General features: G+C 42.6%; 2 protein-coding genes and 1 long non-coding RNA gene across 8 annotated transcripts in view; 2 read left to right on the top strand and 1 right to left on the bottom strand.

The window, feature by feature from the left end:
* Positions 1–3,072, top strand: part of LOC140530052 (class I histocompatibility antigen, Gogo-OKO alpha chain-like) — a 5,443-nt gene extending 2,371 nt beyond the window's left edge. For both annotated transcript variants that reach the window (XM_072649234.1, XM_072649243.1), the window contains exons 4-8: positions 1–13; positions 163–267; positions 787–819; positions 1,007–1,051; positions 1,240–3,072. The exon at positions 1–13 is cut by the window's left edge and continues 263 nt beyond it. In XM_072649234.1, the coding sequence (XP_072505335.1) occupies positions 1–13; positions 163–267; positions 787–819; positions 1,007–1,051; positions 1,240–1,244 (201 nt within the window). In that variant the 3' untranslated portion in view covers positions 1,245–3,072. The remainder of the gene's footprint in view (positions 14–162; positions 268–786; positions 820–1,006; positions 1,052–1,239) is intronic.
* Positions 3,073–20,274: 17,202 nt separating this feature from the next.
* On the bottom strand, positions 20,275–62,167 carry LOC140530042 (uncharacterized). 2 transcript variants are annotated; one of them, XR_011975782.1, is made up of 3 exons: positions 61,811–62,167; positions 28,739–28,880; positions 20,275–22,992 (listed from the first exon to the last, which is right to left on the bottom strand). It is a non-coding gene; the product is annotated as an uncharacterized lncRNA (long non-coding RNA). The 2 variants fall into 2 exon arrangements; XR_011975781.1 differs by lacking the exon at positions 28,739–28,880.
* Positions 62,168–62,275: 108 nt separating this feature from the next.
* LOC140530030 (BOLA class I histocompatibility antigen, alpha chain BL3-7-like) lies at positions 62,276–66,282 on the top strand. 4 transcript variants are annotated; one of them, XM_072649216.1, is made up of 8 exons: positions 62,276–62,370; positions 63,073–63,351; positions 63,500–63,778; positions 64,384–64,659; positions 64,807–64,914; positions 65,421–65,453; positions 65,641–65,685; positions 65,871–66,282. In XM_072649216.1, the coding sequence occupies exons 1-8, from the start codon at positions 62,307–62,309 to the stop codon at positions 65,873–65,875; spliced, it is 1,089 nt and encodes a 362-aa protein (XP_072505317.1). In that variant the 5' UTR covers positions 62,276–62,306; the 3' UTR covers positions 65,876–66,282. The 4 variants fall into 4 exon arrangements, 3 of the variants coding, with proteins under 3 accessions (XP_072505317.1, XP_072505291.1, XP_072505301.1); XR_011975776.1 differs by lacking the exon at positions 62,276–62,370 and adding an exon at positions 62,624–62,780 and having other exon boundaries at positions 65,025–65,453; XM_072649190.1 differs by lacking the exon at positions 62,276–62,370 and adding an exon at positions 62,624–62,780.
* Positions 66,283–70,732: the final 4,450 nt, after the last annotated feature.

The raw sequence follows: 70,732 nt of genomic DNA, 5'->3' as shown, positions 1-70,732 counted from the left end.
ACCCTGCAGTGGGGTAAGGACAGTGAGGAGGGGCTGGAAAAAGACCACCTCCCACCCCGCAGGACTAGAGGAAGGGGCAGTTATGGGGGGAGGTGGGGGTAGGGCTAGTGACTCTCAGGCCAGACAGGGATCAAGGCCTCTCATTTTTCTTTTCCATTTCAGAGCCACAGTCATCACCCACCTGGTACATTGTAGGGGGCATTGCTGCTGGCCTCCTCCTCACTGCAGTCATTGCTGGAGTTGAGATCTGGAGAAGGAAGCATTCAGGTAGGCAGGACTGACTGGGAGGGTCATTAGGGATCAGGCACCATGGAGATCTGGGTTTCCCTTGAAGCTGCAGCTTATCTTTCATTCCTCAAGTCCTTTCCTTCCCAACTAAGGGATGATCATATGGATGCTAAGACCCTTGATGAACAAATCTGTAACTAGAAGCCATTTCTCTGGAGGATGCCTGGCTAGGATATGACAGGCTGGCTGAGTGGGGAATCTGCCTCAGACACAGATCAGAGATGAACATGGGGATCTCTGCCCAAGGGCCTGGGTGTCTCCCTAGCTTGGGGCTGTAGACCAGCCCTGGGAACCCCTGGAGACAGGCCTGGGAGGGGGAAGTGCCCATTTGGGGGCCTTTTGTCTCTTTCTCTTGGATATAGATGTTGGAGTGGTGTGGGACATGGAGGTGCAGTCCTGATTTTTTGTTGTGTCTCCAAGACAAATCTTTGAACTTCTGAGACCCTTGTGTGGTCTCCTCTCCTGGATTCCTCACTCGAAATTTGTTTTCTTTTCTAGGTGGAAAAGGAGGTGATTATGTTCCAGCTGCAGGTAAGTGAAGGGTAGACATGGAGGGTAGAAAGAAGGGGCCAGCCCATGGTGCCTCTGGGACCTGAGCAATGAGAAGGCAGAGGGGAGGGTTAGCCCAGTAGCCTTCCCTTGGTGTCCCTTTCCCTTCCCATACCCTGGTTCTCGGATGCATGTCTCTGACTGGATTGTTTCCCTCCTTTGTCTCCAGACAATGACAGTCCACAGGGGTCCGATGTCTCTCTCACAGCAAAAAGTGAGATTTTGGGGGCCTTGAAGGAGGGGGGCTGGGATAAAGGGGGCCAAGCAAAGAGGAGGGTCTGTGGGAGGTTGGGCTGAGGATTGACTGGGGGGGGGGGGTGAGGCAGACCCTTCAGAATGATGAGAGGCTGGAGGCCAGAGGGCACTTGGAGGATCCCCATGAATCTGTCTTTCCTTCTTCAGATTGAGAGAATTTCCCAGCATGGACCTGAGACAGAAAACCAGTCTGCAGTCCCCGAGTTGTTCCTATTGACTCCTGGCTGCTCTTCCCTCCAATGGCCCCTGCGATCCTCCCTGGACTCTACTGGCTCAAGCCTAGAGAAGCCTCATCAAGGCCCTCACCCTGCTCTCTAAGGCCTCCCTCCCTCCTCCCTCCTGTGTCTCTCTCTGCTTTGGGAATGAGCCTCCTTCACATGTGATGCTGCCCTGACCTCTGGGATCTCTGTCTGATTGATATAACTTCCTGATGAATGCAGTCTTCAGCTTTTTTCCACAATCTCAGCTGAGCTTCCCATTGTGTCAGGGATTGTGGGGGACAGAATGACCATGTGGAGATGTTCTAGCCACGTGAAGAGGAAACGAAATGAAAATTTGAAGATTCCTGAGAAGCCTTTTATTTGTTCTGCTGAGTCTGTGAGTACAGGTGGGGGCTGAGCCCAGAGGGGAAGAAGCGGGGCGGGGGGAGGGGCAGTGTATTGTACATGGTGAGGGGCCTGACGTTTGTCTTTGATTTGTTCTGCTTGGGGCCACATATGGACATGGTCTATTGGGACTTGTTCTAGGATTTCAGACAGTGCCCAGGCTGTACACTCCTCCTGGGCCTGGAGCCATGCCCAGACAGGCTGCTGGGTCACTATAGGCCGCCTGCCCATAGGCTGCCCCTCAGCACTGACCTTCAAAGAGGTCCAGTTCTCTCTGTTTTGTCATTTTCACCAGAGAGATAAAAGCAGTATTTTCATCTTGCTCCTTGTAAATCACTGGGGGACAGGAGATCTTGTGTGACGAGAGGACAAGTCTTCCAAGGGCTTTCTTCATTTGCAGCAGAAAATGGGTCTAAATTTCAGGGTGGATCAGTCAGTGGAGCCTCCGACTTAGAGGCAGGAATACCTGAGTTCAAATCAACTCTCAGACACTTAATAGTTTTGTGACCCTGAGCAGGTCACTTAACCTCTCACCTCAGGAATCAGGTGGGGGCATCAAGTGAGATCATAAATACAAAGTGCTTAGCAAAGCTTATGATAGAAATGAACGCAGCTATTATTGCTTTCCAGTACAAATTCCTAGGCTTCTGCCAATTCTAAACAGTCATTCAGTCATCATGACAGTTATTGAAATGATGACTTTCATCCTGTCAGTTCAGAGGAAGAATTCCTCCCAATGTGAAGTCAGTCAGTTATCTCCTAAGCAGGGACCCTCTTGCCACCTGGTGGATATTCATGGTATTACAGGACTGAGAATTAGAGTGTCTTCCCTTATGAAATGATCAGTGTGAAGGGAGAGGGGAGTCTTCTTACCAGCCCCTGAAACCTCCATACTTCCTGGTGAGCTTGAGGACTTCCCAGGCTCATCAATGTAGAGTGTGAAGGGGCCTCGAGGCCCTGGGGTACATCTGCTTAGTACAGCACCTAGTCCATAGGAGACTCAATCAGTGCTGTTGGCCTGCTGGTTTCCAATCCCGAAATCCATTCCTCTGATCTCTAGGACTTTTCTAAGAAAGTAAAATCTGCTTGATAATGTTTAGATGCAGCTTCTGAAGTCCAGGCTAGCTCAGCTATAGGTGTTCAGAGAAGCTAGTCTGGGACCCCCAGGGGAGGTTCCAGTGAGAAGGGGACTTCATCTTCAAAGTAGAAGGTATATTTATCTGTATCAGATAAGCTGTATATACTGATCCCTGTGCAATCTGATGAGAGTTTTCAGGGGGTCTGTGAACTTGGATGGGAAGAAATACATCTTTATTTTGGCTAACTTCTAATTGAAATGTAATCATTCCTTTGACTATTAAACTTTTGAAAACCACACTAGTGTTCTGAGAAGACATTTATTGAAAGCATCACCAGATAACACAAAAAATTTAAGATGCCCTGATCTAGGTTATATCAGAATCATGAGGGAAATACAGCTGTGTTTAGGTACCTTTCAGCACTTTTTGTGCCTATGAGTGCATGTATACATACACCCTTTCCTATGAATACATATATGTGCATGAGAGACAGGAACTACTAACCAATCGATTCATTGATAAGAGTTATGAAACTGCCGTACCCTTTGACCCAGCAATACTGTTACCAGGTCCATTTGCAAAGATGATTGGGGGAAAAGGAAAAGAATGTATATGTTCTAAAATATTTATAGCCACTCTATCTGTGGTGGCAACAAGGTGGAAATCATGGGGATGCTGATCAACTGGGGAATGGCTGAACAAGTTGTGCTACATGATGATTATAAAATACTACTGTGCTATAAGAAATGATGGAAACATGGAAAGACTGGCAGGAAATGATGAGGGGCAAAGTGGGGAGAACCAAGAGAATATTTAGGGTTATCACATACACTGCCAGCAATACTGTCTTAAGAACAACTTTGAGTGACTAAGTCATTTTGACTACTGTAAGTGCCCACATGAACTACAAAGGATCTGTGAAGAAAGAAGCTGTATGCATCCAGAGAAAGAATGGATAAATAGAAGCATCTATAGAATGATTTTACACGTGCACACACACATACACACACCCACACACACCCACATAGTTGTGTTTAATGGAATCCATCTCTATGGCTGGGGAAAGGGAAGAAAAAAGGGGAAAAATTGCATGGTAACTTTATTATATATTTACTAGGAATAGCATGTTGTATATAATAGATCTACAGTTTCATGGGCAATCTCTTTTTCTTCTAGTATGTTATGGAAAATATTATTTTATTTCACAAATTCAAAATAAAATACATAGAATTACAGAAAAATCAGAGCTACAACTGGTTCCTGCTGACTGGGGGCTGAGCATCAGTGACTACTCCAGATGTGAGATCACAGCTTTGTTCTTGTTGAGTAGTTCAGCTTTTCAGGAGCCCAGGTCACCAGGACCACTCTGAGTGAGCTCCTGGGCATTAGGAGGAGAGCTCTCTGCATTGGGAGGAGCTCAGTGAGTCCCAGAGCTGCCCTTCCCTGAGCCACACTGCTGCCCCTCCCTCAACCTTTGGATGCTGGCAGTGACTGCAGACCTCTGGCAGCCACCCTGTTTCTTCCTGCTCATCATCCCCAGGCCCTGGATCCAAGGACAAAGTCCCCTGGACCCCAAGCACTAGGCTAGGGACTTCCGTCATTTGCCTCCAGAGCCATGTGTCCCCTCACCGGTGTCCCGGGAAGTAGTCAGTGTACTGACTCCCCTAAACTAAGTGAATGATACATGTGCTTGATTAAAGTGGTTGCTAATCTCCCAAAAGTTGACTTTCCTTTTATGAATGCAGATCTAAGAACCTTTGATAGCAGGCCCCAGTGTATGTTGGGGTGCTCACGGTTACACAGGAACACACCTTCCTCTGGAGAAGCCCCCCAGCCAGAATGTACCTCCCTCTGGAGCACCTCTTTCTTGCAGAATGAACCCAGATCTTTGTGCTCCCCATGCAATGCTACTCCTATGTGATTTATCCTCTGCATTAGTGTGTCTGCCCAAGTTGGAAATAGGGCCCTCTTTTCCTTCTCTTGGTATCCCTCTCCCCCACTTGCCAATAAAGCTTGGCATTGAACTGAGTCCTATCATCTTCCATGGTATTCTCAGCATTGGAGCTCATTAAGGAGTTGTTAGAATTCTCTGGTTGCCCAGATATCAGTCGGAATCTTGAAAGGATTTAGTTTATTGACAGCCACCCCTCCCCTGAGGTAGTATGGCTCTGTGACTTCAGTAATAGAAAGCAAGGATCAATAGGAGAACCCTCTCTCCTCCCAGGAAGGTTTCCTTCATGCCAGAGGACTGTCCCAAAATGGAGATGGAGGAGCCTAGGAAGAGCACAGAGCTAGATCTTGTCTCTATCTCATCATGAAGAAAACTGAGTCTCTGCCTTAATCAGACCATATGCAGAGGAAGGTGCTCATTTGGGGGAGACAGTGCATGTAGGAGGGGAGGAGGGAAGATCTCTGACTTGCCCCAGGATCAAGAAGCCTGGATTTTAGTTCCATGTGAACAGGAGCATGGACACAGACAAGGTGAGCTGTGTCCAAAGAGGGTGACTAGAGTGGGGATAGTATTGGAAACGGAGTTCCAGGAGAGGTGATCTTTAGGGCGCCGAAGAGACCTATGGAGACTGTGGTGAGGCAGTTTTTCAGTATTTGAAGGGGCTCTTATGGAAAAGAGGGGATTTCATATCCACAGTGATTCCTGTGACTACTTAAAATGTGAGAACTTCAAAGCTGTAAGAACCCTTAGAGATGTCATTCCTTAATGGGTAAACTGAGGTTCAGAGAAACAACAAGACAATGAAGCAGTCAGAGAGCAAGACAGAGACACACATGGAATGAAGCAGTCCCAGATGTTGCAGCTGGAAGGGGCTGCAGAGATCCAGTCTAAGCCACTTGTTTTATGATGAAGAACCTGTGTCCCAAGAGGGGAAATCATTTGTCTGAGGTCACTAAGCAGGACAGGAAGAGCTGGGATGGGAGCCTCAGTCTTTTGATTCCAGACTTTTTCTATCACCCTGCAGTGGGACATGAAGATACTGAGGAGGAAAAGAAAATCAAACAATTTGGGGTTGGGGGGCAGAGCTGGAGGGTTAAAGAGAAAGAGAAGCAGGGGTGGAAGAAGACCTAAATCTCCCTTTCCTTCTCCAGCTAGTAACAGGCACCAATGTAAGCCTGAATTACTGTGGCCAGCTGGGAGGAAGGAGCTTTAGTCTTTATCTTGTAAGCTTCCTAGGACTCCTTTCAGTCCCTCAGCTCTGCCCAGCCCTGGGCTGACTTTGCCCTTCAGGGCCCCTCAGCCTGGTACCTCCAGGTGCTGCCATATATCACCTCTTGAGTCAGAAAAGTGACCCTTTGCTCATCAGCTGGTCAGGTGAGGGGCCCCAGAAACTTAAACATCATCCCTCATGAAGCCACATATCCTGTTCCACAGACTGCTTACGGTCCCTAGCACCCTATCCCCTTGCCTTTTACCTCTTTTGGTATCTAGGCATCTTAGCCTCTAGCCCTTCTTGTCCCTTACAATCCCTCCTGTAGCCAGGTGTCATAGCCCCCAACTGTTTTAGGAACTTGGAATGCTTTCTAGTATCAAATATTTTAAAACTATCATGATATTTGATTTTCTTCTTTAATAAAATTGAAACACAGTCAGGAGTCTATCCTCTCTTTCTCCCAGCTGCCTATACCTTTAGATTCATGTAGCCAGCCTCCCAGTTTCCCCTGTACTCAGTTAGCTATACTCACGGATCTGAGCAGTCTTGTCTCTCCCTCTGAGTTTCACTCCCCAGGATTCTACCAAACTACTTCATTTGAATGGGCTTGGCTGGACTGGTGTTCCTTACATTGGGGATGCTGATATTTCTAAACTGGCATAGATTCAAATGTTGCCAAGACAGAACCTGGAGGCCGCTGCTTGAGCAACAGATGGACTTAAAATAAAGACATTGGATCATGAAGTGCGTGGTCTTCATCAACAATGGCATTGGAATGGGATGATATGGCTGGGAGTCATGGAGGGTTCCTTGGAGAGGGGTGAGGGAGTAGAGGAATTACTCTGCCTCTCTTCTCAGCCTCTTCCAGAGGTTGTCTCTTTAAAAGTACCTGGACACCATGTCTCTTAATTTTGTGTTTATTTATTTATTTTTAGTTTTCTACATTCATTTCCACAGAATTTTGAGTTCCAAATTTTCTCCCCATCTCTCTCCTCCTCCCACTCCATAACACCTTGCATTCCTGATTACCCCTTCCCTCAACATACCCTCCCTTCTATCACATCCCTCCCTTCCCTTATTCCCTTCTCTCTTTTCTTGTAGGGCAAGATGGATTTCTATGCCCCATTACCTGCTTTTCTTATATCCCAGTTGTATGCAAAACAATTCTCAACGTTCGTTCCTAATACTTTGAATTCCCACTTCTCTCCCTTCTTCTATCCCCACCCATCCCCACTGAGAAGACAAGCAATTCGATATAGGCTGTATATGTGTAGCCTTGCAAAAGACTTCCATAATAGTCGTGTTGTGTAAGACTAATTATATTTCCCTCCATCCTCTCCTGCTCCCCATTCATTCTATTCTCTCTTTTGACCTTGTCCTTTCCCAAAAGTGTTTACTTCTGATTACTCCCTTCTCCCATTTGCTCTCCCTTCTATCATTCCCCTCACCTCATTTGTACCCTTCTTCTCTACCCTTCTGTAGTGCAAGATATACTTTCACACCAAACTGAGTGAGCATGTTATTCCCCCCTTAAGCTGAATGTGAAGAGTAAACTTCCCTTTTCCCCTCTCACTTCCTCCTTTTTCTTCTCCACTGAAAAAGCTTTTTATTACCTCCTTTATGAGCAATAATTTGCCTCATTCCATTTCTCCCTTTCTCTTCCCAATATATTCCTCACCCTTCAATTTTTTTAGGTATCATCCTTTCTCATTCAGCTCATCCTATGATCTCTCTATCTGTCTGTCTGTCTGTCTGTCTGTCTGTCTGTCTGTCTGTGTGTGTGTTTGTAATCCCTCCCAGTACCCAAATACTGAGAAAAGTCTCAAGAGTTACAATTATTATTTTTCCATGTAGGAGTGTAAACAGTTCAACTTTAGAAAGTCCTTTATGGTTTCTCTTTCCTCTTTACTTTTTCATGCTTTTCTTGATTCTTGTGTTTGAAAGTCAAATTTTCTATTCAGGCCTGTTTTTTTCATCAAGAGTGCTTGAAAATCCTCTATTTCATTGAATGACCATTTTTCCCCTGAAGTATTATACTCAGTTTTGCTGGGTAGGTGTTCTTTTGTAATATCATTCCAAGCCCTTCGATCCCTTAATATAGAAGCTGTTAGAACTTGTGTGATCCTGATTGTATTTCCATAGTACTCGAATTGTTTCTTTCTGGCTGCTTGCAATATTTTCTTCTTGACCTGGGAGCTCTGGAATTTGGCTACAATATTCCTAGGAGTTTTCTTTTAGGGATCTTTTTCAGGAGGTGATCAAAGGATTCTTTAAATATTCATTTTGCCCTCTGGTTATAGAATATAAGGGTAGTTGTCCTTCATAATTTCTTGAAAGATGATGTCTAGGCTCTTTTTTTGATCATGGCTTTCAGGTAGTCCCATCATTTTTAAATTGTCTCTCCTGGATGTCTTTTCCAGGTCAGTTGTTTTACTATGAGATATTTCACATTGTCTGCTATTTTTTTTCATTCCTTTGCCTTTGTTTTTATAATTTCTTGCTTTTTCATAAAGTCATTAGCTTCCATCTGTTCCATTGTAATCTTTAAGGAATTATTTTCTCCAGTGAGCTTTTGGACCTCCTTTTCCATCTGGCCAATTCTGCTTTTTAGAGCATTCTTCTCCTCAGTGGCTTTTTGGCTCTCTTTTGTCATTTGGGTTAGTCTATTTTTTAAAGTGTTGTTTTCTTCAGCATTTTTTGGGGGCTCTCCTTTAGCAAGCAGTTGATTCATTTTTCATGATTTTGTTACATCACTCTCATTTCTCTTCCCAATTTTTGCTCTACTTCTCTTACTTGATTTTCAAAATTTTTTTTGAACTCTTCCATGGCCTGAGACCAATTCATATTTTTCTTGGAGGCTTGGAGGATGGAGGAGCTTTGACTTTGTTGTCTTCTGTTTGCATGTTTTGGTCTTCCTTATCAACAAAGTAAGATTCTGTAATCTGATTCTTTTTCTGATTTTTGCTCATTTCTCCAACCATTTACTTGACTTTTTAGCTCTTTATCAAGGTAATTCTCTGCTTCGAGTGGGGGTGTAGGTTGTACTTGATCCCCCCCACAATCTGTGGGTCTAGAGCTCCAGAAACAGTGGCTGCAGCTGCCCTGTTGTTGCTGTGGCTCCTGAGAGTTCCTCTGCCCTCTGCCCCCTCTGCTGTCTTGGGACTGGGACTGGATCACTCTACTCTCTCACACAGGTCCAACAGATTTTTTCCACTGACCTTCCAATTTGCCCTCAGCATTTTGGGATTGTGAAGTCTAGAAGCTGTCACAGGTGGGAAAGATTCAATAGCCTCAAGGCCTTGCTCAGATCCCTTCTCTGCTGGTATGCCCAGACTGGACTGCACTCTGCTCCCAGTGTGGCACTACAGACACTTTCTGGTGACATTCCTGTCTGTCTTGGGCTGGATATTTTTCCTCATTCCATCATTCTGTGGGTTCTACAGCTCAAGAATTTGTTTCAAGTCATTTTTTTTTTTACAGGAATTTATTTGACTGGGCTTGGTGAGAACACTCTAGAAAATCTGTGCTGTTACTCTGCCATCATGACTCTGCCCCTGAGCTTTTTTTTCATATGACTAAAGATGGCTTTGATTTCTTCATCTGAAAACTGCCTGTTCACATCCTGTGATTATTTATCACTTGTGGAATAACTTGTATTCTCATAAGTCTGATAACTTCCACTTGCCCAATTCTAAGTTTTAAGGGATGATTTTCTTGGAGCTTTTGAATCTCCTTTTCATTTGGCCAACCTTAATTTTTAAGGCCTTCTTCTCTTCAGTGAATTTTTGTGTCTTTTTGATGAAGCTGTTGACTGTCTATTCTAAATAACCCCAAAGTAATACAAATTTATAAATTGTAAGAGAACTGGAAAGGTAAAGCTCCAAACGAATTGATGTTTGGAAAATATGTTACAGGTAAGAAAAAATGATGTTTCAGATGTTTGGAACATGAAAACAAATGAAGTAATTGGTAGGAAAAGGTTCAGAAAAGTTAAAATGAGCAACTTTGATTACAAAAATGTAAAAATATATGTGTAAACAAGTGCTGTTAAGAAGAGTTAACTGAGAAACAAAATCTTTGCCACAAGTTTCAGAGATAAAAGATTAAGATCTCTAGGGAATTAGTTTTCAAATGAAGAACTACAAGCTGTCAGCCTGGGAAAAGGGGGAAAATGCTTCAGATCTCTAAGAACTAGATAGGGAAATGAAATCAATTCTGAGGGTTTTATCTCACAACCTTTAGATTGCCAAGGATGACAAGAACAGCAGAGAGGGCAATGAGAACCTCATTGTTGAGGGGGCTATCAATTGGGCTTGCTGCTGTGGGAAACTCTTTGGAATAATGCCCCAAAATTCATTTAACTTAAATTCAAAATTTAAAAACTGGAATTTTAAAAGTCACAGGACTACTGTGAGTCAGCTAGCATTTATTAAATTCTTGCTGTGTGCTACACATTGCTCAGCATTGGGGACACAGAGAAAGGTAAAAAAATAAAATGGTTCCCACTTTTAAGAAGCTCAGTCTAATGGAAGAGACAGTATGGAAAGAACTATGTTCCAATAAGGTAGATAAAGGATAAGGTGGAGGCAGTTAACAAAGAGAAGGCCTGAGAATTAAGGAGAATGAAGAAAGTCTCCTCAGAGATGAAGTGGGAAGAGGGTTCCAGGCCTTGGGGAGAGCCATTGAAATATACAATAGGGAGATGAAGGGTCTTGTGCAAGGAACAACCAGGAGACCCCTGTTCCTGGGTCACAGAGGATGTAAGGTGATCAAGAAGGTGTGAGAAGACTGGAAAGGTAGGAGTGAATCAGTTTGTAAAGGCCTCCAGATGTCAAATAGAGGATTTTATATTTGATTCTGGCAGTTGACATAGGGAGTCCTTACTGCAGCTCAGAAATCCCACTGCAAGCTTGTACTCCAGAAGGTCAAAGACACAAAGGAGAGTCCCATACACACCAAAATATTTAAAGCAATACTCTTTGTGAAGGCAAAGAAGCAACATAAGATACCTGTTGATAAAGGAATGGCTAAAGAAATCATTGACTCTAAATATCAGGGAATATGATTGTTCCGTAAGAAGCAGTGAGATGCAGCATGGCTTCATCTGTTGACAAACTGTACCTTCCTGGGTCTCCTCCCTGATGCTCTGAGGACCCTTGTCCAGTGCCCAGGCAGTGTGCCTCTCCCAACCATTGTTTGCAAAAGCCTGATCTGCCTTGATAGAGGAAGCTCCTCATCTAGCTCCCTCCTTCCCAGTGAAGTCACAGATCTAGTTCACGCAAAGTAACTTTTCTATTTTTTTATAGACTTAAAATGATCTTTTTGTGGAGGAATAGCCATTTCTCAGGCTCAGAAAGGCAAGAGTGGGTGCTCTTACGGCCTGATTTCTTTCCTTCTTCCTAATTCTGTCCCACTTGAAGAGCAAGCTAAATTCAAGCAACTCTTAGAGGACATCCACGAGCTTCAGCAAACACTGAACGGATTTCATCAAAAAACAGTAGGACCCTGTTCTTCAAACCCTTTGGGCTGATGGGGCTTTGTTTGTTTTCACCTGCTCAAATCAAGTTTAGCTATGATGGCCCTGGAAAGCGCAACTGGGGGCTCCACCTCTAGGTCCCCTGATCATTTTAAAAGAAGAGATTAGCTAGATGTAGAAGTAATCTACCCGGTGGATTGGGAAGATGGAGGGTCTCTCCAAGATCCAATCCAGAAAGTCAGGGCACCTCCCAAACCATCAGACAACCTTAGGCAGATGACATTATCAAGTATGACATTAAAAATGGTTTCTTGGCCTGGAGTTAGTGATTTGGGGCACATGACTTCCACATTCTGGACCTCAGTTTCCTCATAAGGTAAAATGGGTGGAAAATTTAATTCTTGTCAAGTGAATAGGTTAAAGTTCTTAACCTTTCTTTATGTTTGGACTCCTTTGGCATTTTGTGAAAGCCTAAAAACTTATCAGAAGAATTTTTTTGACATGTAAAATAAAATTTATAGAGTTACAGAGGGAATCAATTAAGTGGAATTAATAATTAGCAAATTATTTTTTTAAAAAACAAGTTCATAGACTCGGTCAAGATGGTCTATAAGGTCTCTTTCACATTTAGCATTTTATGACTCTGCTCTGCTGTCCTAACAGAGCAGTGGTAACCTTCACAGATGAAGTTTAGACCAGGAACCAAAGAGGAAGGATTTACTAGTGTTTCCTCTGCCCTCTCAAGTATGATGGTGTTCTGGTTCTAGAAGCTGCTAGTGATTCTTAAGATAAAAATAGCCATGAAGTAGAAGAGAGGGTGTTTTGTTATGTTTATTTTTACATAGAAAAATACATCATAAAATATATATTTTATTATTTTGATATTTTATTATAAAATTTGATTCAATTTTCAAGAATATGTACCTTCCTTTGTTCTGATACTATGCCCACCAAGCAACTGTTCCATTTCTTCTGTCATCTAATTTCCTGAAATGACTCACCTGCTAGGAGATAGCGAATGCCCTGTTCACATGACCAGTAAGGGTTCTAGGGCCAGGTCTACCCCTCATACTAAATTTGTGAATTAGGATTCTGGTATGGTACAACATAGGAGTTTAGCTAATGTGAGCCCATATCCCATAGCCTGATCATCCTTGGGTCACCTGATAAATGCATAGTCTCTGTGTTTATAATGATTCTACCATTCACATCTGGTACTATTTGAGTGTTATTAAAGCTATGTCCTGTCTGGGCTATTAAACAATTCTTAATTACTGTTTCCTGACCTAGGTGACAATACAAGAAGGAATTTCCCAGAAGAGGTTGGATATTTCTAAAATCACTAAAAGTCTGGTAAACATTTTCATTAATTTTCATTTAACTAGACTTGCAGCCTTGAGCCTGGGAAGTCAGATGGAAGAACATTGGAGCTGTGTGGGTGGTCAAGGTGCAATGGAGCTTTCATTGGACAACAAACACTGCCTTATATGATGAATACAGTCATGTCCAGAAGGATTTCTTGTCCAAGTTGAAATATTAAAACAAAATCTCCATAAAGTGACAACAGCCATGGTATTGTGAAAAGTATTGGACTGGAGCTTAGGAACTGTGAGTTCTACTTTTTGTAGTGCCACTATGTGACCTTGGGGAAGTCATTTGTGTTTGGGCCTCAACCTATTCATCTCTAAGATGGAAGTCACTCTGTAAGCATTTATTAAGATCTTAGTGTGTGCTAGGCACTGTGCTCAGCCCTGGGAAAGCAAGCAAAGAGATGAGTGGTCCCCACCCTGTTCTGAAAGGGAGAGAGCCAGGGACGTGATGGAAAAGAGTCACCTGACTTGGATGCTCTCCTTAAGTGAAAGTTCTGAGCTGAGTCCTGTAATCAGAGAAGGAGGCTCCAGGGCAGGGGTCCAAGATGAAGTGGTCTCTGGGGCATGATGGTGTAGCCTGGTGGGAAACAGAGAGGCTTGACAAACAAAGCATAGAGGAGAACATGAAATTCGAGTCTGGTTACATTAAATCACAGAGCTTTTCCACAAATTAAATTGTTACACCTAGGATACTGAGGGGAAAAAAAATTTTAAACTGAGTTTTTACTGATAACTTTCTGCTTTTATATCACCTAAAATTTTCCTCATATCCCACTCCCTTATGTTTCCCAGACTGCCATTCTACGTAACATAATTTTTCAAGAAAAAAAGAGGAAGAAGAAAAAAACAGAAAAACTGACTACATCAAAAAGTATTTATATACAGTGGTCCACATCTGTGGACCTCTCACCTCTCTCGAGGAATTTGGGAAGACATCTTGTCATATTTTCTCTTTGGGGCCACACTTATTTTTATTGTAATTGTGCAAGATTCTCCTTTTGTTTTGTGGTTTACTCTTTCCATTTACATTGTTGTGGTCATTATGTGTGTTTAAAATTTATTAACATTCATTTAACATTCATTTGAGTTCCAAATTTTTTTCCTTCCAACCCTACACCCTCAATTACATCTTAAGTTTTAAACATTTTTTAAAAGTCTTTTTAAAGAGTTCTGATACAGAATTATGCATGTGCAATGGTGTAAAACGCTTACATATTAGTCATTTTGTACAAGAAGTCTCGCATTTAAAAAAAAGAAAAAGTAAAAAAAAAAATAGCCTGCTTCAGTCTGTACTCAGACAGTATAGGGTGTTTCTATGGATGCAGTATATTTCATCATTAGTCCTTTGGGATTGTCTTGGATCTTTGTAATGCTGAGAATAGCTAAGTGATTCACATTTCTTCATTATTCAGTGTTGCTGTCCCCCTATACAACATTCTCTTGGTTGTGTTCATACTTTCATATTTCACCAAAGTCTTTCCATGTTTTTGTAAAATCCACCAGCTCATCATTTCATATAGCTCAATAGTATTCCATCACAATGATACACCACAACTCATTCAGCCATTCCCCAATTGATGGGCGTCCCCTTGATTTCTAGTTCTTGGCCTCCATGAAAAGAGTTGTTATAAATATTTTTGTACAAATAAGCCCTTTCTTTTCCCTTTCCCCCTTTCAAAAATTTCTTTGGCATACAGACCTTGCAGTGGTATTGGTGCATCAAAGGGTATGCATAGCTTTACGGCACAGTTCCAAATTGCTCTCCAGAATGGTTGGTTAGTTCACAACACCAACAATGTCTCAGTTTTACCACATCCCCTCCAACATTATAATTTTCCTTTTTAGGCATATCAGTCTGATACGTGTGAATTGGCACCTCAGAGTAGTTTCAATTTGCAATTCTCTTATCAATACTGAATTAGAACATTTTATATGGCTATTGATAGTGGGTTTTTTTTCCCTTGGCCTAAACTCTGCTTCTTAATATCCTTTGATCGTTTATCAAATGGGAATGATTTTTATTTTTATAAATTTGTCTCAGTCCTCCATATAGTTGAGAATTAGGCCTTTTTCAGAGATACTGTAAATTCTTTCTCCCAGTTTTCTGCTTTCCTGTAATTTGGGTTGCTTTTACATAATAAAATTTTATATAAGAAAAATTATCTTTACATTTTGTAATGTAATATTGTTAAACAATAATTTTTATATGATTTTATATATACCCTCCAATTCTATATATAAATTATCATACTTTACTTTTGTAATGCTCTCTGTATTTTCTTTGGTCCTACATCCTTCCCTTATCCATAGATCTGATTGGTAAACTATTCCATAGACTCTTAATTTGCTTATGGTGTCACCCTTTATGTATAAATCATGTATTCTTTTTGACCTTATTTTAGTATATGATATGAGATATTGGTCTATACCAAGTTTCTGCCATATTGTTGTCCAGTTTTTCTAGTGGTTTTTGTCAAATAATGAGTTTCTGATCCAAAAGCTTGGCTCTTTGGATTTATCATATGTTAGATTACTATGGTCTTTTAATGTAATGTGTACCTAAACTACTCATTGATCCACCTTTCTCTTTCTTGGCTAGTACCAGATTGCTTTGATAATTACTGCTTTATACAATGTGACCTATTTTAAGGGAAGTGTCCAAGATCACACTTTGAGTGAGTGGCAGTTTGTGGCCAGAACTCAGATTTGCAACCTCAGACTCAGTCTAGTGGTTTCTTTGCTTCACGGCTAAAGGCAGTTTGGGTTTTGTGTTACCAGGTTGACCATCCATTGATTTGGTTTTTCCATCTTAAGCTTCATTATTGTGGGGAAAGAACCCTGCTCTCCCAAATAGATTGTCTAATCCAAGTTTTAATATTCTTTTCTCAACAGAATGAATTAAAATTGTCACTGGTTACTTTGAAAGAAGAATGGGAGATTTTGAAAACAAAAATTGTGGACTCTCCAGAGAAATTAAAGAATGACATTGAGAAAATGAAAGAGACACTGCAGAAACTCAAAACTGCAAAGGTGAGTAATTTAGAGAAAGCAGTTTTATTACTTTTTAATTGTATTTTTCCCTAATTACATATCAAGACAATTTTTAGCGTTAATTTTTTTACACTACTTAGAGTAAGTCTACTTGGTTTTTTTTTGTTCAGTACTTTTTTCCACATCATTTATTTTCTTTTTTAAAAATTTATTTAAAGTTAAATATTTAAATACACAATAAGAAAAGGAAAAGAAACAGACTTAAATGCTAATACTTAAATACAAAGTAAGAAAAGAAACAAGCATTGCCATTTGTACAGCAGAATGCAAGAAAGGATTCAAAATATATAGCAATAAACTTCCTTTTCAAGAAAGCCTATATAATCAATACTACACACTGTGTTCAGAGCTGTCCATCTTATTTTTTTCCTGAGGTTTTCTTTTGTTCTCTGCTGTATACTTTTTACTTTGTTCTTCCCCCCCAATCTCCCTCCCCCAAGAAGGCTACAATTAAGCCCATACATACATGCATATCCCCCTACACACATACCCCCACATATATACATACATATACACACCTATACACACATATGTATATATCACTTATATAAACAAACACATGTACACTTACATATGTGTATCTATACCATCCTCATATATACTCATACATTCATATGTATCTATGTAAGGCTGTACTATGAGAGAATGAGGATTTATTGGCCAGATTCCTGCCTTCCTGTCTCCTTTCTCCCTCTCTCCCTCCCTCTCTTCCTTCCTTCCTTCTTTTGTTCCATTTCAGTCTGAAGCTTCTAGATTGGACCACAATAGATCCCTGCCCAAGTTCCACTTAATGGCTATATTTTGTGCTCTCCTGGCTCAGAGTGATTATCAATGGTAACTGTTTCTCTTTTGACTAGAAACCCTGAAGGTTTTCTTCTCCCAGTTTAATTTTCTCGATTTCACCCTTATACTGTCTAGTTATTTTAATTAGTCTAAAACAATATTGATTAATATGGCTGACATATAATGTAGTTTCTGTATTCTTTTTTGATTAGAGCTATTTTAATTTAATTTTGTCTGAGGTCATGATCATTCCCACTGCTTTTTATTCCTAATAAATTCTACTCTTGATCTTTATTTCTTCCTGACTCCTGTTTTACTTCTAACTTGCCCTTCTATTACTTAACCTTCCCCTCTCCAAAGATTCCTTCCTTATCCTCCCCCTCACTCTTTCCCCTTATTTTGTTTTTATCTCAATTTAGAAGACTTTTATAGCCCTCTAAATATGTGTTCTTTATCCCATTCCTGTTACTCTAGACACCATTCTGTACTATCCCCTCATCCTCTTTCCTCACCTATTTCCTCTTATTTCTTTATAAATTTAGAAGACTTTTATTCCCTTCTAAGTGTATGTATTCTCTCATTAACCCAGATCCAATGTGAATAAGCTTCCCTCTCTTCTCCCTCTTAGTCTTTTTTCTTTCTGAATTTAGAAGACATACCATATGTATATATATATATATATATATATATATATATATATATATATATATATATATATATATATATATATGTGCACACATATGTATATGTATGTATGGTTCCCTCTTTAGCCTATTCTCGATGCAAGTAGGGCTCCAGAGCTCCCAAGCCTCCATCCTTATTGAATTCCTCTTTGTCAGTTCTTCTCACACCTCATTTTGTCTTAGGCAATTATTCTTTTTACTTTTTCCTAAATGGTTTTACATTTTACAATCATATCATACTCAGGTCCCCCTCAGTCATTCTTTTGAACTACCTAATTGCTAATAACAATCTTAGACATGTTTGACATTTCCTCATGTAAAAAGTAAAAGTCTGTCCTTACTGAGTCCCTTCTAAATAGTCTGATATGTACCTTATATTTCTTTTAGATCTTGTATATAATTTCTATTAAGTTCAGGTTTTTTTTGTAACAAAATCCTGAAAGTCTGGCAATTCATTGAAGGTCCACTTTTTTTTTTCAGTATTATGCTTAATTTTGCTGAGTATGATATTTTCAGCCACAACCCCAGTTCTTTTACTCTTCGATATATAATGCTCCAAGACCTGCAGGGTTTTAGTGTCACTGCTGCTAGTTCTTCTGTAATTCTAATGCCAAAAATAAGACTTTTGTGTCATCACCAGTATTAGAGAATTTATTTGGAAACATTGTGAGTTCATTTGTGTTAAAGAGGGCCAAGAACACTTTGGCAATTAAGGGATAGCAGTGTGCATTGAGACTATGTGATATTCCTCTGCTACTGACAAGCTGAATTGTTCCAGAGTGCTTCATTCTCTGTTCAGTATGGGGATTATTGAAGAGCAAACAGACATTATTACAATTTTTATAAATAAGGTGATTGAGTTGTGATTTCTACCAAGAATTTTTTCTTTTTAGCTTGATGTGACTGAGAAACATGAAGCCTATCGAGAGGCAATTGAGGTTATGCCTTCATTCCAGATGGAGCTACAGTTATATCAAAGGAAAATGCAAGAACTTGCAGAGAGCTCAGATGAACTAATGAGGATCTCGAAAGAGGTTTGTGTTATCTAATGCTAACATCTGCACCTCAGCAGTCCTTCACCACTTCCTGTGTGGAGGTAAACCCTGGTGCTCCAAGACTCTGCCAGCTGAATTCAAGCTCTAGCATTTTCTGCCAGACTTTTAAGTAGGATCCCCAAAGTCATCTACTATTTTCATTCAGGTTGAACTCAAAACACATGGATGTAGTTCTCAAAGATGAGACAATAGGCACTTACGTTGATTGTTATTAAGATTTTCCTAATAATCTTGGTGGCAATAGGGATATGTTTTTTTCCCCTATTTGTTTAGCATCTATCCAAGATACTTAATATTGTGAGGTATCATCTCTTGAGACTCTCAAAATTGTGTAACTTCCAAAACAGACTTCCTTTGTGCACACTTCACCCCCGTAGGACATTAGAGACTGGGATAGTAGTGTCCAAATGTGAAAGCAAATGAGTGGTATGAAGTGGAGATCCATGATTTCCTAAAAGATGGATCCTTTTTTGCATTTTGCTATGTAAATGAAAATGCTCTCTTTTGTGTTTCAAGTTCAGAACTTTTTTTCAGGAGTCATGCCTACTGTTTAAACTGTGATATTCAGTTGGGGAACAACCCATAGAATTTGTGCTCTAAGGCATCTTGTACCAGTACTGAGTTACTGTGAGGATCAAAATTGAAAAGGAAGAAGAAAATAGATTGCATTGCATCTATACAGTGATCAATGACACCCCCCTCCCTTACCATGCCTCACAGGTAAAGAAGGCACACAGGAAAACTGGTAAAAACATAATAAAATTGTGCATTTAAGGGTCATACAGGTGTCTGGAAACCACCAAATGCCGCCCTCTGGTCTGGATCTGGCATCAGAGCAGTTTCCATCCAACCAGCTTCTCCAGTTCAGACAGTTGTAGAGCTCCTCTTCTCTGCCACAAATATTTTACAAAATTGGTCTTAGCACAATTTTAAATTTGCTTTTCCAATAAACAGGTTGATTAGTGAGAGTTAGCTCAAACCTTACTATTAGAAAATCAAATTGGGAACCTTTTATATCAGAATTTACAATGTGCATCCAGTGTCATGTTGATACATGTAAGAAACTCAGATGCTACCTGAAAATTAGAAGCCAATTTTTATACTTGATGATGTTTATTCTTCGGAACTAATTATGGAAGACTTTTTTGTAAGAAGATGGACTCTAATGAATTCTCTCATTATCTATAATTGTAAATAAGTGGCTTATAACAAAACATTTTCAATTTCTAGCCATTTTCAAATGAATCTCTAGTGAAAGTGGATACGCCTTTAAGTGGATGTCTCTTTAAGGCATTTACAAGGTAGACTCCAAGCCATTTTTCATTTCAGATAATTAATGATGCTGCTGTTCTTCTTTTCATGTAACACAGAACTCAAAAAATATTCAGGGTCCAAACAGAAGTTTACTTTCAAATGATAAAGTCTCATTAATCACAGCATGACTGGGTAGAGTTGTTGTCAATACCATCAAATTATTGCAATAGATTAGCTCACAGAATTTAGAAGGTCTTCTAAAAATCACTCAAATTTTTACTTAAACATTTCTTTCTAAAAGTATTTCTCTTTCTCATAAACAGTTTAAAATTTATCCTGATATAAAAAGATAATCAGTTGACTTTTGTGAAGTAAATTAGTTGGAAACCTCCAAACTGATAGCTGTCTCTTATTTAATTCTTAAAGTAAAAGTCAATCTTTACAACTGGAATTTATCCAAACTAAATTGGTGTAAAATGCCTTTAAGTATCATAAATCCCAAATTAAAATGAATTCCTAATTCCTTACCACCACAAATAGATTCCTAATAGTCACCCCCCCCGCCCCCATCATCAGAAAGGGTTTTAAGTAATAGCCAAATAACTACACTCCTTCCTTCAGAATATCACAGCACACAGTCAGCAAGGCTCATAAAAATGACCTCACTGTTTCCAAACCCATTTTTATTTTTTTCTTTACAGTACAATTGATTTTCTGACATCCATTATTATAAGAGAAATTGCTTTCTAACAGTATCAGGTACAACAGTTTATCAGATTTCACAATATAAGAACATTTAGAAACATAAAAATACCATAAACAATATTATATATTTGAAACCTGAAACAAACCCATTACCAGTCAGGTGGCCTCAATTCAGTTGAATTGAGCATTTAGCATTTGGCTAAATTACCTTACATAGAAAATCATTCATCTCCAGTCTATACCGATCACATCTAAACATCCACATAAAGTTACCAAACATGAGGCAATCATGTCTAATTAAAGAAATAACAATAGAATGTTTGCCCTCTGCTGGGCTCTGGGTTAAGCATTTGGCAATGATGTGATCCTCACAACCACTCTGGGAGGTGGGGGCTACTATTATCCCATTACAGAGTAGTAAACTTGCTTGAGGTCACACAGCTAATATTTTTTAATGCCAAATAGTGTCTTTTATATGAGGTTCTGATTTACCACAGTTATCCTGATAGGAGAACACGCTCAGACTGCATTCTGATTTCCCTCAGGACAGATTTCAGACCAGATCAAATAAAATCTGGAAGTATAATCACTGATGGTAACATTGAAATCTCCAACCCTAACCCAGTTCATTTCATTTATTATCACAGTAGTCTCCTTCCTTGGTTCTCTTACTTGCTCAGTCTTCTTCCTACTGCTTTCACCATGTTCCTTACCTTTTGAAAGATCTGTCATGGTGCCCTGTTAACGATAAAGTCCAGATTCCGTTTTCTCACCTCAAGGTTTATTTAATCTTGTGTTAATATTGTATATAATTGTTCCAGGGTACAAGAAAGAGAAACAAAAAACTTCGCCTTCCTAAACCATCATAGGTTTGGTTTATCCTAAATACTTTCTCTTACACAGAACAAGTTCCTGGAGGATCAGACTGAAAGTGCTCAGAAAGAATTCAAGAAACTGAAGACTGAGGAAGCCTCGTTGAAAAGACGAGTCATTGTGGAGAAAGAGATGCTTGCCAAAACCCAGCTGAAGATAAATAAGAAAGATGAGGATTTCAAACGATATAAACGCTTAGTACTTGAGTATGAATTTAAACTATTTTCAACTGCATGATGCAATATTCAAATTGATCAGTTGGGATCTTTTGAAAAAAATCATTGCTTTCATAATTAGTCAATAACATAAATTTAAGTAAATATGAAGTTCACTAACAGCCCCGGACAATTCCATTTAGAAATTAAAGACAATTTAGAAAAGAAGACAATTCCATTTCTTTTATGTAATTTGTTAAAGAAGAGCCTTCTGTTTGTGGTTTATTTCAATCCCGTTAATTTTATGAGCTATCCAAATTATTTCCTATATTTGACAAACTAGATCCCATTTTGGAACTTTTTCATAAGCAGCAACATTAATATTCTCAAATTTCTAGAAGGCTGTTTAATTCCGTGTTGATGTGTTTTAGGGTGAAATGCCTTGACAGTCTGTCTTGGCCATAGAAGCGAAAACATCCTGTGCTGTTAGTTGTTGTATCAATGGTTCTTAAAGTACGTCCTTTCTGGCTTCTGTGCCGGATTGTAGTATTTCTATTTATAATGTGAAAATTTCTACACTTTGGTTCTGCTGAGAATTAATCACTTACTTGGTATTCTAATTTTAAAATTGGCATTTCATCAAATGCAATATCTTCCTATTAATTCTAATGATGTGTATTTCACCCCCGACAAGCAGGAGGAGGTAATTTGTAATGTTTGGGAACCACCAGCATTTTGAAGTAATACTTTTAGCATAACTATCAAGAAGAGAAGATAGGGTCTCCTAAAGTCAGCCTTCACATTCTAACATACAATGAAGAGATGTGAAATTCCTCTTGAGCTATCCACTTATGTAAAAGTAGTTGTTTTAGAAATTTAAAAAATCTTCTAGTCTTTTGCCCACAAAAGGTTAAGAATTATCTTGAATTATCTATACACCTTTTTTATTAAAAAAAAAAAAACCTGCTGTAAAAGTCCATTGACCAGATTTAGGAATGTTTTGGGATAGTGATTTGAATTGTACTGGGGTTTGACTTTATGTGGTATATCCTGAGTTTTAAGCACTTGCTGTTAGGTGTTAAAACTCACTAACATGAAATGATTCTGACACTTTTTAATTACTTGTTTTTGTATCTTGAGTGCAGTTGTAAGTTTTTTCAGGGAAAGTTTTTTACTTGATAGGAATAAGGAGAAATACTTTCGAGTATCTTGCACTTCCACTTAAAGTTTGTTTTCATTTGTTTGGACATTTATTTAAAGAGCAGCCATCATTCCACCATCTTGGTTTTTGCTGTAGGGAATGTAATAAACTTCAGAAGAAGAGAGGAGCCAATTGTAAACAGGTAAGGCCCCAAAAGTCAGAGGTGAAATACAGCGGCTCCAAGATGTCACTGAAAGTGAGAAGCGCAAGTCCCAGGTGAGGAGAGCTCTGACCTGTAGATGCACTGTAACTGCCAAGTAAAGGAGTAACCGCTCAGGGAACCTTGGTGTGTTCTTGGTGGTTTTCCCTGCAAACATCTGGTAATCAAATCATAAGCATGACCAGCAGACAGAATCTCTTCAAATACTTGGTTGTCGCTGTTGCTTTTAACTGTTATTAAAACTATGTCCATTTCTTAGAAATGAAGGCTTGGTTGAGGCTCCTGTCTTTAAAAAAAAAAACAAAAACAAAAACAAAACAAAAACAACTCTGAATTAGTGTTTGTTCTGATAAAAAAAGGATCTGACAAATGCTAGGTGATAGTAGTGAAGGACATTGAGTCCACAAGCCTTTGTTAATCATCCACTAAATGCTAGGAATCGGCCCAGTGCTAGGGACTTTGACAAAAAGCATAAGACTTCAGTGGTTGTCCTCAGACTGAAACAGTTCCTTCCCTCAAGGAGATGACATTCTTTCAGGGAAGTGATACACATGCTCACACATACACAACATTCACATACAGAACGTCTAGAATGGAAAAGCTACGGAAGCAGAACTTGAGCTGAGAGATTCTCTTTGGCTGAGGTAAAGAGGAAATGTGTACCAGGCATGGGGGCAGCTGAGGGGAGGCCAAGGCCCTGTGGAGAAGGGAGGTTTGTGGGTGAAAAACCAAGTGAGGATGTAAATATCTGCTCTTTGCGTTATAATGGAATGCACTGGTACCATTAATATACCTGGAAAAGATGTGTTAATGGTGGGGAGTGGAAAGGAAATAAGTGCTTTAGGAGCCCTTGTTGCGTGCTAGGTAATGTGCTAAACACTCCTCACAACAGCCCTGGGAGGTGTGGGTACTGTTATAATCTCTGTTGTGCAGTGGGAGAATCTGAGGCAGACAGAAGTTACTTGACTTGCCCAGAGTCACTTGGTCTGAGGTTGAATTTTTTTACTCAAATCATCCTGACATGAGTACCACCTAGGGCTTCTACCACTTACCATCTTTGTGACTTCCCAGACCATAACTCAGTTTCCTGGTCATTGCTTCCCCAGATATAATGTCCCCACCATTAGAATGTAAACTCCTTTGGGTCAAAAGCTAACTTGTTTTTACACTTGTATTTTCAGTCCTTAGTTTGGCATGTTAAGCATTTAATACATGCTTATTCACCATAGGGAACAAGAAGAGGTGTGAGGTCTACTGAAGGTGGAAAGCTCAGCTAGGGCAAGAGTTTGAATCTGTTAGATTGGTGAGATTAGTAAACCTTCTTGGGGTAGTATACAGGAACTCTTGATTGTGAAATATCTTTAATGCTAGGCTGAGAGGTTTGAATTCTGTTCTGTTGTCAAAGGGATTGACTTAAAGGTTTGTCAGCATGAGAGTGACAGGGGCAGAGGAAATATTCCCTTAGGAAAATTTATTTTTTCCATGTGGAAGATGGATGAGAATGAAAAGAGCCTGAAATCATTGACAGGGAGCTGTTAAAGTTGTCCAGATGAGAGGGATGAGTATCTGACCTGGGCATAGTTGTGGGAGTGGAAAGGGAGGAGATGTTCTGCAAGTTGACTTAGCAGTATAAAGGAACTGATTGGATCTGGGTGAGAGAAGGGATGTAAAAATGGAGATGACAGAAGTAGAAATGATTGAGATGACCACATGGTGATCAGGGAAAGGAAGGGGAGACTAGCACAGGGATTTGGGTGCAGCCAGCAGATTGTCCTGTTTGTAGGAGTGATGTCATAGCATGTACATGGACCTCTTCCTCCTGGCATGAGAGGATGAGCAGCCAGTGATTGCCAGACTTTCAGCAAGATCCCAGTTTCCATGAAACAAGAACATGAACTATGAAAAGAAGGGATTGAGAATGGGGAAGAACTTAACAACAGTATGATGGGAAGAGAAGGGACTGGGTGACCTGGATTGTTATAAATAAGATCACCAGCAAAGGGAGTTTGCCACCCTGAAGTACAAGGATTTATTAGAGATTATAAAATCATAGGAGTGGAATTAAAGCAGCCTCACTAGCCACAGAGCCTAAGCCCCTTGTTTGACAGATAAGGAAACTTAGGCCCAGGAATGGGAAGTGCCTTCCCCAGTTTATACAGACTATAAGTGCCATGTGGGCCATGCTTCTCGAGCTTGTGTTCTTTGCCCTGGAGTGATGGAAGATTGCTGATTTGGTCTTTGCTTTCTGAAGGCCACATAGAAGTGGAACAGGGCCAGACTTGGGGACTCTGGCACCCCAGGGACTGGAACAATTGACCAAGTGACTAGGTTGTGATCTGGGTCAATAGGGCCTATACATTCTGAGAACACTGATCTTATGAAATACTGAGGTAAGCTCTAGTTTATTCAAAATAAAACTCATGGCCTCTCATTTTTCCTTCTAGGAAATCTTCCTCACCTTAAAAAGTGCTGTGGAGAAATACCATGAAGCTATGGAAAAGGCAGCAGAGGAGAGCAAAGTGAAAAAGCTGCTGAGCTGAAGAGAGAGTTAAATACACTCGATTCTATCATTTAGACTGCATTAAATCTCCTTGTTTTGTTCAGAATTTAAACGAACATGTGAAGGTTCATAGTTTTGAGAGAGGGACTAACCCAGTGAGACCGTCTGAGTGTTAAGATGGTAGACTGGGGCTCTCTGGATGGAAATTAAAACGTGCTTTGACACAGAATGATCTGGTTTTAATGATTCCTTTTAAAGAAATCTCTTGTCAATAAAGTAATATTCCTCAGAATTCATGCCTAGACTCTGGTCACTTGTCAGGAGGAGTGAGGAGATCCAGAAAAGCAAGGGCTTTAGAGGTGTTTTTGTTTGCTTTGGAGGAGGAGCTGCTTTGTAGGTCCACTCTTCTGTGTTTCTATTGGGCCCTCTTCTGTCCATGATGTCACTGGACCCTCACATGAACTCTGGGAGCTTAGTGCTGTTACCATCACTGTTTCAGAGAAAATATGTTGGCTTCCAAACCACATCCTCATTCTCAACACTGCTGGGCCACAGGAAGTCTTCTGTACCACGTACCCCCACAAGCCTGACAGCCAGAGGAGCTTTGTTCTCCCAAAATCTGACCAGTAGTTTAGTTTTCTTTTGTTGCCAAAGACATCAGTGGTATTAACAGCTCTTCCTTTCATGCTTACACCAAGTGTTAGTGAAACATGCAAGTCCTAACCAAGTCTAGTATTTGGAACTTTGACCTGGGAAGAAGGGAATTCCTCCTTGACCCCTGGTCTTACCTATGAACTGCTGGAACATCTAGATGTTATGTGGTCTGTGAAGTTAAAATTGTGAAATTGAGGATGTTTCTCTCTCAGAATCGATCTGAAAACTACTCTTCACTGTACATCTATTCTGAGTTTATTTAATCCAAACTTAAGTGGAATTTGGAGGATTCACCACAGCAAAGATACAGAAATCAGCTTCCAGTTTTTGGGTTTTTTTTTTTTTTTGGTGTCTAGTCAGCAAACTTCTGTGGGTAGAGCCAATATTTAATTTCACTTCCAACTGACATTTCAAGTAATCTATTTTATCACAAAGCAAGGGATATCGAAATTTGTACCTAGCAGGATCAAGATCATGTATCTGATTAGAACTTAACAAGATGTTTCTATGCTTCCTATTTTTCATAGCACCAAGGGAAGTTTTATGTTGAATTCCATTTTCAGATAAAATGCCCACCACGGATTCCAATTAAGTCAGCTGTGTTTATAACTTTGATTAAAATACACTTCTTGAGGTACAGAGCTAAGATGGTGGAGTAAAGGCAGGATCGGAGTTCTCCCAAATTCTCCTACCAACAAGTTTAAAATAATTCCTGAAGACAAATTCTGTAAAACAGGGTTGGTTGGGGTGAAAACTTTTTCCAGTCTAAGACAACTTAGAGGGTTAGCAAGAAAGATGTGTGTCTGGTGTGAGTGACCAGCAGCCAGCCTGGTTACAAGGAGATTGCAGGGGACCTTTGTCTGACACTAGTGTTGGTTAGATTAGGTTAAAAGGGCCTCCCACTTCCTGACCCTTACTCAAGTAAGCCACTTTTGCAGGAGAAGGGGGGCCTGTATTCAAGAGAAGAGGGCTTGTGGCTTCATTGACCAGATCCTCAACCCCCATGCCCTCTGCCCCTTAGTCTGACCCCAACCCTAAATGCACCTCCCCCCCTCCCATGGCTCCAGGCTTCTACTCATTCCCTTTCAACTGGGCTTCTGTCCCCACTCTGCACTTCAGTTGAGAGAGGGAGGTCTCAGTTACTCACTAAAACACTGTAGCAATTGAGAACTGGACCCCCCTTTCTTCAGGAGCTTCTTCCATGGGCTGAAAACATTTAATGATCATGCCCAAAGAGAAACTCCAAAGGCTCATACTTGATAAGTCCTCAAAGAACTTCATAGGAAATGAGAATTTAATTAATTAATTAATTTAATTATCCATTTTGTACTTCATAATGTTCTCTATCTCTTGGGTCATAAATTTCTCCATTCCTCACAAATGTGACAAATATACTACTCCTTGCTCCTCTAATTTGTTTGTAGGATCAGTCTTTATGCCTACATCATGTATACATTTGGAGTTTGTTCTTGTGTATGGTGTCAGGCATTGGTTTATGCCCAGTTTCCTCCACACTGTTATCCAGTTTTCCCAGCAATTTTTGGCAAATAGTGAGTTCTTATCCCAGAAGCTGGGGTCTTTGAGTTTATCAAACAGTAGATATTATGTTTCTAGCTCTAGAAAATAATTATCTGGTAGTTTGATTGGTATGATATTGAATAAGTAAGTTAATTTAGGGAGAACTGCCATTTTTTATTACATTAGCTCGGCCAACCCGAGCTTAGATCTGACTTTATTTGTGTGTAAAGTATTTTGTAATTGTGTTCATATAGTCCCTTGGTTTGTTTTGGCAGGTAGATTCCCAGATGTTTTATAATGTCTACCATAGCTTTAAATGGGATTTCTCTTTCTTTCTCTTGTTGTTGGGCTTTGTTTTTGTAACCTGCAGCCTTGCCAAAGTTGTTTTTTCTGTGGTTCTCTTTAAGTATATCATCATATCATCTGCAAAGAGTGATAACTTAGTTTCTTATTTGCCTATTCTAATTCCTTCTGTTTCTTTTTCTTTTCTTATTGCTACAACTATTATTTTTAATACCATGTTGAATAACAGTGGTGATAATGGACATTCTTGTTTCATCCTTGATCTTACTGGAAATGCCTCTAACTTGCCCACATTGCAAATAATGCTTGCTGATGGTTTTAGGTAGATACTACTTATTATTTTATGGAAAGTTCCATTTATTCCTATGCTTTCCAGTGTTTTCAATAGGAATGGGTATTGTATTTTGTCAAAAGCCTTTTCTGCATCTATTGACCTAATCATGTGTTTTCTGTTAGTTTTGTTGTTGACATGATCAATAATGCTAATTGTTTTTCTAATATTGAACCAGCTCTGCATTCCTGGTATAAATCCTACCTGATCATAATGTATTATTTTCATAGTAAGTTGCTGTATTCCTTTTGCTAATATCTTATTTAAAATTTTTGCATCTATATTCATTAGAGAAATTGGTCTTTAATTTTCTTTGTTTTGATTCTTCCTGGTTTAAGTATCAGAACCATATTTGTATCATAAAAAGAATTTGGGAGGACTCCTTCTTTGGCAATTTTCCCATATTGTATTGGAATTAGCTGTTCTAAAATTCTTCCCCCTCCTTCCACTCCCCCTTCCCAAGAGGGCCTGCAATCTGCTATGAGCTGTATATGTATGATTATATTAAACATTTCCACATTAGTCATTCTGAAAGAAGAATCAGAACAAAAGGGAAAAAGCATAAGAAAAAAAAAGAAAATACTCTGCTTTGATCTGCATTTAGAGTGCATAGATTTTTCTTTAGATGTGGATAGCATTTTTCTTCTTGAGTCTTTTGGAATTGTCTTAGATCATCAGTAAGTCATAGAAGGATGTTGCTGTTACTGTCTAGAATATCTCACTCACCATAAGTTCATGCAGATTTTTCCAAGTTGTTTTTGAAGTCTGCCTGCTCACCATTTTTAAGGCACAATATTATTCCATTACATTCTGTATCAGTAAGTACCCCAACATACACAGGGGGGCCTGTTATCACAGGATCTTAGATCTGCATTTATAAAAGGAAAGGCAACTTTTGAGGGTTTAGCAATCACTTTAATTACATTCAACATGTAGACACCAACACACAGGCTTCCAATTGTCTTATCATTACATACATACATAGCTACTAGAGAGAAGCACCAACTTTTGGGTTTTCAAAGCTGCTTAGTGACTTCCCAGAGTCTCATCTGGCGCACAGACCTTTGAAAACTAGGCTCCAAAGTAAAAATCTCCCTTCTGAGTGTATATACTCTTTTCAGAGCTAGAGGACATGACCCTTGCTGACTCAGTGCTTAATAAGCAATCCTTCAAAAGTGTAGGCCTTCATAGGAAACAAGGCTCCCTTAATCAAGCCTCCCTAAATACACCTGAGGCCTATCAATTGGGAGGAAAGATTTTTAACTCCAATTACACGTTCATGTACCACAACTTGTTCACCCATTCCCTAATTGATGAGCATCCCCTCAGTTTCCAATTCTTTGCCCCCACAAACAGGTGCTATAAATATTTTTGTACATGTGGGTCCTTTTCTTTTTTTGGATCAGGGTACAACTCCATAATGTATTAATGTTCCAATTTTTCCATATCTCCAACATTTATCATTTTCCTGTTTTGTCATGTTAATCAATTTGATAAGTGTGATGTTGTGTGTTGTTTTAATTTTCATTTCTTAAATTTCTCTGTCTGAAAATTGACTGTGGAAGTGTAACAGAAAGTGTTAGAGATTTAAAACATGAAACAACATTGCCTGTCAAATGAATCAAATTGGCTGAATGCATTTCTGCATTATCCCATGGGAAAATCACTGTTCATTTGACATTAGGCTGCATTCAGAGTAGAACGGAGTCATTCTGATACAACTACATTTAATTCTGGCCTCCTAAACCTATCACCCTAATACGGAATGTTAAGTCTATTTTATATTAATATCTGATCTGAGGCTCAAAGAGCCCAAATGATCCAATGGGAGAGCACATTCTCATTTAGATGAGGAAAATCTCCCTGTGATCATTCTACACCGACTGTGCCCCATCTTCCCACCCTTTTCAATTAGTCTGGTGCCCAAGTGGGATCTTTGCAGTCTGCTCAGAAAGAGGCATGGGGGTGGGGAGGGGCAGACTAGGGGAGGGAGGGAGTTGTAAGGGAGGGGCAGCCCCCAGAAATGAGGGTTGGGGTGGGGTTGGCCCAGGTGGGTTAAGCCAAGGCCACCCGATGGAGGGCAGGGCTTGAGGAAGAGGGGCTTGCTGGGTCCTGATTGGAGGGGCGGGTCTCTTGGAACTAGGAGGCCCCTCCCAGAGTGGGCTGGTGGGAAGTCGGGGAGCTGACATCACTGCTTCCCAGAAGCGTGAGCCCCTGGCTCTCTCCTCTTCTGATCTCCTGGTGGGTCACTCTGGAGTCACAGATTGGACAGGTCCCCACGCACCTAGCACAGAGTGGATGTAATAACTAAATAGTAATTGTTTCTTATCCAGGAACCCTGAGGGTCTTCCCCTCCCAGTTTGATTTTCTTTATTGAAGGGGCCATCCCTTGAGTAACTTAAAGACCCATTCCTTGAATGGGTGTATCTCAGTCAGTGAGAGTGTGATAAGACCTCAGCCTGAAAGGGCAGGGTCTCCCATTGCATCCTGGGCCATCTCCAGTGGTTCTGATAAATATCAGGCCACTGAACCCAGCTTACAAAGAGGAGAAAGTGAAGCTGGTGACCTTGCACAGTCCTCCCTCCCGCAAATCAAAGTCAACTGCAATTCCTGTCATCATCCCGATGTCATGGTTCTCCTGGAGAATGAAGGACAAAACACAAGCCTCCTGGTGGGTTTCTGCCAGGTCTACTAGGTGCACGCCTCCCCCCAGGGCCTGGCCATTGGACACTTCCTTTCCTATCCGTCAGCCACGCCTGAGTCCTCTCAGGACCCTCAGTGACTCCTCCCCAACCTTCCGACTTTGCTCCTGGGGACCCCAAAGTCCCGCTTTCAGCCCTGCAGCAGTCCTGGGTGTCACATGTCCCTGCCCCACCCTCCACCCAAGGACCCACCCCAGCGACCCCACATGGATACCAGTCAGAACTCTCCCTTTCCTCCCGACTCTGGCCCTGTGTGGACCCACAAGTCCTGTCTCTTGTCCTGTCCCCTGGCAGCTCAGCCCCACCCCTCACCCCAGGACTCCACCTAGGATGCTCCTGCCTGCCTCCTTTATCCGGACCCTGGCTTTGGGCTGCTTCCCCATTGGACCCCAGGCATTGGCTCCCCTGCTCCATGGGGGTCCCAGGAGGCCCTGGGCTCCTAGTTAGATCCCAGGACTCAACCCTAACCATTGCTAATTTGTTGCAATAATTTGATACTGATAGCAATTACATCCAAATCTACTGTGAATTTTCTCATTTCATTTGTATGTGTGTCTCCTTGGACAGGCCTTAAAAAGATGCTTTCAGAGAAATAGAGTTATTGGTTTGTGCTTCAGGTATCCTAAGAAAGGGCACCAATCTTATAAATGTTGGTCTGAAAGGTTCAATGTCCCATTCTAAAGTTATAAGGGGTGGATGTAGAAGTGAAAAGTTAGAATCTTAGCAGATTCTAGAGGTTTTGTCATTGATTATTAAGCAGTTTTGAAACACCTTCTTATAATCCAGGTCATTCCCTCCCCTCACACTCCCTTCCCTTGAGTAAAGAGGGTATCTCAGTAAGACTGCAAACAACCCTGGAGCTTTTCTATTAACTCCTCCCATCCCAGATCAGATTAGGACTTTTTTCCTCCACCTGAGGAAAGGAAGGAGGGGAAGGGGCAGCAGCTACAACTGGAAGTATCCAGATTCAGCACACAGCTGTGGGGAGAGGGTGAAGGGGGATAAGTCAAGATAAAGAAGCCAGCCAGTCATCTGCACTTGGTAAGACAACCCATTCTTCTATCAATAATTTTATATGAGAGGTAGCTAAGTGGTGCAGTGGATAGAGCACCAGTGCAGGAGTCAGGAGGACTTGAGTTCAAATATCACTTCAGACACTTGACACTCACTAGCTGTGTGACTTTAGGCAAGTCACTTATCCCCAATTGCCTCATCCTGGGTCATCTCCAGTCATCCTGATGAATATGTGGTCACTGGGTTCAGATGGCTCTGGAGGAGAAGTGAGGCTGGTGACCTGCACAGCTTTCCCTCACTGAAAACAAAGTCAAGTGCAAGTCATGTCATTATTTCTCTGATGGCATGGTCTTCTTCTACAACGAGGGATGAGCACACACTATTTTATATGATCTGGAAATGTAATTGATGTCATCTGAAGTTTATTGTTTGTGTTACAGCTAAAGAAATTTCACTAGCACTTATGAAAATTGTAAGATTGTTAGTTATTTTTTAATGCTAAAACCTAAAGCTGGTAATTGATTACTATGTGTGTTATATGTAAAAGAGAGTTCTGCCCATTCAGAGCAGTCCTCAGGGCTTATCAAAAGGTACAGTCCCCAGCAGTTTTAAGGAGCTGATTTGAGTCATGGAGTTCCTAAACAAGAAATTTGTTTTAGTGAGAATTCGAAAATACATGGAAATGATCTCTAGTGATTGACTTTTGCATAAGGACAATTTTAAATTTGAGAAGTGAGTCCTGGCAAATTCTTGATGACTGATACTTCCCATGTGAGGTTAAAGCTCTTGGGACTATAACAAATTGTGTTTTGAGTTATCTAAATCCATCAATAATCAATGGTCAATAACCCACCATCAGAGAGAAATGCTACAAGCCACTCAGAGAAAATGTGACTGTCACAGGTAGAAATCTTCCTCTAGAAAAGCTGAGAAGATAATCCTAAACTCAGTGTAGGATGGGATCCTGCTGGCTCAATTTCCCCATTATGTTCTTTTGAAAAGGAATGTTTCCCACCTGACTATTCCTGACTCTGCCTATGAGGGGGAATTGATACTATATGTTTGCAAGGACAGCAAGGAGATCTAACCAGACGTTGCTTAAAGAAATTAATTTGGACTATTCACTGGAAGAGAAAATATACTGAAACTGAAAACTGAAAGATTTTGAAGCTGAAACTGAAATATTTTGACCACATAATGAGAAGACAGGACTCATTGGAAAAGGCCCTGATGTTGGGAAAGATTGGAAGCAAAAGGAAAAGGGGAAGGCAGAGGATGAGATGGATAGAGATTGTCATGGAATCGATGAATATGACCTTGGACAGACTTTGGGAGATAGTAGAGGATAGAAAGACCTGGTGTGCTGTGGGCCTTGGGGTCACAAAATCAGACACAACTGAATCACAAAATAAATGCTTGTTGATTGACTGATTAACTGATGAGTTGTGTGACCAAGGGTGTTAAGTTCCCAAAGATCTCATGCCTGAATGAGATCTTTCTTCTGGGCATGAATGAATGAGGTGGGAGCAAGGATGGTATGCACTCCATTTATTCTCAGCTAGCTCAGAGAATATATAGGCATTCTACTTCCATACATGCAAGAAGTTTGCAAACACTGTGTGCTGAGCTTATGTGCTTGGCTGTTGTTATTCTTGCTCAAGATAATTGTGAAGGTTGTTTATTGCATAAGCGTGGTCCATCACATAAGTCATGCAAGGACATGTCGTCTCAAGAGATTTCTCCCAAGGGCATCATGACCCTGATAACCGGAGAGTTCCAGATCCCTTACACAAGGGTAATTCAAATCACTTCCCTTAGCTCCCTCAAGTTTGGTCACTTATAGAATGGAGATAGTAATCTTTATCCTACCCACTATAGGTGGATGGTTTGAAGATTGCTCTTTGAAAACTTAGCACACAAGAGTCACAACATAATCACTTGTCAGAGACACCCAAGGAGTTAGGGTTCTCAACAGCAGGACCAGATCTCAAACTATTCTACAAATCAGTAATCATCATGGCTATCTGATATCAGCTAAAGAAGTAGAGGTATTGATCAGAAAAATAATGGACAAGTATTCCACGAACCCAGACACAAGCTTTGGTAATAAGGATACACTATTTGACAAACAAACAAACAAACAAACAAACAAACAAACAAACAAACAAACAGAAAAACAAACCAAAAATGCTAACCAACTTGAAAGAATTGGGAATAAGCCATTACCATGCACTATACAAAAAGATGTTAAAAAAAAAGATACAGGATTTACATATAAAAGGTCACATCATAATTAAAGCAGAGGAGAGAAATTATCAGTTGTATCTTGGAATTTAGGAAGAATTTATAGTCAAACAAGGGACAGAAAGTATAACACAAGATGAAATGGGCTATTCTGATCACAAATTTTGAAAAAAAACATATGCTTTAGGAAATATGATATATAGAAGGTATTTGAAAAGCTGCGTTGTGGGGCAGGAAGGTGCCCACTAGGATACTGAGATTATTCACTAGGATAATGGGAGTGGAAAATAAGAGGCAGACTTGGGAGAGAAATGAAGAATGGCTGGCCCAGAACCCTCCTCAAAGTGGAAATTCTGGGAGGAACTAACCAGCGGAAAGGAATGGGAAACAGAAGGAACTTCAAGGATAAGAGGGCTACTTGGGTGAGGAGAACTTTTGAAGTCCTAACACAGATGAAGCATGGTGATAGAGTCCAGAGAGTCCAGAGAAGAAATAGCGGTCATCTTGGGGTCCTCCTCAAAATGAAGATTTCAATGTGAGGAGAGGACCAAAGGGGCAGAGAGAATTTTCAGCATGAGAAGACCATAGGAACTAAGAGGACTTAGAAGGTGAAAAGGCAACAGGGGTGTGGGGGTGAAGTCTAGGGAGGGATAATCAGAATCAAGAAAAGATTGGACAGAGGGCTACTGTGAGGCTTCCCCAAAATGGAGAATTAGGGAAGGAAATCACCAGTTGTAGAAGGGGACCACAGGAATGGAAACAGGAAAGTCTACAAAGGAAAGTTAACAAGTCATTTTGATATAAATGAAGATTACGTGAAGGGGGATAAAATGAAACAAGATAGGAAAGGGAATTGGAGAAATGATTGTAGACATATTCAGAGACCAAAGAGAGATGAGTGACTTTTGTTTAATAACCATTAGATAACCATTAATAACCCTAAGTGAAGGCTTTTGAACAAGGAAGTGTCATGAAGTAGAGAGGGAAAAGACTTGAAGTGGAGAGTTCCTTTGGAAAACTATTGCAATGCTCCCTCTGTCTCAATCAAGATACAGAAAAAAATGTACATTTATGGACATGTCCAATTGTGAGTACTTGTCTTGTTCGATTATGCATATCGGGTACAAGGGGTTTGTTTATATTTTTTCAATGAGAGGAGGAGGATAAAGGGGGAAAATAAAATAAAAATTTTAGTTACAAAAGTTGTTTGAGTATCCTACATGAAGGGCAATGAGACTTTAAACTAAAGACAGGAGTTTAGGGAAAAGAGAGAAGGAAACAGATGATGATTTTCATTTTCTTTCTGTCCCCTCTTACCTTTTACATGTGCAGAAATATATATGATATTTATGGGCATATCCATCCATGCACCAAACATTTAAGATCTTATGAGGGCCAACTATTGGTAAGAACTTCTGATAGCTAGTGCATTTCCACAGAAAATCAAATACACACAAATATGCATAAAACAAACCCTGGTATTGTAAGAGACTTGAAGCCCTTTGCACCCTGATTCTGTAGGTACTCCTGGCTGAAGAGGATCTCCCTGATGTAATCCAGCTCCCTGCACAGTGATACCAGTTCATTTTATGTGTTTCTATAGGGACACTTTTCTTAGTTAATTAGAATCCTTGAGGGCAGGGATGATTCCCTTGTGTTCTACCCTCAGTGCTTAGATCAATTCCTGGTACATAAGTAGCTTTATTAATATATATTAACTGATTTATTAATACTGACTATTTGATTGATACTCAGTGCTGGTTTAGAAAAGTGTCTTCAAAGCACCTACAGGAAGTTGTGTTTGATGATCCTGACACCACAGGTCTCCCTCCTGTCCCTGAATGGTCACTGGGAGCCCTGATCTATGGTAAGACTGTAACTATATAGAAAATTAGTTCAATATGTCATGAACCATTTCCCAAATGAGTAGAGTTTAAAAGAATAACATCCTACCCCTAACACCAACCTTCCTGCCCGGTAGGGCAAAGGTATGTGAGAACCTGTAAAGACCTGAAGGAGGCATGCCCAACAGTGTCAAATGAAATCAAGAAGGTGAGGAGAATACTTGAAAATGCTCACAGTTTGTCTTTTTCTACAGTTCCCTCTGACTCTAATGTCATTTCTTCTCCTCAAGACAACAAGAATGTGAATATTAATGAGAAATTATGAGTATCATCTTCTCTTAGACAGGAATTGGGGTCCTAGGGAATTCCTTTCTTACTTCTCTCTTCATCTTCATATATCTCACTGGACAGTCTGAGACCCACAGACTAATCTCACTAAGATCACCTTGGCCAACTGCTTGGTACTTCTCCCTAATGGAGTCCTTCAGATAATGCCAACTTTGGTTCTGAAAAATTTCCTTGATGATCTTGGCTATAAAATCATCTTATCCCTTCAGAGAGTATCCTGGGGTCTTTCCCCGACCATGACTTGCCTCCTGAGTGTCTTTCAGGGCATCACCCTAGCTCCTAGCAGTTTCAGTTTAGCAGAGTGTAAAGCCAGAGCTTCAAAGTACATAATTCCCTCCAGTCTCTTGTCTTAGACTTTCCACCTACTTTTAAATGTCTTCATTGCTTTGGGAATGAAAGAACCAAGGGACATAAGGAATCACATTGATATTCAACATTTTGAATATTGTTGTTATGTATCTGATCCAAGATATCAAGCTATCCTGCTTTCAATCATATTCTCTTTTTCTGATGCTGTGTGTTTGGGGCTCATGGCCTGTGGAAGTGGCTACACGATATTTCTTTGGCATAGAAATCACAAGCAAGTCCAACAAGTTCCCATTTGCTCCATTTCTTCCTTGAGAAGCTCCTTGAGATCAGGGCCATCCAAATCATCCTGCTGCTAGTGAGTGCCTTTGTCTCCATTTACTCACTCAATTCCATCTTCACAGCATGTATGCATTTTAGGAAAACTTCATTCTGGTGGACACAGACCTCTGCCTTCCTGACTTTGAGTTTTTCAGCTTTTAACCCCTAATTTGCTAATCAGCAAGGACTCACAAATTCCCAGGTACTGCTATTGTATTTGCAGGAGGAAAAGATCACATTCAGCCCTAGCACCAGATTAACATCCTGTACTTAGGGTGACCCTATAAAAACTCCCAGCAGAGGAGAGGAATGAAACTTGAATCTGTCCCTTGATATTAAACTTGGCTCCCATATACTAGAAGCAAGTAAAGCTTGAGGTGATTGATCATGGTGCAGGGAGTGAACAAACTCAGGCTGATGAATCTTGGGGCTATTATTTCTAATGGAATCCCTAGAATCCCAGAATATCATATGTGGAGGTACGTCCTGCTCGGCCTATACCCCACAGAAATCAACGTAAGCGAAAGGACTTATATCTACAATAATATCTGTAGTTGTTTATCTCATGTGGCCTAAATTGGAATCTCATGTAGTGCCATTACTTTTGGGGAATGGCCAAACAAACTGTAGCATAATATTGTAGTGGAATATTCTTATGGAAAAGGAATTGACAAAAGGCACCATTTCAGAGGATATTGAGAAGATCTCAATGAAATGAGGAAACAGATGAAAGGAAACAGAATCAGATGCATTTCCACAATGATAAAGCCATTATAGAGACAATTGTTTTGAAAGATTTTACATCTCTAGTTAAGTCAGTGAGCAATCACACATCCAGAAGATTGAAAATGAAACATGACACACTCCTGTCATCAAAAGGTGAGGAATTTAAAATGAAGTAAGAAAAAGATATTTTTAGACATGGCCAGTAGGGGTATTTGTTTTGCTAGACGATGTATTTAAATATTTAAGTCATTAGTTTCAGAGTTTGAAAAAAATTTGCTCATTGGTGGAGAGGTTCACGGTAGGGATAGATAAGAGAAAGATGAACAAAGTATCATGGTTTGGAGAGGATGAGGTCTACAGGGCAGAGGAATTTAATGATAATAAAGCAAAATATGCCAATAAAATTTTTCAAAGAACTGGACGTTCCTAAGAAAACTTATACAACTTTATACATAAGAATGCCATGTAATACAACCCTAACTATCTGTCACTTGTACAGACTGAAAACCTTTTGAGACAGGAGTCCTACTAGCTCATGAAGTAAATAGTTCCTTTTTGGAATATTCAATTGATAGTGTTTGCATATACAACCACAAGGTGGCAGCATGAGAACATTTACTCATTTAACCAGAAAATTCCTTTTGGGATTCCCAACTCCTTCCTGCACCAAGTACCCCTTGACTCTGTAGTTGTGTACTCCAACCCAATGGAGCAAGAAGTGCCAAGGTTTCCAAAAGAAAGGGGATAACTCCAGGGTCTTGGCTGCCTGTACTCAAGTACAGTCATCCCCCTTCTACCACCAGTTTCCTCTGCACAGAGAGACCCCATTGCGTGGGTTGCCCACAGTGGAGAACAGTTAGAACGCTAACTCTAACCCTCCAATTCTAACCCTAAATGCACCCCAGTAGTCAAGAACTGTCAACCACCCTGAACTCTGGTTTCCACTGGCCAGAGATGCCAGTATATGGGTTGCCTACAACCTTGTACAGTCCTTCCCTTCAAATCTTGATTTCTTCTCACTGGGAATGAGATCTGGATTTGCTGGGCATTCCAATCATTGAAGCCAGGTGTCTTACTGGCTTGGGGATAACAACCTTTTGAATTGTGGGAGACAATGTTTACTATGGTCACATTTTGAATCTACCCATTTCAGGAGTGACATAGGCTTGCAGACATCAAACTCTGGCTAAGGCAGCTTGTAGGGGATCCCTGTAATCTCAAAGGAGTACATGCTTTCATTGGGGGGTCTCTTCAGCCACAGAAAGTGGCTGATTTAGATGTAGAGCCCACTGATCAAAAGTAGGGTAGTTTTACAGCACACATACGTGGTAGCTGTAGACCCTTCAAATACCAGAATCTTTAAATAAAGCAACAAGATCCAGTGAGATGACCAGATGACCCAGATTATGGTGGTGATGATGAGGGCACAGGCTCTGTAGCTACATTCAATTCAGTCATGGGAGATACACTCACAAGGGCCTGAGCATCATAAGGGTGTAAATAACCTATGGTCTGAGGATGTTCAATGTATGGCAGTTCAAGCCTCATGTTAAGAGCACCACAACCTCAGTCATCTCCCACTATTCCTATATATTTTAGAAATCAGACCTTTATCACATACCCTGGTTGCAAAAATTCTTTGCCAGTATTCTGCTTCCCTCCTAATCTTTGTTGAATTGGGTTTGGTTGCACAAAAACTTTTCAGTTTAATGTAATCAAAATTATCCATTTTGTACTTCATCATGATTTTATCTCTTGTTTAATCAAAAATTTTTCCATTCTCCATAAATATGATAAATACATGATTCCTTGCTCCACTAATTGATTTGTAGTATTAATCTTTATATCTACATCACCCCATTTGGACTTTATTCTTGTATATGGTGTCAGGAATTGTTCTATGCCTAGTTTTTGCCACACTGTTATCCAGTTTTCCCAGCAAATTTTGACAAAAAGTGAGTTCATATCCCAGAAGCTAGGGTCTTTGGGTTTATCAAACAGTAGGTTGCTATATTCATTGCCTCCTGTGTCTAACCTTAACCCTAACCTAGCATATTCCACTTGTCTAGTGTTCTGTTTCTTAACCAGTACCAAGTGGTTTTGATGATTGCTGCTTTATAATACAATTTGAGATCTGGTAGTGCTAGGCCACCTTCCCTAGCATTTCTTTCATTAGTCCCCTTGATATTTTGGACTTTTTGTTCTTCCAGATAAATTTTGATTTTTTTATGGCTCTAGAAAATAATTATCTGATAGTTTAATTGGTATGGCACTGAATAAGTAAATTAATTTAGGTAGAACTGTCACTTTAATTATATTGGCTTGGCCTACCCAACATTAGCTGATGTTTTTTCCACTTACTTAGATCTGACTTTATTTGGGCGAAAAAGTATTTTGTAATTGTATTCATATAGTCCCTGGATTTGTCTTGGCAGGTAGACTCTCAAATATTTTGTAGTGCCTACCCGAGCTTAAATGGGATTTCTCTTTCTATCTTTTGCTGTTGGGCTTTGTTAATAATATATAGAAATTCAGAAGATTTGTGTGGGTTTATTTTGTAACCTGCAATTTTGCCAAAGTTGTTTATTATTTCAAGTAGTTTTTTACTTGAATCTCTGGGATTCTCTAAGTATATCATCATACCATCTGCAAAGAGTGTTAACTTAGTTTCTTCTTTGCCTATTCGAATTCCTTCAATTTCTTTTTCTTCTCTTATTGCTACAGCCAAAATTTCTAGTACCATATTGAATAAGAGTGGTGAAAATGGATATCCTTGTTTCACCCCAATCTTACTGGAAATGCATGTAGCTTATCTCCATTGCATGTAATACTTGCTGAAGCTTTAGGTAGATACCTCTTATTATTTTATGGAAAGTTCCATTTATTCCTATGCTCTCCAGTATTTTCAATAGGAATGTGTTGTATTTTGCCAGAAGCATTTTCTGAATCTATTGAGATAATCATGTGGTTTCTGTTAGTTTTGTTGTTGATATGATCAATAATGCTTATAGTTTTCCTAATATTGAACCAGCCCTGAATTTGGTATAAGTCCTACTTGAACATAATGTATTATTCTGGTGAGAAGTTGCTGTATTCCTTTTGCTAAAATCTTATTTAAAAATTTTGCATCTATATTCATTAGAGAAAGTGATCTATAATTTTCTTTCTCTGTTTTGTCTCTTCCTGGTGTAGGTATCAAAACCATATTTGTATCATAAAAAGAATTTGGGAGGACTCCTTTTCCCCCAGTTTTTCCAAATATGTTATATAGTATTGAAATTATTCTTTAAATGTTTGATAGAATTCACTTGTAAATCCATCTGGCCCTGGACAATTTTTCCTAGGGAGTCCATTGATGGCTTGTTTAATATCTTTTTCTGAGAAAAGTATTCAACTTCTTCTTCTGTTAATCTGGGCAATTGATATTTTTTAGAATAATCATCCATGTCTTTTAGATTGTTGAATTTATGGACATACAGTTGGACAAAGTAATTTCTAACTATTGTTTTAATATCCTCCTCATTGGGGGTGAGTCCACCCCTTTTATTTTTGATATAGGTTATTTGGTTTTCTTCTTTTTTTAATCAAATTGACCCAAGATTTTTCAATTTTATTGTTTTTTTCATAAAATCAACTCTTACTTTTATTTATTAGTTCAATAGTTTTCTTAATTTCAATTTTAATAATCTCTCCTTTGGTTTTCAGTATTTCTAATTTGATATTTACTTGGGGATTTTCAATTTATTGTTTTTCTAACTTTTTCAGTTACATGCCCAATTCATTGGTCTCCTCTTTCTCGATTTTATTCATGTAAGCATTCAAAAATATAAAACTTCTAGGAGCTTCTTTTGCAGTATCCCTTAAGAGTTGGTAGGTTTTCTCATTATTACCATTCTCTTGAATTAAGTTGTTGCTTGTTTCTATGATTTGTTGCTTAACCCACTCATTTTTTAGGATTAGATTATTTAGTTTCCAATTAATTTTTGGTCTATCTTTCCATGAGTTTTTATTACATGTAATTTTTTTTTTTTGCATTATGATCTGAGAAGGATGCGTTCACTATCTCTGCCTTCATGCACTGAATTGTGAAGTTTTTATGCCTCAGTACATGGTTAGTTTTTGTATATGTGGCATGTCCCACTGAGAAAATGTGGTACATGGTGCATAGTTTCTCCAGAGATCTATCATATCTACCTTATCCAGAGTTTTATTCACCTCCTCATCTTCTTTCTTGTTTGTTTTTTTTAAATTCTTTATTTATTTAACTTTTAACATTCATTTTCACAAAATTTTGGGTTCCAAATTTTCTCCCCTTTTGTCCCTTCCCCCCCAAAACACCGAGCATTTTAATTGTCCCATCACCAATCTGCTCTCTCTTCCATCTTCCCTCTCTGCCCTTGTCTCCATCTTCTCTTTTGTCCTGTAGGGCCAGATAACTTTCTATATCCCTTTACCTGTATTTCTTATTTCCTAGTGGCAAGAACAGTACTCGACAGTTGTTCCTAAAACTTTGAATTCCAACTTTTCTTCCTCCCTCCCTCCCCACCCATTCCCTTTGGAAGGCAGGCAATTCAATATAGGCCAGATCTGTGTAGTTTTGCAAATGACTTCCATAATAGTCGTGTTGTATAAGACTAACTATATTTCCCTCCATCCTATCCTGTCCCCCATTACTTCTATTCTCTCTTTTGATCCTGTCCCTCCCCATGAGAGTCGACCTCAAATTGCTCCATCCTCCCCATGCCCTCCCTTCCATCATCCCCCCCCCTGCTTATCCCCTTATCCCCCACTTTCCTGTATTGTAAGATAGGTTTTCATATCAAAATGAGTGTGCATTTTATTCCTTCCTTTGGTGGAATGTGATGAGAGTAAACTTCATGTTTTTCTCTCCCCTCCCCTCTTTATCCCTCCACTAATAAGTCTTTTGCTTGCCTCTTTTATGAGAGATAATTGGGCCCATTCCATTTCTCCCTTTCTCCTCCCAATATATTTCTCTCTCACTGCTTGATTTCATTTTTTTAAGATATGATCCCATCCTCTTCAATTCACTCTGTCTCTATGTGTGTGCATGCGTGCGTGTGCATATGTGTGTGTGTGTAATCCCACCCAGTAACCAGATACTGAAAAGTTTCAAGAGTTACAAATATTGTCTTTCCATGTAGGAATGTAAACAGTTCAACTTTAGTAAGTCCCTTATGACTTCTCTTTGCTGTTTACCTTTTCTTGCTTCTCTTCATTCTTGTGTTTGAAAGTCAAATTTTCTTTTCAGCTCTGGTCTTTTCATCAAGAATGCTTGAAAGTCTTCTGTTTCATTGAAAGACCAATTTTTCCCCTGAAGTATTATACTCAGGTTTGCTGGGTAGGTGATTCTTGGTTTTAGTCCTAGTTCCTTTGACTTCTGGAATATCCTATTCCACGCCCTTCGATCCCTTCATGAAGAAGCTGCTAGATCTTGTGTTATCCTGATTGTATTTCCACAATACTTGAATTGTTTCTTTCTAGCTGCTTGCAATATTTTCTCCTTGACCTGGGAACTCTGAAATTTGGCCACAATGTTCCTAGGAGTTACTCTTTTTGGATCTCTTTCAGGCGGTGTTCTGTGGATTCCTTGTAGACTGATTTTGCCCTCTGGTTCTAGAATCTCAGGGCAGTTTTCCTTGATAATTTCATGAAAGATGATATCTAGGCTCTTTTTTTGATCAAGGCTTTCAGGTAGTCCCATAATTTTTAAATTGTCTCTCCTGGATCTATTTTCCAGGTCAGTTGTTTTTACAATGAGATATTTCACATTATCCTCTATTTTTTCATTCTTTTGGTTTTGTTTTGTGATTTCTTGGTTTCTCATAAAGTCATTAGCCTCCATCTGTTCCATTCTAATTTTGAAAGAACTATTTTCTTCAGTGAGCTTTTGAATCTCCTTTTCCATTTGGCTAATTCTGCTTTTGAAAGCATTCTTCTTCTCATTGGCTTTTTGAACCTCTTTTGCCAATTGAGTTAGCTTATTTTTCAAGGTGTTATTTTCTTCAGTATTTTTTTGGGTCTCCTTTAGCAGGGTGCTGACCTGCTGTTCATGCTTTGACTGCATGTCTCTCATTTCTCTTCCCAGCTTTTCCTCCACCTCTCTAACTTGATTTTCAAATTCCTTTTTGAGCTCTTCCATGGCCTGAGCCCATTGAGTGGGCTGGGATACAGAAGCCTTGACTTCTGTGTCTTTCCCTGATGGTAAGCGTTGTTCTTCTTCATCAGAAAGGAAGGGAGGAAATGCCTGTTCACCAAGAAAGTAACCTTCTATAGTCTTATTTCTTTTCCCTTTTCTGGACATTTTCCCAGCCAGTGACTTGACTTCTGAATATTCTCTTCACACCCACTTCACCTCCAGATCCTCCCAGCCAGCACTTGGGGTCTGAGATTCAAATGCTGCTTCCCAGCCTCAGGGCTTTGGGCGGGGGCGGGGCTGCTATTCACTGTGAGATGAAGTTCAGGTGCTCAGGTTGGGGCAGGGCCACCTTTGGGACTCAGTTCCCTCAGGGGGTGTATGCAGAGACCTTCAACAATGGATCTGGGCTCCTGCCTGCTTGGGGAGCCCTGGTCCACCCCCACCTCCGCTGCTGCCTCCCGAGGGGGCCTGAGTTATGGGGGCACCCCACTCCCCTCTCGACCTGCCAAAGAGATCCTCTCACTGACCCCCGTCACCTGTGGGTGGGGGGACCCGAGTGGCTGCTGGAGATTCCATCCCTGAAGCCTGCTCGGATCTGCTCCTCTCATTGCCACGCAGCCGAGGCAGGGCTGTGCTCGGCTCCTGGTCCGCAGCGTGATGGACCTTTTGTGAGAGGTTTGCAGGGCTCTCTGGAACAGAAATCTCCTCTGCTGCACTGTTCTGTGGCCTCTGCTTCTCCAGAATTCACCGGACATTCTTTTTTACAGATGTTCTATGGGCTGTGGGTTCGGAGCTATGTGTATGTGCGTCTTCCTACCCCGCCATCTTGGCTCCGCCCCCCCTTCTTTCTTGTTTATTTTGAGATTAGATTTATCAAGTTCAGGAACGGGAAGGTTGAGGTCCCCCACTAGTATAGTTTTGCTCTCTATTTCTTCCTGTACCTCCCTTAGCTTCTCCCTAAGAATTTGGATGCTATACCACTTGGAACATATATGTTTATTAATGTAATTGCTTTGTTGTCTGTGGTGCATTTTAGTAGGATACAGTTTCCTTCCTTATCTCTTTTGACTAGGTCTATTTCTGCTTTTGTTTTGTCTGAGACTAGCCTTGCTACCTCCTGCTTTTTTTACATCAGCTGAAGCACAATATATTCTGCTCCCACCTTTTACCTTTACTCTGTGTATGCTCCCTTTTCCAATGTGTTTCTTGTAAACAACATATTGTTGGATTATCATTTTTAATACACTGTGCTGTCCATCTCTGTTTGGGAGAGTTCATCCTGTTCACATTCACAGTTATGACTACTATCTGTGTCTTTCCCTCCATCTTCTTTCCCCCCATTTGTGCTTTTAGTTCTCTCTTCCCCTTCTATTCCACAATAGAGTTTTAAATTTTGGCCACCACCTCCTGCAGTTTTCCCTTCCTTCTTTCAATCCCCCTCCCTTTTACTCTTTTACCCTTTCTACTTCTTCCCTCCCTTTTAGACCCCCTCCCTTTTCTCTCCCCCTTCCCCTCCTACTCTCTATGGAGCTAGTTAGCTTTATGTATTTAATTAAGTTTGTTGTGTTCCCTCCTTGAACCAAGTCAAATGAGAGTACCGCTCAAACAATGCTCATCCCCCTACCCTCTTTCTTTCTACTGTAATATAATTTTGTGCCTCTTCCTGTGATGTAATTTGTCATTTTCTGCCTTTTCCTTTTCACATCTCCTGTTAACATCCCTTTATACCCTTAAATCACATTTTTATCATCACATCATTTACTTTATTCCTGCTTCCTCTATCTACATATATCCCTTTTGTATTTCATAATAAATATACAATTCTGAAGATTAACAAGTACCCTGTTCCCTTATAGGAATGTAAACAGTTTGCTCATATTGAGTAGCAAGTTTATTTTTTCTCCCTTTTACCTTTTTATGCCTCTCTTGAGGCTTGTATTTGAAGATCAAATTTTCTATTGAGTTCTGGCCTTCTCATCAGGCAGGTCTGGAAATCCCTTATTTCATGGAATGTCCATCTCCTTGACTGAAATATTATGCTCAGCTTTGCTGGGTAATTGATCCTTGGTGGAAGTCACAGCTCCTTTGCCTTATGGAATATCATCTTTCCTTTCCTTTGATCTTTTAATGTAGAAGCTGCAGGGTCCTGTGTGATCCTGACTGTAGCTCCTCGATATTTGAATGGTTTCTTTCTGTCTGCCTGTAGTATTTTCTCCTTCTCTTGATAATTCTAGAATTTGACAACAGTATTCCTTGGTGTTTTTAGTTTGGGATCCCTTTTGGGAGGTGAGTGGTGGATTCTTTCGATGATTATTCTGCCCTCTGCATCTAGGACTACTGTGCAGTTTTCCTTGATGGTTTCTTGGCAGATATTGTCCAAACTCTTTTTTTCATAATGGGTTTCTGGTAGGCCTATAATTCTTAGATTTTTCTCTCCTGGATCTATTTTCCGGGTCAGTTGTTTATCCAATGAGATATTTTACATTTTCTTCTGTCTTTTCATTCTTTAGATTTTATTTGACTGATTCTTTATATGTCATAGAGTCATTAGCTTTTACTTGCCCAATTCTAATTTTTATTGAATTATTTTCTTCAATTAACTTTTGCATCTCCATTTCCATCTGTCCAATTATTCTTTTTAATTAGTTATTTTTTCCAGTTAGTTTTTGTACTTCCCTTTCCATTTGTCCAATTTCCCCAGTTAGGTTTTGTGCTTCCTTTTCCATTTGTCCAATTTTCCTTTATAAGGAGCTGTTCTCTTTCTGTGAATTCTTTTTTCATACTTTTAAAATCCTTGTCCAGTTTTTGTTCTATTTCTCTAATTTGGTTTTAAAAATCCTTCTTCAGCTCTTCGAAGAGCACTCTTTGTGCTTGCAACCAGTTCATAGTCCCTTCTGAATTTTCAGATGGGTGTACATTCTCAATGCTGACCTCTTTGATATTCATGTTTTGTTTCTTGTCCCCATAGAAAAATTGTACGGTCTTTTCTTCTTTGCTTCTTACTCATGATGATGATAATCACCCCTTTCCTGGCTTTTTAAGGAGATCTCTGCTTCGAGGGTACAAGGGGCTCTGTCCCACAGTTCTTGTGCTTTGAACTTGAGGGTTTGTGTGTTGTGACCTCTGGTTGTTTCAGCTAAAAGCTAAAGTCTTGCAGCTTACCTGGTGCTGAGCTGGCTGATGTGAGAAAACAGAAGCCAGGTAAAATCTTTTTGTGTTTGCCTGGATTTACCCTGGAGTTAGCTTGATAAGTGTTGGAAAGGGGTGGTCTGGCCATAGAAGGTCTCCTCTACTGAACTGGAACATAGGAAGGCTCAATTGTTGGTGATCCTGGCTGCCCTAGTGTCTTCCCAATTCCCCTGGGGTGCTGAGGCATGCCTGGGGTCCTGGTGTTGGTGGCTGCAGGGCTCCACCACCCTGGGGCTCCTGATCTTCTCTCAGGTTGGTGAGGTGGGGCTGTTTGGGACAGCTCCCATACTGCACTGGTCAGCCACAGCAAGAATGACCCTCCTTAGCAATTTTCCCAGCCTCACATGCCAAAAGACTCTTTGCTCCTCTTGCTGATCCCACTGTTCCAGGATTTTTCTGGGGAAATATTTTATGGTTCTTTCAAGGTCAACAAGTTGAGGGGGAGAGAGCATTTACCAATAACTCCACCATTTTGGCTTCTGGAAGTTCAAGTAGGTGACTTACAGACATTTAATCTGTGGGCTGGTAGTCTCAGGAGCAGCTGCTATATATACCTGGGGCCCCTCGGTTTTCATTTGTTCTGTTCTGCTAGACTCATGTCCTGGGCTGATATGTCCGAGATTCCTCAGTGCAGATGCTGCCTCAGACCTCCCATCGCTTCCTGCTCAGCCCTACTGCCGCAGGGATGTGCTGGTACAGCCTGTGCACTGTGCGATATGTGGTCCTCCAGCCCCATGGGATGAATTCTTCCGTTCAACCTTCCAGTCTGTCCTGGACTGTGAATCTACCATGTTATGCCCCTTAAGAATCTGCTCAGATTCTTTTTTTTAGAGTTTTTGTAAAGTTTTTGTAAGAGTTTAAGTGAGTAGTTGCTCTCACTCCTCCATCTTGGCTCCTCCCTAAGACATTGCTTCTAATATTTCTCCAAAGGTCCTAGTCACATCCTCTGGAGTTAGAAACATTCCTTCTCCCTCTTCACCTGTGACCCTAACCCTAACCCTGTGACATTTTCCAGGTGGTTGAAAATAATCATGATGTTCCATCTCAGTCTTCTCAATCTTCTTCATCCTCCATCTCCTTTGAACCAATCCCCATTCCAGCCCTCTGTGAGGTCTTTTTGACTCAGGATTCTTTGATCCAGCATGACAATGATCTCTCTATTTTAGATCACCAACAACTGAGAAGAGTGTTCTTTCTCTCCTCACTCAAATAGTTCATTAAAAGAAGGGAGAAGTGTGCTCCAAGGACAAGGTCAGTGAGTTTTTGAACCAAATGATATAAAGAAGTGAGGTGTTGAGGCTCATATATGTGGAATGGAAATTTCTAAAGGTGCTTAACCAAAGGATATTTCAACAGATAGGATTCAATTTTCAACACCAGAGAGACCTATTCTTCAGATCACCCTTAGGAAATAAAGTACTGGGGGCAGATGATAACACCTGAGCTGTGAACTGACTCTGGCCCAGAGACAAAAAGAGCCTCACAGATCTGCCTGAAAGGGATGGAGACTCTCCAAAGGAAAGGAGAGGTTTACCAACCACAGCAATCCAAATGGAGCTTGAGGATGGCTGCAAGAGCTGGGAAAAGAACTGAAACCATAAGATCCTTGGTGTATGATGTAGAAGCAATCAGGTGGCCCTCAAAATAGCCAGAATTGAGGAATGTCTAGGGTGGAGAATAACTCTTGGCTCCAGTGGAGAGCAATCCTAGGCAAAGAGCATTACAAAGACCTAGAGAGCAGTGGCTACAAAGCCTACAGCGGAGCCAATGCCAAAGAGAATAGGGGAAGTTATCTGTAGAGAACAGCAACAGTTTTCAAGCATCCGAAGCATGAGTTACCCCAGCATGCTTGTGTTTTTCATGACCATCTCTTCACACAGATGCTTTGCCACAAAATGCCCCCTATGCTCAGATACCCCTTACATTATTCCTCTCTATGTTCCCTCCTCCCAATGAGTGAATGTGTAGATACTCACCAACTCAGTTCATGGCAAGAGTTAGACGTAGAATGAAAAGTATAAAGCAGAGACTAGCAGTGTATTTCATTTTGAGATCTTCTTTGCCATGTCTACCCCATGTGCCACAAACTCACAAAACTGAGACTTTTAAATAAATCTTTTCCTGAGACTACCATATTAATTATGAAAAGTACAAGTTACTCAGATAATTCCAAGCCAAATATCTGAATTTCAGCATTATCAAATAGAATATGCTATCTCTTGCAGATTTACAAATATCCTGTCACTTACCTACCTTGGCTCAAAATGAAACCTTTTTCAATAGGTGGATGGAAAATGTTACAGAGAACAACTGAAACCTGCAAAGACCACATGTGGCCATTTGGTTAAGAAATGCTGGGCATCACTATGAAACTGAAAGGCATGCTTCTGTCCACAAAAGGAAAACTGCTCCTACTTCTCTCCTCCATCCTACACAAACTGGGCTGGTATTTGATTTACGTTTCTTTTTTCTTTTTCTTTTACAATGGTTAACTTGCTAGGTAGTTAAAGAACAAAAACCCCTCATTTTCCTGAAATCAATCTTCAAACAGGAGTTTTCCAAGTGTGGACATCGCTGGGTAGTTACACTATTCCTCTGGAAGGATCTCTGCTGCTCATACTCAGTAAAAGAAATGACATCTTCAATTGTTTCTATTTCACATTGTTAAAGAAATATAGATTTGCAACCAATTAGTGTATTGAAAGACTTGCATGGAAAATGAATAGTACAATGTGTGGCATAACAGTCTATGTCCTTCTCCAAACTTTCTTACTTTTGGAAGTTTTATTAAAATCCTTCACTGAACATATTTTTAAAAGATTTTCCCTAAGAATCACCAAGATTTTCATCTGTATCCATCAAAGTCTTGTGTCTTTTAATGATCCTTCAAAGGAGATTTTAGGGCCTCATCATTAAAATATTTGCCTCATCAGCTGGAGGAGGTTGCTCAGCATGCTGTCATGTTTAACTCACTAAGAAAAGAAGACAAATTGTTCTGGAAATCCTAAGTCTTCACTTCAATCTAACCTTTCCTGAATTTTGTGTATGTATGGAGATGATCACAGAAACTTTCTCCACTTTTCTTTTTCAGGCTAGGTAACCTTTCCAACACTCACCAGCATGAACTCTCTGACACTATAGGAGGCCACAGCTTATTACCAGAAAATTTGGACTTATATGTTTGCAGTATGATTGTCTTTATATGAAGGTGCTTTTTTTGTACAGGCTTAAATGCAGAACATGAGACCACCATTGGTGTATGTGCACATTAAGTGTTACATAATGTGTGTTGTGTTATCATCTAGGCTTTGGATTGTGTAAGAAGTGTGTGTCCAAAGTGATGGAATTCAGGGCTGCTAGGAGGCATCACAGTATATACAGCACTAGGCCTGGAGTCTGGAAGACCTGAGTTCAAATCCAGCCTCAGACACTACTTACTAGCAAGTGTGTTCACCTCTATTTGCCTTGTTTTCCTCCTCTGTAAAATGGAGATCGTAATAGTGTATCCCTCCCAGGGTGGCTGTCAGGATCAAATGAGATAAGAATTGTAAATCACTTAGCCCAGTTCATGGCACACAGTAGGTGCTTAATCCATGTTAGCCATTATTTGGTTGTTTACTGCAGACTGGGATGAGGTTCTCTTTGACAGTTGGAGGGCCTACACTTGCACATCAGTGAATGTCATCACAGTCACCTGTGGGTCCCTAACCCCTGAGATCAGCAGGAGAATACATTAGAAAACGTGGCTGGGGGAGATGAGATCCTCCTGGGATAAACCCAAAACCTATGGATGGGCAGAGCAGTGAGGGTCTACCTCCCTCTGCCTCACATGTGCCAGAAGATTAAGGGAAAAGCTAAAAAATCTCTTTTGAGATGAAACGTTAAAAATAGGTGTGGTGGTTTGGGTTGGAGGGGAGGGGATGGTTCTTAGCCAGCAATGGAGCTCCAGGTTGCAAAGTCAACTGCAAGCCATGTCGTCATCTTGATGTCATGGTACTCTTTGAAAAGAAGGACAAGCACAGCAACGACAACCACAAGGTTCCTGGAAGGTGCCTTACCTGTGCTCCACAAAGGGAGGTCCCCATCCATTGCAGATTTACTCATTGCTTCTCCCCATGTTTCTGATTAGCTTTTTTTTTTTAAATTCTTAGCTGCTAAGACAGTCAGTGCCTGTATACTGAGCTCACACAATTTCACTCTCTATGACACCTTTATGCCTAATGCAGTCTTCCTGCTGATCTCTTCTTGTGGTCGGGTCTCTTTTTGCTCTTTTCTTGTCCGACATGATTTATAGTCCCCACTTCTGAACTCTCCTGGGGCACCAGAAATTCCCACCCAGGTATCAAAGGGCCTGTGGGTGCCCTGAGCTGGGATGCTCCAGGGACTGGGACACCACCTGATGTCTCATGGATTCTGAAATGTGCCATGCTCTTGACAGCTGGAATAAGCCAGCAAAGGCAGCAGTCAGTTGGGTATTGTTCCAGCCCTGTGCCCTGACACACCCTTGCTCACAGAGCACAGGCTTCAGACCTCTTACTAGAGCTGCCACTGATCTCTGTGGGCCTGGGATGCACGGAGGAGCTCATGGCTCTTCCTTTTGGGTCCTCTTGAGCTCTGTCCTCTTGAGTTCCCTGTCACATTATTTCTGAAATGGATTTGAGGGTACTGGGCTCCTCTGTCACTTTTAGTGGAACACAAAGGCTCCCAGTGGGTGCCAGTGTCTCAAATGCAAACAGAAGAGCCCTGGGAACATGGACTTCCTCTAGGTGATTCCATCGAAGAATGGAAATTGGCTTGTTGTCTTTGGATGGATAGAACCACAGGACACAGAAGAGGGTCTCAGAGTTGCTTTGTCCAGTAAAAAGTTCAGATTCACTTAGGAAAAGAATTCTGAGAGACCCGAGTTCAGCCTGGAACCTCTATCCTTCTCAGACAAGCAAGCCCAAGGGGAATGGAGTTTTTCTGATGTCTCATTAGCCTTGAAGCTCAGCATGGAAGCCTGGCAGAGGAGAGAGAAGAAACTTCGCACCTTCTGACTGCGGAGACTGAAGAGGGTTTCAGAGCTGAGGTGGCACGCTAGGGAGACTGAAAACCCTCTCCCTCTTCCAGGCTCATAGAATCAACTTCCTTCAGTGGGGGCTGAGATGTAGGTTTCCCTTGACTAAGGAGGTCTAGAGCTGGGGATCAAAAAGCCCTGCTTAGAGCTGGTTTATAGAGTAGGCCAGAAGGGAAGGAGTTTCTCCTTGATGGGGGACCTGGTAAATAATGTGGGTGGCTGAGATCTTTGGAGAGAGCTGCCACCTCAGTTATACCCTTAGTGGATCAATTGTCCAGGACATCAGATAACCCTGCAAAGACTTGGGTTGAGGAACAACTACATTGGAGAATAACATCTAATGAAGGCAGTGGAGGCCGGAACAGACAACTGGATGTAGAGAATCATGCTTGACTGGCAGCAATCTTAGGTATTTAAATGGCTAAGAAATGCTCAAACATTGTAGTAAATAGTGGCTGAGGGCTGCTACTCAGCTTGTTCTCCAGGACGCACCAGCCTCAGCTGGCATGGAGTTGTTCTGGGTGGGAGGGTGGTCTCAGTTGACCACAGCTGCAGACCATAGTAAAAGGTGGGTAAGAGGGATAGGCAGATCAGCATTCCTTAGCTCTTAGCTCCAAATGACCCAAAGATTCTATGATAAATGTGGTGCTTTGCCCTTACAAAGTCCCAAAGTTGGCTTGTTGATGTTGGCATCAGGATGAAGACTGCAGCCTGGGAGCTGTTGTGAAGTGGTTCTTTCTTCTCAGTTTCTCCAAAGTGAAAGTGTTCACGTAAGCAAACACAAAATTCAAGTGTGTTCAGTGATTCTCTATCAGTCACACTGGAACAAATTCACATCCTCAGAATGAGTGTTAGAGGAGAATTGACTATGTCCCTTTCTCCCCTCTGGTGTCTCAGTCACTTGACTCCACATGAGCAGGTTTCCTGCTCAGAGTCTTCATGAATGTTCACTCTTCCAGTGCCTACAGTGTGTGTAGGAAAGTGTGTTGAGGCTCATGGGGTGGGGGTGGGGGGCTGGGATGATTTCATTTGTCTCACTATTTCATTAAAATACCTTCACTTTGATCTAAACATGATCAGCTGTGAATTGGCCAAAGCAGAACCCATAGGTAAAGGCTGAGGACATAAGGTTTGAAGAGGATTCTGACCTGCCTCATGTTTGTGGTCTGAGGTGGTCTACTGAAGGCCAGGGAGGTATACGTGTGTGTGTGTGTGTGTTTGTGTTTGTGTGTGTGTGTGTGTGTGTATGCGTGCACACACACATTTGCACATACCATGACCTACAGATACTTTTGGTTTAACTTCTCCATATATGTAAACACATACACACACACACAGAGCACTGTCCTTTACAAACCAGATGGCATTCCATCATTTCTTGGTGTTTACTGTTCCTGATCTTCCCAATATAGGACTGGAGGTAAGGGATGGACATCCAAAAGGAAAGGTATCCAAGCATTTAAGAAGCCCCTTTCACCCCACGTGGCTTTGATTGCCTGCTGATAGACAGTCCTATCTTGTCACATGTCTGTTGTAAGACACTACTCCTGACTGGTGAAAAGAATGGTGTAAGAAGATGCCAGGTAGGTTTCATGTGGGAAAGTGCAGGCGCCACCCCATTCCCCACCTCCAATGTGGGGAGAAGCTGGCACATTCCTATTTCCATTCATTCGTGGGGCCTGTACCCTTTGACATGGCTGAATGGAGTCCCTGGGGGATCAGAGTGTTGTTGCCTAAATTAATCTGTGGAGTCCCCAGGGACTGTATTGTTCCTAGTTATTCCTGATATCCTTTCATGTAATATTAATGGGGGTGCGATTTAACTGTTAGACTAAATTAATTAAGGCTGAGGAGAATTGCTCCTCTTCTCACTGTGGCAGGGGGCTTTCATCCTGAATCATAAAAATATTCTGAACCCTAGGTGCCAAATACTTGATGGGTAATAAATGGTTATAATTCCAGCCTGATACCCTCGGCAAGGGAGTAAGCCACTACTGTGTCTTCTTAGTAGGTGGACTTCAAGTGTCTTTTGAGATGAGGTGTTCAGATGTACTCACAGATCCACTTATCAAGCCATCTACTCAGTCTTTGATGTACTATCTTTACTGCAAGTGGGAATTTGTCCAACAGAATAATTTTTTAAGATTTCCTGGTTTATCAAGAATTTCATATATATGCATGTGCCTACACACACACACACACACACACACACACACACACACACACACATATACACATTTGGTATTTTAGTGATGATCCACTGGATCCTGCCTCAGGATTTTCCATTTTTTCCCCTAAAATCTGGTGTTCAGGAGTGATTTTAATTTTAACCAACTGGAACTACTCTGTCTGTCTCTCTCTGTATCTCTCCCCTCCTCTTCTCCACCGTTTCCTCATCTGCAAAATGAGGTAGAGGAGGAAATGACAAACCACTCCAGAGTCTTTGCCAAGAAAGCCCCAAGTGAGGTCACAAAGAGTCAGACCTGACTGCAACGACTGAACAGCAGCAGGGGCAACAATATGCTGGCACATTGGCACACTTTGGCTCATAATCATTTTGCAACAGGAAGACAAGGTTTTAGTTCCCAGTTTGAGGCTACCATAAAAAGAACAATGACAAGTTTAATTGAACATATGGTTCCTCTTCCTCTTCCATTTATTAAACACCTACTGGGTGCCAGGCACGTGCTAAGGACTTTACAAGTGTTGTCTCATGTGATTCTCACAAAAACCCTGTGAGGTAGATGCTGTTATGATTTCCATTTTGCAGATGAGGAAACTGAGGCAGAAAGTGAGGAAGTAACGTGTCCAAGGTCACACAGCTAGGAAGTGTCTGAGGCAAGATTTGAACTCAGAGTATAAACCCAGTATTTGAATAGCTGGGTCAAAGTGATTTGGAGCATTTCATGAGGTTTTGAGTCAATGTTTTGCTTGAGAATTGGTTGTATATATCCTCTGAGTTTGCATATTGTGAATATCAAACCCTTATCAGAGAAATATGATACAAAGATTTCCTCCTCCATTTGACCACTTCCCTTTTATTCTACAAGCATTAATGTTGTCTGTAAATAAGCTTTTTAGTTTCATGTAGTCAAAAATTTGTATTTTATCTTTTAAAAGTGCCTCTATCTCCAGTTAAAAAACACATTCCCTACCCAAAGATAGGGATATGATGTACTCACCTAATGGGGGTGTAGGGTGTGTTCAGGGAGGACCAGTACCTTTGGTGTGATGACTGCCAAGCCCTTTTCAGGGCTCTTTCCACCTTTGGTGTCTACCTGTTCCACCTAACTTTCACCTGTGACTCCAAGAAGCTGCAGCATGTGCAGCAGCCACAACCTGGTAAACCATTTTGGCAGATGGGTCAGACCAGTTTGAGGGTAACCAAGGGATGTCAAAACTATTGGTGAGTTAGGGGGGTGTCTACGTCAAGCACATGAAGACTTCCTCTGGTGTAATGGGTGGATGAGAACCACTTGTTCCAACAGCCATGAAGGCAGATGAAGCAGGTGATATGGAGCGCTTAAAGCTTGGTGAGACCCCAAAGATGCCAAGGTCATTCACTGCATTCTGAGCCATCATCAACCATCTTTACTCTGTCTTGCCACTGGACTATGATGACTCTGGAGGAGACAGTGAGGCTGACAGCTTTGTGCCACTCTGCCTCACTTAAATTCAATTTATGCCTGAATCAAAAGGCATTTTATCATGGCAATGTTATTCTGGTCCTCTTCGAAGATGAAGGACAACAACCAACCAACTTACCTCATCTGTTTGCCTCTGATTCCTCATCTGTGATGATAATGACACCACCTATCTCTCAGGGTTATTGTAGGGATCAGTTGAGAACATAATTGTAAAGTTCTCAACCCAGTGCCTGGAGCATAGTACACACTATGTAAGTGTTAGTTATCATTATTTATTTATTTATTATTAATTTTTTTATAGTAGGCCCTTAGTATTAAGATTGCTTATCTATTTAGAATGTGTCATGGAATGCAACGTAAGGTGTTTTCCCAGAAAGTGTTTTAATCAAACACAGAGCATCTTCCTAGATAATTTATTTTTTCCCTTTATCATGCTCTGGGCTATTGAGTTCGGCTCCTTTTGTGTGGCAAAGCACTTGGTGCTGATTCTATTCCAGCTGAGATTTACAAAAGTTGACTGAAATTTTCTGGGTTATATGGCAAGAAGAGGTTATCCCTCAGGAGTGTAAGGACACTTCCATTGTCCATCTCTATAAAGGTAAAGGAAAGAGACTGTCCTGTGACAATCACAGGGAGGTCTCTCTCTTATTCATTGCTGGTGAAAATCTTGCCAGAGTCCTCCTTAATAGGCTGATCCTTCATCTGGAAGATGGGCATCTACCAGAGATCCAGTGTAGCTTCAGAAAGGGCCTCTATGTGGTGTTTGCTGCCCGACAACTGAAGGAGAAATGCCAGGAGCAGAATAGATATCTGCACACAGCATTTGTCCCTCTGTCACTCACAAGTGCTTATGGAAAATTATGTCAAATTTGTTTGCCCAGGAAAGTTCAATAGTACTGTATGTCAGTTGTGTAACATCATGCTTGCCCAGGTTCTAGATAACTGACAATATTCTCCTGCTTTTCCAATCACCAATCGAGTGAAACAAGGCTATGTTCTTGCTCCCATGCTTTTTAGCATAATGTTTTCAGCCATCTTGTCAAAAGCCATCAATGAGGGCAAGCATGGCATCAAGGTCAGCTACCGATGGTACTGATGGCAAACTATCTAATGTGAAAAGGCAACGAGCCAAAATTAAAGTGTAGGGAGAGTTGGTCCAAGATGTTTTTGTTCACAGATGACTGTGCACTAAATTCAGCCTCTGATACTGAGATGTAACAAAATAGGAATCACTTTTCTGTTGCTTGTGTTCATTTTGGCCTAACAATTAACACCTAGAAAACACAGGTGCTCCATCAGTCAGCACCAAGTTATGGCAAGTGGAGGAGTTCAGAATAGTGTTGATAAGTTCACTTATCTTGGTAGTGTAGTTTCCAGGGATGTACACAGTGACAATGAGGTCGATGCATACATTGAGAGCTAGCTCGGTGTTTGAGAGGCTCCAAAGGAAAGTATGGGAGAGAAGAGACTATCAAACTGAAGGTCTACAGAGCCACTGTGCTAACCTCATTGTTGTGTGCTGGCCTACCAGAGCCATGCCAGGAAACCGCTTTCATCTGAATTATCTTAGGAAGATTCTGAAGATCACCCGGCAGGATTAGTACCAGGCACTGAGGTCATTTCTCAAACTAAATGCCAAGCATTCAAACTCTACTGCAGAGAGTGCAACTATGAAGGGCTAGCCACCTTATTTAAATGCCAAATATATGCCTGCCCAAAAGACTCTTTTATGGATAACTCACACAGGTCAAGGATCACATGGGGGTCAAAAGAAGTGCTACAAGGACACTCACAAGGTCTCTCTGAAGAACTCTGGAATTGATTGCATGACATAGGAGACACTGGCACAGGACCACTCAGCATGGCACGCCCACATCAGAGAAGGGGCTGTGCTTTACCAACAAAGCAGAAGTGAAATAGTTCAAAAGAAAAGCGAGATGCACAAATTTAGAGAATCCACCCCAAATGCTCACATGGACTATTTGTGCCCAGCCTAGGGTCGAGCCTTCCAAGCTTGTACTGGTCTGATTAGCCACACGCAGACACACTGTGACTCGACTCTAATATAGTGATGTCATTTTATTCCCTTTCTAGAATGAAGGACAACAGTCATAATATACACTGCATATGTTCTTGAGGTTCATTTCTCTATGCATCATTTCATACAAGAAGAAGGGGCACAAACTAGATAAGAAAAGCCAAAGTGACTGAAGGCAGTGGACCAGCATTGGCTAAACTCACTGCCCCTTTTAGACAAGCACTGCAGAGAAAACCGGAAAGTCATTTGGGATCACCTAGGTTAAGACTCCCAGCTTCTACCTCCTACTACATTGCACTCAAAATGGAGACTGTACCTGGCCAAAAAATCACTGATTAAAAGACCTAGAAGAAAGATGGAGGAGAAGGAAAGAGAACATCCACCTTGGCACCTCCATGCCTTCTAAAAGCAGATGTAGAACATGGCCCAGCCTGAATCCTGGGTAGAAAATCCAAGAAACCACATAGAGAGGCATTGTTCCAGACAGAGAGGGTTCTGTGGACCCTGAGTCTTAACCCTAACTATATCCTAAATGCATGCTGTGGTAGGAGTACAGTCAGGACAGGTGTAGCTAAGCATGTCAGCTCAGGGAAAGACCGTTCATCAGGCCAAGAAGGGGTCCCAGATCCAGAATAAAGGGGTAGGAACAGCTGTGTCTGGAAAACCCTATCTCTTAATGCCAAACTTGGGGTTAGACATCTAGGGCAGACTGAGGGGATCTATGCTTAGAAGAGGCAGATCCTGGGTGAAGGGCAGGTGCCAGGACCTAGGCTGGGTCTTAAGCAGGAAACACATTCAAGGCAAGCAGCAGCTTGTGATTCCAATCCCAGGAGCAGAGTGAGGTCTCAGGTCTCTTCCAGCCCAGTCTGAAGCCTACAGAAAAATAGCCATGGAAAGAGTCTTAGATGAAAGGGGACTCTAAAGTTCTGTCACTTTCTAGCAGCATAGCTTTCCAGCTGGCATATAGTGACTAAATCCATCAGTAATCTCCACATGGGCCCAGCCCACAGATGTATTGCTTAGACTTAAACATAGTTCAGGAATTTGCAGATCTATGATGGTGGAGTGGTGGATAGGGAATCAGACCATCCTGGGAGCACTGAAAACTTACAGGTGCCTGGAGTGAGCTTTCCCTGAGATCCTGGAATAGCATACAACTCAGAACCTCAAGAAAGCTGTAACAAGGTTATTCTGGACATGCCCTTCAGAATGCGGAGAGAGCCTGGCCCTGACATCAGGTTCATGGTCAGGAAGGAGACTGAAAGAATAAGCAGACAAGAAAGGATCCCACGGGGACAGGGATGCTCAAGACACAAACTCAGAAGAAGACAATGACTTCAAAACATCAATACAGAAAGCCTCAAAGAAAAACACAGAATGGGCATAATTCAACTAGGATTCCTGGAGGAGAGCAAATAGTTAAAAGAGTAAAAAGATGCTAGTGATAATATTTTTCACTGAGGAAAGAACTGGAATTTAAATGACTGCTGTGGAAGAAAGAATCAGAATTGGAATAAAGGGCTTGTCACAACTGAATTTTAACCGAAGGGTAAGCTGAGGCAGATCTCTGAGCAAGATAGCATTTATTAGCAGGGAATGCTCCCTATCAATAAATAAGTCAATGGCTTGCCTCCATTTATGCCAGAGGCCCAGAGCAAAAGGACACTTCCCCTTCTGTGGGTTTTGGGGAGCACAGAAGAAAGAGCAGAGCAGGGTAGGTGACATCGTGGGATTAAGGTCTAGTTACAGTGCTGAGGCCAGGGAACAACTTGATTGGTTAAAAGTTTGGGAATGGAGGCGAGCAACAACCCTCCTTCTCCTCTTGTGAGACTAAAACATGTTCATGGCCTGAGTCCAGGTGCAGGATAGTGGCCCGGACATTGGGACAGCAAACCAGACATCATGGAAGGACAACTTGGTGACGTAAAGATGTCTGGCCCAAATCTCCTTGCTTTCTCACCCATTTCCCAAGGTTAGTAAAATTCCTTGAGCAGGGGAGCTGGACTTTTCAGCTTAATGTATTACAGACCAGCTGAATTTTGAGCCAAATTTAGAGACAAAGAAATGTAACTCAGGCAATTACAGGACGAAAGTAGTTTCAGAACCAAATCAATAAATTGTAAATATGATCAATAAGAAATGATACAGGATTCATCTCAATATTTGCAGGCTTGCCCCAAGAGCTGCAGAACCTTGTCCAAGCAACAAATGTATGGAAAACCAGAATGACTCCATGACACAATGAGCAAGATCCAAATGAAATCAAAAGACTGAAAAACAGAAGAACCTGTAAAGAAAACTCATAGTCCTGAAAATCCCCTTATAGTATTAAGGGGAGAGAATTTAAGAGTCATTGAAACCATGGCCCTAAATCTTAATTCAAGGGAACACTAAAAAAATACTCCTGGATGTCTTTAGAACTAGAGGTCGAAATGGAAATAAAAAGAACTCATCTCTGGAAAGAACCCCAAGTGAAAACTCCCAGGATCCTCCTAGCCCAAATCCAGAGTTTAAGGTCAAAGAAAAAATACAGCAAACGTCCAGAAAGAAAGACTTAGCAAGGAGCAGACAGCTGAGAACATTCCAGGAGACAAAGGCTTCTGAGGAGAGGGAAGGTGAGAGACAAGGATCTCCCATAATCCTGATGAAGCAGAAGTCTGTGCACCAGAGGAGGGTCTAGAGGGGTAAGAATCTGACAACAGAACAGCAGTCTCACTTGAATGGATCAAAGGAGGGACTGCAGAGGGCAAGGGATGAGAAAGGCTCCCCACTTCCTGATGAAGATGAAAGATTCAGGGTGCAGAACACTTGTACATGCTTTTGTTTTTTGGGGGTTGCAAGAACAATGCTGGAATGCTGCCCTTGAGTATACAAGTTTATAACAGAGGTCTTGTTTTCCTTTATCTCTCAATTTAAGAAGGCTGAGCAGGGTAAGTGGAGTTTTTCCAGAGTGAAAAAAATATTTATTTGAAAAAATCAGAAGAAAATCCATTCATTTAACGTCTACAACTGTGTCAAGGAGCATTCTTAATTCAAGATATTATTTTTAAAAAATAGATAATCTGAACCACATAAAATCTAAAAGATTTCACTAACCTTTTTTTGTTTTGAAGATCAAACATGAAAAATTGTTAGTAGCACATACGCCAAATGGACACATCAAATCTGACCAAAATAAGTCCTTTGTTTGCAGACAGAGACCTGACACCTATATGAACCAAGAGCCATTGCCAACTGAGAAGTGCTGAAAGGATATAAATATTTCTAAAGTCCTGGGAACTACAAATGACCTGAAAACAGGTCTCCAAGCCACACTAAGAGAAAGTCATGGGAAAACAATCTTGCCCATCTCTTGTGAAGGGGTAAATTTTGTTCATGACAATAACTGAGTGCTGAAATAAGAGGAACAATTCTTTGAGCCCCAAACTGAAAAAGGAGGCAGTAGAGTTGCTGATAGACGGTAGGAAAGGGGATGTCTGGACTTTCTCAGAACTACGATGAGGCTCTGGACTAGGGTCAATATTGTGGCTACTACGTTTGGTAAAGAAAAGAAACCAGAGCTGGGTGTTCAAGGCTATGTAAGTGTTCACTGTTGGCCTTCAGTTTCCCAATCTGGAAAATAAAATCTCTAAGATCCTGTCCAGGGGAAACTTGATCCTTTCCGTGAAATCTTTACTTTCATGGTTTCCCAGTTTGGGGAATGAGACAAAAAAGAGAGAAAATCCTACCAAATGTGCCCAGATTCATTGTTTCTGAAAAAAGAAGTTACCAGGCATTCACACCTTCACATTTCAGGCAGCTCAGACCAGCTTTAGGCTGAAATGGCACTCTTCTCCATTTTAATAATTAAGACCTTTCCTTTTTGTTACTGAGTTGAGTCTGACTCCTTGTGACCCCTTTTGGGGTTTTCTAATCAAAGAAATTGGAGTGGCTTGCCCTTTCCTTCTCCAGATCATTTTTCAGATGGGGAAACTGAGGCAAACAGGGTTAAGTGACTTGCCCAGGGTCACACAGCTAGTAAAAGTCTGAGGCCTGGATTGGAAGTCAGTTCTTCCTGACTACATACCCTTGGCTCTATCCACTGGGCCACATCCTTGCCCCTCTGCTACTCGGATTCCCAGTTCCATTTCCTGGACTCTGATTTCCTCTGCATTCTTGGGTCCTGGCTTGTTTATCTACAGGGCCTGAGGAGGTTACAAGACTTACCTGAGTCACAGCTGGGATGGAAGTCCTTAAATCTGAGGGGCAGCCCCTGGTCTCAAGTCAGCCTGCAGATTTCTTCAGTCCTCAGACCCCCTCAATCTGGGGGGGAAATTTTCTCCCCAACTTCTAAGGAGGGAAAAGGGTCGCACTGAGGAGGGAAGGGTGGACTCTAGCCCTAACCCTTCTTTTCCTCTGGTTCAAGCTGGGAGCACAAGAGCAGGGCGCTCCTGGAGTGATGATGGGAGGGAGGGAGCCTCGGCTGCTCCACAGAATCCGAGGCTGTTCTGGGAATTACAGAGACCCAGCCAAGGTCTATCCAGCGGGGGATTTCCTCAGGGTCAGTTTCAGTTTTGGTCTCCCAACCTGCGCGGGCTCCTTCTGCCCAGTCACCAGTGACGTTTGTTGTCTCCCACCCTCTATTGGCTGGCAGAGCCTCCGGGAAGCCAATCAGAAGTGAGGGATTCGTCTCTGTGATCCGCAACTCCTGTTCCTGCGGACCATGGAGCGCTCCCTGGGCGCTCTCCTTCTGTTGGGGACCCTGGCCCTGCCGGACACCTGGGCGGGTAAGGAGAGACTGGACGCGGCACCCGGGGGTAGCCGTGGGGCCGGGATGGGGTTCCCTACACTAAGCTCCTCGGACCCCAGCACAGACAGCGTTTCCTCGGACCCGGCTCCTCTGGTCAGTGCGGTCCGGGAGGGGTGAGAGGGGGGAGCCGGAATCAGCCTGGACGGAGAGCCCGCCGCCCCTGAGCGGGGCTTTGGGGGGGTGTCGGTCTCTTAGTTTGGGGGGGTGAGTGGATTGGTAGGGGTGGGAGGTCACGGGGAGCGAGAATGGGGGCCACAGTCCTGGGGGCGTTAAGAAGGAGCAGAGCTGTCCGGGGTACCTCCAATACCCCCCCCAGAGCCCCCCAAGGGCGAACCAGGAGCAGCTTTGTTAAAGAGCTTCACGGAGGATGGGGGGAGCAGGGGGCAGGTGAGGACACGAGGTGGGGGGCCGGGGGTGAGCAGTGTGGGGGACCCCGGACCAGGACTGGAGGCGGGGGAGGGGAGAGGGAGGGGCAGGGGCTCGGACTCGCCTGGCCTGTAGTCGGGGAAGGCGTGGGGTGCATGGGCGGGGAGGGGAGGGTTAGGGGCGGGGATACGGGGGGTGCATCTCGGGATTGTGGGCTTGGGACACGGGGTCGAGGGTCGCTCCCCGGGCGTGGCGGGGTGCAGGTCACCCCAGGCGCCCCCCGCCCTGACCAGGCTCCGTCCCCACGTCCCAGGCTCTCACTCCCTGAGGTATTTCGACACCGGCGTGACCCGGCCCGGGCTCGGGGAGCCGCGGTTCCTCTCCGTGGGCTACGTGGACGATCAGCCGTTCGTGGGCTTCGATTCCGACAGCCCGGGTCAGAGGGAGGAGCCGCGGGCGGCTTGGATAGAGCGGGTGGAGCAGGAGGAGCCGGGGTACTGGGAGCAGCAGACGCGGACCTCCAGGGCGAACATGCCGATTGCCCGAGAGGGCCTGGAGAACCTGCGCGGGTACTTCAACCAGAGCAAGGGCGGTGCGTGACGGGGGAGGGGCGGGGGGCGGGCAAGCGGGGGTCCTCCCGAGGCCCCTCTGGGGACGGGGGGAGGAGCCCCCGGGGTGTCAGGGGGCGGGGACAGGGTCAGCCAGGGTCCGGCCACACTGACCCAAGCCGGCCCGGGCAGGCGTCCACACCGTCCAGGCTATGTACGGCTGCGAGGTGTCCCCCGAGCTCACCTTCCAGCGCGGGTTTATCCAATTTGCCTACGACGGGCAGGACTACCTGGCCCTGGACAGGGACACCCTCACGTGGACGGCGGCCGTGCCCCCCGCCGTGAACACCAAGCGCGAGTGGGAGGCGGAGAGGAGCTTCGCGGAGGGATGGAAGGCCTACCTGGAGGAGAAGTGCGTGCTGTGGGTGAAGAAGTACCTGGAGATGGGGAAGGAGGCGCTGATGAGGACAGGTACGGCTGGCCCCGCCCCAGTGTGCACGGTACTCAAGGCCTCCTGGGCAGCCCTGCTCCACCTCCCCTGAGCCCCGACCCCCGGAATTCCTTGTACCCCAGGGCTATTGTAGAGTGTTCCCCTTCCCCCACCAGACCTTGTGCCCCTGGAGGGGATTGGGGGAAGGGGAGCCTGGAAATGCCCCTGCCCTTTGACTGCAGACCCATCCAAGTGTGCTCGGCACTCAAGGACCCCAACCCATCCTTCTCAGCCATTCCTCAGCCCCAGCCCCCGGGCCCCCGACCCCCGGGAACCCCTTGTACCCCAGGGCATATTGTAGGGTGTTCCCCTTCCCTTACCTGTCTTTGTGCCCCTGGAGGGGAGGGGGGAATGGGAGTCTGGGAATGCCAATGACCTTTGCCTCCAGACCCACCCAAGTGTGCTCGGCATTCAAGGCCACCAACCCATCCTTCTCAGCCACTCCTCAGCCCCAGCCCCGGGCCCCCCACCCCCGGGTACCCCTTGTACCCCATGGTTCAGATTGTGGGGTGTTGCTCCTGTTCATGTGCCCTTGGAGGGGAAGGGGGAAAGGGGGCCTGGTAATGTCTCTGACCTTTGTCTCCAGACCCACCCTCTGCCAGAGTGACCCACCACACTGCCCCCTATGGGCAGATGACCCTTCGGTGCAGGGCCTGGGACTTTTACCCTAAGGAGATCTCCCTGACTTGGCTGAAGGATGGGGAGGAACAGCCCCAGGACACAGAGTTCATTGAGACCAGGCCTGCAGGAGATGGCACCTTCCAGAAGTGGGCAGCTGTGGATGTGACCTCTGGCCAGGAAGGGAGATACACCTGCCGAGTTCAGCACGAGGGGCTGTCTGAGCCCCTCACCCTGCAGTGGGGTAAGGACAGTGAGGAGGGGCTGGGAAAAGGCCACCCCCACCCCACAGGACCTGAGGGAGGGGGAGTTACTGGGGGAAGGTGGGGGAGGGGTTAGTGACTCAGGCCAGACAGGGATCAGGGCCTCTCACTTCCCTTTTCCATTTCAGAGCCAGAGTCTTCATCCACCTGGCTCGTTGTGGGGGGCATTGCTGCTGCCCTCCTCATCCTCATTGCAGTCGTTGCTGGAGTTAGAATGTGGAGAAGGAAGCATTCAGGTAGGCTGGACTGGGAAGGGTCATTAAGGATCAGGCACCATGGAGATTTGAGCTTCCCCTGACCCGGTAGCTTGTTTCTCTGTCCCCAAGTCCTCTCCTTCCCATTTAAGGGACTTTTTCATCAGATGAGCCCTAAGAGTGTAGATGAACAAATCCCCAACTAGAAGCCATTTCTCTGGAGAATGCCTCACAGGCTGGCTGAGTGGGGAATCTGCTTCAGACTCAGCTCAGACATGAACATGGGGATCTCTGCCTGAGGACCTGGGTGTCTCCCCAGCTGGAGGCTGTAGACCAACCCTTGGAACCCCCGGGAGCAGGCCTGGAGCTGGAGAGGTGCCCATTTGGGGACCTTTTGTCTCTTCCTCTTGGATCTAGAGGCTGGAGTGCTATGGGGCATGGGGGTGTGGTCTTGGTTATTTGTTATGTCTCCAAGACAAATCTTTGAACTTCTGAGACCCTAGTGTGGTCTCCTCTCCTGGATTCCTCACTGGAAATTTGTTTTCCAGGTAGAAAAGGAAGTGATTATGTTCTAGCTGCAGGTAAGTGAAGGGCAGACATGGAGGGTAGAAAGAAGGGGCCAGCCCATGGTGTCTCTGGGACCTGAGCAATGAGAAGGCAGAGGAGAGGCCTAGCCCAGTAGTCTTCCCTTGGTGTCCCCTTCCCTTCCTGTACCCTGGTTCTGGGATGCATGTTCCTGACTGGGTTGTTTCCCTCCTTTGTCTTCAGGCAATGACAGTGCACAGGGTTCAGATATGTCTCTCACAGCCAAAGGTGAGACTCTGGGGGCCTGGAAGGAGGAGGGCTTGGATAAAGGGGGCCAAGCAAAGACCAGGATGGTCTATGGGAGGTTGAGCTGAGGATGGGCTGGGTGGTGAAGGTGGCCCTTCAGAATGATGATAGGCTGGAGGGCAGAGGTCACTTGGAGGATCCTCCTGAATCTGTCTTTCCTTCTTCAGCTTGAGAGAATTGCCTGGCATGGACCTGAGACAGAAAACCAGCCTGCAGTCCCTGTATTGTCCCTGTTGACTCCTGGCCTCTCTCCCCTGCACTGACCCCTGTGATCCTTCCTGGACTCTACTGGCCCAAGCCCAGGGCAGCCTCATCAGGGCCCTCACCCTGCTCTCTAAGGCCTCCGTCTTGTCTCTCTGCTTTGGGAATGAGCCTCCTTCACATCTGATGCTGCCCTGACCTCTGGGTCTCTGTCTGACCGCTAAAACAGGCTGATGAATCACTGCTCTGGAGTTTGCAGCTTTTCTCCACAATCTCAGCTCAACTTCACATTTGGGTGGGTGATTGTGGGGGACAGGATGATCACGTGGAGATGTTCTGGCCACATGAAGGAGGAATAAATGAGAGTTTGGACATGTCTGAGAAGACTTTTGTTTTCTCTGCCGAGTCTGTGAGTGCTGTTGGGGGCTGTGCCCTGAGGGGAAGGAGCCTGGGGAGAGGGGGGAAACAGTACATGGTGAGAGGGCAGATGTTTGTCTTTGATTTGTACCCCTCTGGGGTATGTGTGGATGTGGCCTATTGGGACTTGTTTCAGGGCGTCAGACAGAGGCTAGGCTGCGCACTCCTCCTGGCTCTGGAGACATGCCCAGACAGGGTGCTGGGTCACTAACCCATAGGCTGCCCACCCACAGGCTGCCCCTCACCACTGACCTTCACAGAGGTCCAGATCTCTCTGTTTTGTCATTTTCATCAGAGATATAAAAGCAGTATTTTCATTCTGGGGACAGGAAGTCTTGTGAGAAGAGAGGACACATCTTCCATGGGGGCTCACTTTCCTCATTTGCAGCAGAAAATGAATCTAAATTTCAAGGTGACTCAGTGGAGCCTCTGACTTACAGGCAAGAAGACCTGAGTTCAAATCCCATCTCAGACACTTAATAGTTTTGTGACCCTGAGCAGGTCACTTAACCTCTCACCTCAGGAATTAGGGATATGGGGGGGTCATGATAGCCCTTCCTCCCAAGGTGGGGGTGAAGATCAACTGAGATCATAAATACAAAGGGTTTAGCAAGGCTTATGAGAGAAATGAACGCTGTCATTATTACTGCTTTCAAGCGCTAATTCCTGATTCTGCCGATTCCAGACATTGTCATCGTAACACTCTAAAAGAATGACTTTCATCCTTCAGAGCCCTAAGAATTCCTCCCAGTGTGAAGTCAGTCATTTATCTCCTAAGCAGGGACCCTCCTGCCTTCTGGTGGATATGCATGGTATTACAGGATTTAGAATTTGAGTATCCTCCCTTCTGAAAAGATGAGTGTGAAGGGGGAAATGTGTGCCATCCTCTGACAAACCAGCCCCTGAAGACTCCAGACTTCATGGTGAGCTTGGGGACTTCCCAGGCTCATCAATGTGAGTCTGAAAGGGGCCTCGAGGCCCTCGGGTCCAGCTGCTTAGGATAGCGCCTAGTTCACCCCAAATCCATTCCTCTGAGCTCTAAGACTTTTCTATGAAAGTAAAATCTGCCTGATAATGTTTAGATGCAGCTTGTGAAGCCCAGGCTAGCTCAGCCATGGGTGTTCAGAGAAGCTAGTCTGGGACACCCAGGGAATGTTCCAGTGAGAAGGGGACTTCAGCTTCAAAGCAGAAGATATATTTATCTGTATCAGATAAGCTGTATACACTGACACCTGTGCAATCGATGAGAGTTTTCAGGGGGTCTGTGAACTTGGATTGGAAGAAATACATCTTTATTTTGACTAACTTCTAATTGAAATGTCATTATTCTTTTGACTATTCTAACCCTAACCCTAACCCTAAATTTTCAAAAACCACACTAGTGTTCTGAGCATTTTATTAAAAGCTTCACCAGATGACACAAAAATTTAAGATGGCCTGATCGAAGTTATATCAGAATGATGAGGGAAATACAACTGTGTGTAGGTACATTTCAGCAATTTTTGTGCCTGAGTGTGTGTAGACATACACGCATATCTATGAATACATATATGTGCATGACAGACAGTAACCACTAAGTAATTAATTCATAGATAAGATTTATGAAACTGCCTGTAACCTTTGACCCAGCAATACTGCTACTAAACCTATTTGCAAAGATGATTGGGGAAAAGGAAAAGTATCTATATGTTCTAAATATTTAGGGTTAGGGTTAGGGTTAGGGTTAGGGTTAGGGTTAGGGTTAGGGTTAGGGTTAGGGTTAGGGTTAGGGTTAGGGTTAGGGTTAGGGTTAGGGTTAGGGTTAGGGTTAGGGGCATTTAGGGTTAGGGTTAGGGTTAGGGTTAGGGTTAGGGTTAGGGTTAGGGTTAGGGTTAGGGTTAGGGTTAGGGTTAGGGTTAGGGTTAGGGTTAGGGTTTAGGGTTAGGGTTAGGGTTAGGGTTAGGGTTAGGGTTAGGGTTAGGGTTAGGGTTAGGGTTAGGGTTAGGGTTAGGGTTAGGGTTAGAGTGCGCATTTAGGGTTAGGGTTAGGGTTAGGGTTAGGGTTAGGGTTAGGGTTAGGGTTAGGGTTAGGGTTAGGGTTAGGGTTAGGGCATTTAGGGTTAGGGTTAGGGTTAGGGTTAGGGTTAGGGTTAGGGTTAGGGTTAGGGTTAGGGCGCATTTAGGGTTAGGGTTAGGGTTAGGGTTAGGGTTAGGGTTAGGGTTAGGGTTAGGGTTAGGGTTAGGGTTAGGGTTAGGGTTAGGGTTAGGGTTAGGGTTAGGGTTAGGGTTAGTGCATTTAGGGTTAGGGTTAGGGTTAGGGTTAGGGTTAGGGTTAGGGTTAGGGTTAGGGTTAGGGTTAGGGTTAGGGTTAGGGTTAGGGTTAGGGTTTAGGGTTAGGGTTAGGGTTAGGGTTAGGGTTAGGGTTAGGGTTAGGGTTAGGGTTAGGGTTAGGGTTAGGGTTAGGGTTAGGGTTAGGGTTAGGGTTAGGGTTAGGGTTAGGGTTAGGGTTAGGGTTAGAGTGCATTTAGGGTTAGGGTTAGGGTTAGGGTTAGGGTTAGGGTTAGGGTTAGGGTTAGGGTTAGGGTTAGGGTTAGGGTTAGGGTTAGGGTTAGGGTTAGGGTTAGGGTTAGGGTTAGGGTTAGGGTTAGGGTTAGGGTTAGGGTTAGGGTTAGGGTTAGGGTTAGGGTTAGGGTTAGAGTGCATTTAGGGTTAGGGTTAGGGTTAGGGTTAGGGTTAGGGTTAGGGTTAGGGTTAGGGTTAGGGTTAGGGTTAGGGTTAGGGTTAGGGTTAGGGTTAGGGTTAGGGTTAGGGTTAGGGTTAGGGTTAGGGTTAGGGTTAGGGTTAGGGTTAGGGTTAGGGTTAGGGTTAGGGTTAGGGTTAGGGTTAGGGTTAGGGTTAGGGTTAGGGCTTTTTGGGTTTAGGGTTAGGGTTAGGGTTAGGGTTAGGGTTAGGGTTAGGGTTAGGGTTAGGGTTAGGGTTAGGGTTAGGGTTAGGGTTAGGGTTAGGGTTAGGGTTAGGGTTAGGGTTAGGGTTAGGGTTAGGGTTAGGGTTAGGGTTAGGGTTAGGGTTAGGGTTAGGGTTAGGGTTAGGGTTAGGGTTAGGGTTAGGGTTAGGGTTAGGGTTAGGGTTAGGGTTAGGGTTAGGGTTAGGGTTAGGGTTAGGGTTAGGGTTAGGGTTAGGGTTAGGGTTAGGGTTAGGGTTAGGGTTAGGGTTAGGGTTAGGGTTAGGGTTAGGGTTAGGGTTAGGGTTAGGGTTAGAGTGCATTTTAGGGTTAGGGTTAGGGTTAGGGTTAGGGTTAGGGTTAGGGTTAGGGTTAGGGTTAGGGTTAGGGTTAGGGTTAGGGTTAGGGTTAGGGTTAGGGTTAGGGTTAGGGTTAGAAGGGGCAGGGTTAGGGTTAGGGTTAGGGTTAGGGTTAGGGTTAGGGTTAGGGTTAGGGTTAGGGTTAGGGTTAGGGTTAGGGTTAGGGTTAGGGTTAGGGTTAGGGTTAGGGTTAGGGTTAGGGTTAGGGTTAGGGTTAGGGTTAGGGTTAGGGTTAGGGTTAGGGTTAGGGTTAGGGTTAGGGTTAGGGTTTAGGGTTAGGGTTAGGGTTAGGGTTAGGGTTAGGGTTAGGGTTAGGGTTAGGGTTAGGGTTAGGGTTAGGGTTAGGGTTAGGGTTAGGGTTAGGGTTAGGGTTAGGGTTAGAGCGCATTTAGGGTTAGGGTTAGGGTTAGGGTTAGGGTTAGGGTTAGGGTTAGGGTTAGGGTTAGGGTTAGGGTTAGGGTTAGGGTTAGGGTTAGGGTTAGGGTTAGGGTTAGGGTTAGGGTTAGGGTTAGGGTTAGGGTTAGGGTTAGGGTTAGGGTTAGGGTTAGGGTTAGGGTTAGGGTTAGGGTTAGGGTTAGGGTTAGGGTTAGGGTTAGGGTTAGGGTTAGGGTTAGGGTTAGGGTTAGGGTTAGGGTTAGGGTTAGGGTTAGGGTTAGGGTTAGGGTTAGGGTTAGGGTTAGGGTTAGGGTTAGGGTTAGGGTTAGGGTTAGGGTTAGGGTTAGGGTTAGGGTTAGGGTTAGGGTTAGGGTTAGGGTTAGGGTTAGGGTTAGGGTTAGGGTTAGGGTTAGGGTTAGGGTTAGGGTTAGGGTTAGGGTTAGGGTTAGGGTTAGGGTTAGGGTTAGGGTTAGGGTTAGGGTTAGGGTTAGGGTTAGGGTTAGGGTTAGGGTTAGGGTTAGGGTTAGGGTTAGGGTTAGGGTTAGGGTTAGGGTTAGGGTTAGGGTTAGGGTTAGGGTTAGGGTTAGGGTTAGGGTTAGGGTTAGGGTTAGGGTTAGGGTTAGGGTTAGGGTTAGGGTTAGGGTTAGGGTTAGGGTTAGGGTTAGGGTTAGGGTTAGGGTTAGGGTTAGGGTTAGGGTAGGGTTAGGGTTAGGGTTAGGGTTAGGGTTAGGGTTAGGGTTAGGGTTAGGGTTAGGGTT

The sequence above is a fragment of the Notamacropus eugenii genome, chromosome 1 (genome assembly GCF_028372415.1).
Source record: "Notamacropus eugenii isolate mMacEug1 chromosome 1, mMacEug1.pri_v2, whole genome shotgun sequence".
NCBI classification, from domain to species: Eukaryota; Metazoa; Chordata; class Mammalia; order Diprotodontia; family Macropodidae; genus Notamacropus; species Notamacropus eugenii.
This window is presented reverse-complemented; position numbering and strand designations above follow the sequence as displayed.

What these genes read in the sequence shown, in the direction of transcription:
- LOC140530030 (XM_072649190.1), top strand. Translation starts at nt 62,639, where the DNA reads ATGGGGGCCACAGTCCTGGGGGCGTTAAGAAGGAGCAGAGCTGTCCGG. An exon ending in ATGGGGGGAGCAGGGGGCAG is followed by an intron (nt 62,781 to 63,072) that starts GTGAGGACACGA and finishes CCCACGTCCCAG; the next exon opens with GCTCTCACTCCCTGAGGTAT. An exon ending in GTGGAGAAGGAAGCATTCAG is followed by an intron (nt 64,915 to 65,420) that starts GTAGGCTGGACT and finishes TTTGTTTTCCAG; the next exon opens with GTAGAAAAGGAAGTGATTAT.